General features: G+C 39.5%; 2 protein-coding genes across 10 annotated transcripts; one reads left to right on the forward strand and one right to left on the reverse strand.

The window, feature by feature from the left end:
* Nucleotides 1-1,384: 1,384 nt before the first annotated feature.
* On the reverse strand, nt 1,385-22,823 carry RBM27 (RNA binding motif protein 27). 9 transcript variants are annotated; one of them, XM_084535405.1, is made up of 21 exons: nt 22,649-22,819; nt 21,138-21,256; nt 20,330-20,454; nt 19,094-19,188; nt 18,305-18,498; nt 17,296-17,556; nt 16,514-16,747; nt 15,103-15,237; nt 12,813-12,962; nt 10,838-10,985; nt 10,395-10,548; nt 9,031-9,294; nt 8,773-8,901; nt 7,931-8,053; nt 7,372-7,446; nt 7,101-7,265; nt 6,577-6,681; nt 6,276-6,467; nt 5,136-5,222; nt 4,572-4,682; nt 1,385-3,945 (listed from the first exon to the last, which is right to left on the reverse strand). In XM_084535405.1, exons 1-21 carry the CDS (start codon nt 22,705-22,707, stop codon nt 3,859-3,861), a joined length of 3,012 nt encoding a protein of 1,003 aa, XP_084391531.1. In that variant the 5' UTR covers nt 22,708-22,819; the 3' UTR covers nt 1,385-3,858. The 9 variants fall into 9 exon arrangements, with proteins under 9 accessions (XP_084391531.1, XP_084391532.1, XP_084391533.1 ...); XM_084535406.1 differs by having other exon boundaries at nt 19,094-19,185; nt 22,649-22,816; XM_084535407.1 differs by having other exon boundaries at nt 17,296-17,553; nt 22,649-22,816.
* A 204-nt stretch (nt 22,824-23,027) lies between these two features.
* LARS1 (leucyl-tRNA synthetase 1) lies at nt 23,028-50,495 on the forward strand. The gene is made up of 32 exons (XM_084535779.1): nt 23,028-23,121; nt 23,337-23,455; nt 25,726-25,813; nt 26,522-26,602; nt 27,032-27,172; nt 28,276-28,437; nt 28,697-28,809; nt 29,246-29,309; nt 29,838-29,905; nt 30,248-30,473; nt 31,781-31,868; nt 31,975-32,051; nt 32,700-32,753; nt 33,728-33,868; nt 34,519-34,596; nt 35,615-35,700; nt 35,793-35,858; nt 35,959-36,041; nt 36,687-36,825; nt 38,335-38,547; nt 39,957-40,014; nt 40,972-41,035; nt 41,561-41,744; nt 41,975-42,065; nt 42,956-43,096; nt 43,697-43,837; nt 43,942-44,052; nt 45,167-45,277; nt 46,633-46,737; nt 47,881-47,976; nt 48,943-49,075; nt 50,085-50,495. The coding sequence occupies exons 1-32, from the start codon at nt 23,116-23,118 to the stop codon at nt 50,288-50,290; spliced, it is 3,534 nt and encodes a 1,177-aa protein (XP_084391905.1). The 5' UTR covers nt 23,028-23,115; the 3' UTR covers nt 50,291-50,495.
* Nucleotides 50,496-59,531: the final 9,036 nt, after the last annotated feature.

A 59,531-nucleotide genomic window follows, 5' to 3' on the forward strand; every position in this document is an offset into this window, starting at 1 on the left:
CGCAGTGAAGAAAGGAGGGAGGGAAAAAAAAAAAAATCACATCCCTGTAAAACGTCTCTTTCCAAAAGTCTTATTGCAGCACACCAACAATCCAGGTTAAAAAAAAAAAAAAAAAAAAAAAAGGAATGTGAGAAAAGTGTAAGAAAAGATCACAAATGTTTACATTCATGAAAACAAGATTGAAAGGGAAGAGAATAAGAGGAAGTAGAATAAGAGAAAAAAAAAGAAGGAAAGACCAAAGATAAAGTTAATGATAAACAGAGTAAAAGAATAAATTAGTTTTCAGACCAAAATGCTGAGGGGTTAAAGATTGCATTTATACAATTTTTGGTTTTGCACTCGCTATTTTCAATAACCCAGCAATACTGGAAATCTGTAAAAGAGACCATGGAATCCACTGTAATCTATAAAACATTCTTCTTTTCATATTAGAATTTTGAACTGTCCCCAGAGCGTAACATTGTCTTTACTGGAACTCTGCTCCCACTTAAATATGACTAGGGCTTATCACCTGTGTCTTCTCCCAGGAAGTTAGCTATCTTAATCTGCACCATTTCAGAGCACTGAAGCACTTGATTTTTCTCCTACCTGATTCAGCAATTACTAACGAACATTCACTATTAAGCAAAATAAACTTGCTTGCATTCTCCACATATAAATACCCTTCACACATACTTCCAGAAAAAAAAAGTGATAACGCTCTTTTTGTGATAATTGTATTTTTTTTTTGAATGGTTCTGCTGTCCAATTTATTTAAGTTAGTTTTCATTTTTTTTCTAAATCTCGAACCATTCCATAGTATATCTTTATTGCAAAAATTCAACATGCATCTTAGAAATTCAGATTGTAATCAATAAAACAAACATTACATATATGAATTTAAATGTATAAACAGTTAGAAATTCAACAATATCTCCTATTATACTATTACACAAGTTCACAATTTTGTAAAAACTATAGTACAAGTTTACTATACACCAAGAGGAACTTTATTCCTTTTCACATGATTTTGCTAAGGAAAAAAAAGTGTTGGATTTTCCACAATAAGCAGGCAACTGTTTTCATATTTATCCTTTTAACTGTTGGGGTTTTGTTCTTTCTGCTTAGCTTAATTAGATAATGAAAGGGAGGTAAGTATAATTCTATGTAACAGATAATTTCTTTTCCTATCGCATACACTTTCAATGTTCATACACTATGCTTAGACTGGTAACATCTTATTATACATGTCCTGTAAATATACTTGCTGGTGTACAGAAGTCCCAGTGTTGATTATAAGTTCTATCTAATGTACTCTCTGAAGTTCATTAATTTCACAATAAAATGTTACCATAAAGCAAGCTGTACTGTCATGTTACCTATTAAAATAAACAAAAAACACACGCAAAAAAAAAGAACAGTTTAATATTGCCTAGTACATACATCCTAAGGTACAGGGAGATAAGCTTTGGCAAAATGAAGGTCACTTTCAAGCATCTTTTCTACTCCTTAAACACCGCAAGTCAGATACTGCTATGCTGCCCATCACTTAAATCCCCAATAATATAATAATAGCATGCTTTCAATACACAAGCTGAGTTCAGAGGCACAACTCATTTTTGTGCCTCAGCATTTACAAATCATGTTTGGGATGTCACTTGAGGATTTATGTAAGCCTGCCAATGTGTACTCTAAAGGGAAAAAAAAAAAGTAATCATGTGAAGCTCTCCAAAAATCATTAAATAAAGCTACCACAGTCGCTTACTTCCTGTCTTGCCCAACTTGAAAAGCCAGCACGTGTGGGAAAGGGCGAGTGTCCCTGAATATAGCGTGCCAATCAGGTGTCATTTTAGAGCTAAAACCATATGAAAAGGAATCCCATTCTACGCGTGTCAAAGGCTACTGCAATTTTTCTTACAGCTTCATTCATTCACTGTAATTTTCATTTTCCAAATACAAAAATACAACAGTTCTTATTGAAATCTATACGCTGGTAGTTTTAGTACACAAAAAGCAAAATATTTACAAAATTATACAGTTTAAGAAAAAACTCTGTACAAAAAAATATATAAATCCTTTGTTCCCTCTATCATTTTTAAACTGTCAGGACTCAAATATGGTTGCTGCAATGGATTTTTCAAAATATACACTGACTGAGCCACAGACATTAAAAAAACATTAGAGATAATGGGAGAAAAATCAAGACATTCTAAGTATGTAGGATTGGCTTTCCCTTGTTTCTTTATGTACGCAATTTAGCCTCAATATTAGCAGGAAAGTCCTAATTATAAAAAGAGGTTTTAATGTGAAGAAGAATACTGAAAGGCATATTATCTTCAACTGACAAGGAAACAAACAAAAAAAATACTATTTTGATTTTTAATATTCCACCACAGCAAAAAGGTAACAGGGGAACAGTAAATTCAAAGGCTTGCTCAACTCCATGTCATTAGCTAAGTTCAGAGCCACTGAAATTTAGAGGTCTTGATGCAAATTTTTCTTTAGTTGGGAATTTGCTGACAAATAATTCTGGTAAACTATTCAAAAGAGGAGCACAGTTTTGCACCGACATTGTTTATTTTGTATAGAAAAGTACATAAAAATGTACTGAAAAGTGTACGGTACAAATACAGAGAGTTAAGGAAAACGCTTCCTATATAACACTTGTTCATGAACTGCAAAAGCCACATAACAGTTAAGATACATGGCTTAAGTATCTAAACTTGTTATACTAATTTCTATTATTATACACCATTTTTGGTGTGTGTTTGCTTTTTCCTTTTTTTTTTTTTTTTTTTTTTTTTAAATATGGTAAAGTGACGAGGCAAGTAAGAATGTAACGGTATTCACCTTAAATGTGTCTGAACAAAACTATACTTGAAGATAAATGGTTAACATTCCCAAACCAGGTCTGAACACTACTCTGAGGGCTTGCTGACCAGCAGACTGACATTTTTTGGATAAAAATATTTTGCTCTGAACACTTTACAGATTTGGCTTGAACATAAATAAAACAGGGATGGAAGAAGAGTTTCTAATGGCTGGTGAGCAGTTCCCAATTTCATTCTTTTTGGGGAAAGCATAAAACATCATATTCACAAATACTGAGATGCAAGAGATGAACAGTATAATTTAAATTTGAACACTGTACTGAAACTACAGAAGGAAATCTCAAACACTCACTCAAATCTGTGTCGTTGCTGATGTTTTTGTGGAGCAGGATTTGAAGAAACAGAGTGAACTGGACAATATTATAGTAATAACCTGTTGAATTACTTTTTCCATCTCCTCTGACAAAAACCAGAATATAGAAACTGTGTGGCCTTCAAACATCCTTAAATAAGTGAAGGATGAATTTAGCCACAAATAATTTCTACAGTGAGTGATTGCATATGAAATAAAATGCTACCTTTTTTCAATTAGTAAATGAGGCATTTTTTCTTTCATAACATTTAATGAAAGTTTGTGTCTTTCCCCCAAGCCTGTAATATTGCTAAATAAAACCTGTAACATCTTTTCAATTATAAGCTAACAAATCAATCACATTATAAAAAACAAAACAAGGTAATACAGGTGACACGAAAATAGGACAGGAAAATACTAATATTCACTTTCTTTCTCTCTTTTTAACCTTCTTAAATAGAAAAGAATCACCACCCTGGTGAGCTTGATAATTCTGTAAAAAGTTACTGGGCCTTTGGCTAGCTTGGCATCACAGCTCTTATCTGAAATGTTTTTATAACAAACTTTGCTCACTTTAAATCTTGTGGTTTGAAAAGAAAGTAAAGCTTTTTTTGGCTCATCAACTTTCTTAAATAAAAGTTTAAAAGATATAGCTTGAACTATATTCCTAAAATTATACATTTCCAACATCAAGTTTCATCTTCTCCAAGAACGGGATTCATCCTCATCTTCATCATCATCATCATCATCTTCATGCAAAAATAAATCTGAGGTTTCAGTCTCCTAGATAAAGAAAAAAATGGTTTTTAAACAAAGAAGTTCCATGCTGTATCCTAGGAAACTTGTACGACAACACAGACTCCCCATTGCTCTTTACATCAGGTTCTTGTTTACAATAAATCTCACTGAAATGCACACAACTATTTACCACAAGCTTTAGGAAAGAACAGTAGTCTCACACATAAGAAAGGGAAAGGAAGCCAAACTTCAAAGAAAGCAGGAATAAACAACCACCCACCCTCTCTGAAACAAGTTTCTGTCAAATGCCTAGGCAGAAAAGCCTTTAAAAGCCTTAAAGTGTTCATAATTACAATCTAAGAATATACATGTACAGAACTTATCCCTCAGTAGAGAATTAATAAAGTGAAAAAAAGATTAGCAGCATGTACATATGTGAGGATGTGATGTTTATCATTTCAATTTAAAAATCTAAGTTTTTGGAATGGATTTATTTTTTTCTTTCCTTTTTTAAAACATGGAAGTTGTACCTGACTATTGAAAAACAGTTCAGTTTCTGGCTTGCAGAAACATTTAATGGAATTTCTCAGTAAACAAAAAACCTATCTGAAAAGAGCTCATAGCTTTTAGACCGTTAAAAGAGTGATAACTTTATCAACATATTTTCATACCTCTTCCTTAGGCTCCTCTTCCTCAATTTCTGTTGACACAGAAGGTACCTTAGGTTTGTACCATGATATCTGTAGTCTTCGGTCTTTGAACCGGGATCCCTGGTTAGCAGCCTACATTGTGTTTAAAATGAACATATTTTCAAAAAGAGAATCAAGTAAAGGATTTTTAAGATCATCAATAATGAGCTAGACCCAGTGAATACCTATCACGGCAGAGGTGTATCAAAATATCTCAAACACATAATAATCATCTGCTTCAGTCTCCAAGAGCAACTTCATTTAAACCTGAACCTATAAACAATGCTCATCTACTATCAATCTGAAAAGACTAACAGAGTTCTACACTGATGGGAACATTGAACCTACATCAGAAAAGACCTTTACTAACTCATGTTATTAAACATGAGTTATTTCACCTTTTAGCAAACTATACGTAAAAGCAACAAGTATTTGCACTATCTAGCTTGAAATAGCAGGATCAAAGCTAGCTCAATTTTAAAACACAAGAAAGCAGACATGAGTAGTTTGGAACCAGGAAAAAAAATAATCCATTATTTCACTTACATTCTCAGCTTCAGAGCGAGATTTAAAAGTTAGAACAACACTTAGTGGGGAATCCTCTTCTTGAAGGTCTTCAATATCTCCAAATTTCTGTAAGAGGAAAAACTGATTAGGAAAAATAGTAATATTCTCCTCCAGAAACATGATCATCATGTACTACAAATACATTGTTCTGTACCACAGCACTACTGAAACCTTGCTATTTTTTGGGCAGAAAAGAGAGACAAATCTCAGCTGCATCATCTGGCAATGCTGTAGCATTTGTACTTGTATTTTTGGGCAACAGCTCAGACATTAACGTTCTAATAAGTGGGGGTTTATTTTGCAGGAGAAAAGGCACTATATAGCTGACAGGTGAATCCAGAGAATTCACCACTTTATATCTTCTGCCTTTCAATATTGTACTACTACAGAGCTGTTAAGTCCTTTAGAGCTTATTTACTTGCAAAAGAAGAGATTTGATCAGTAGGAATCAAACTTTGCTATATAGCTCCTGAATATGCTAAGTACAGAACATTTTTTTCATGGAACAGGAAAAAAAAAGTCTAGTATGGCTAGATTAACAGAACATTGCATCTTTAGAAACGGTATACTGCATAATGTTAAAAAATTGAATGTACACAGCAATGATAGATGTAAAAAAAAAAAAAAAAAAAAAAAAAAGGACAAAGCATCAAACTAACAAACACACACACAAATTTATCTATTTACGAAGTATTAGATTATCCCCCGTACAAATTCACTAGGTTTGCAAAGGGAAACATTTTATTCTGGGTAGTGTTAACTGAAGGAAATGTCCAATGTGTTTATCTTTTATTGTGTTAACTCAGGTCTGATACTAACATATCGATTAACTCAGCTTGCAAACCAGCAGCTATTTTCTGTACAAGTTTGTAAATAAGTTTAACTTACAGAATTAATAAGATGAAGCCATTTGGCTTTTCCTATTAAAGGAATGCATTGGGCAGCTACTGTAAATCACCTATAAAAGACATTATATTTACATCCTTGATAACTCTTGAAACTGGTTATCCATAGCCTGTTCCATGAATTCAGGATAAATTTGTTTGTATTACAGAAATAAAGACTTGCATCTCCAACTCTCCTCTCCCGTTTCTCTATTTAACGTAACCTAATACTTACAGAGAAGTGCTGTAACAATTCATCTTTTTCTTCTTCAACAAATCCTCCAACTGTTAGTGCTTTGGGACGATGGTCTACCACCATGTGATTCAACATGCCCCTTCCTCTCCCACCACGACCCCGCCCTCTTCCTCTTCCTTGAGCTGGCATTGTCTTTCCTCGACCAACAGGCAAGATACCTAAACGGGCAGCCTGTTTAAAAAAAAAAGGCAAATAATATATAAAGCTTATCTGCAGCTTGAAAGGATTTAAAACATTTATATATCAAATACATTAGAAACATAAATGCAGACACACTTACTTCTACTTGTAACTGATTTAGCTTTTTTCGCAGTTCAGTTGTGTCTTCTCCAGAAGAAAGTCTTTTATGGAAGTCCAGTTCTGCATCTAGAAGTTCCTTTTGTGCCTTTAAGAGAAATGTATAGAAAGAGACAGTGCATGGGAAAAGCAGAACATGAATGTCTGCTTTTAATATTTAATTCCACCTTAGCAATAAATTTATATAAAAGATAAAGGCGGACCAGCACACAGCTTCCATATTTTCCTCTAAATTCAGTTGTTTGTTTTACTTGCCTCCATGTGCTTCCCCCCACATTTTGGAGGGACCCAGAATTCTACACTTCAGAACAGGAACAAGCTCGAGTAGGTTATATGCAAACTGGGTCACCCAAGGTACTTAAAACTACTGCTTGGTTCTCCATAGCTATCGCTCAAATTCAAAATACTGCTGGGAATTACACCGATCTAACAGTGTTGTGTTTTTAGGACACATCATTAGAAACAATTATAGGAGATTGATGACCAAGTGTCTTGTACAATAAATACCTCTGTCTTGGACTTTAATTTTGATGGTGTAGAGGTTGCAGATGAAGTTTTTAACTCATCCTTTAATTGAGATATTTTTCCTGCTAGCTCTTTTAAGGTCTTCATTATTTCTGCTCTCTCTTCTGGTTTCATAGTCTTATTTTTCTCCAGCTTGGATATCAACATCTATGTATTAATAAAAGAGCAGGAATATAAAACTTTAGCAAGAACAGCACTGAACAGATACCTAAAAAAATCAAAACACATTTACTGGAAGCCGTTCCAAACTTACCTTCTGACATTCTATCTGTTTTTCTAACATCTCTTGCTTCTTTTTCCTCATGTCTTGTTGGAGTTTCATTGCCTCCTGTGAGAAGAAAACTCTTTGAATCAGAAAAAGCAGTCTAGCATTGTATGTACTCGTATGTCATATTTTCTTCTTCAAGATATATAAGCAAGAGCCATAATAAAAACTACTAGTCTGTGAACTACACTAGTATTAATTATATCTGCTCTGGAAAGTAACAATTAAAACTTGCCCACTTCCTGCTCTGAGGTAATCTATTATTTTTTTCCTTTCTTTCCAACACCCCTTGAATATCCTGTGCTGTCGTTTAAGTTTTCACATCTACAGAGATTAAAACCAGAAAAATATCAACAACCCCTTATCGCTCGCTCTTTAAAAACAAAAACACCAACCCTCAACCTGCATCTGCAAAAGTGAATCATAAGAGCTACACTGATCATGTGTAGAAAGCTACATAGCAGTATTTGAGGTTTAATGTGTCTTTCAGTCCTTTCTTTTTAAAGTACTTTGACCACTACACTGTCGTCAACATATAGCAGAGCACCTGTTTTTTTTTAAGAGCTTCTTGCACATCATGAGGTTTAGACCCTGCACCAGGCTTCATAGCTGTCTTTAAATTTGAAGTACTGTAAACCGTTTTTGAGTGGCTTGTAGAAGTAGGAAACGTCTGAAATTGTAAAAATACACACACACAGAAATATGTAATAGGTTAAAATGAATGTGATATACCACCATCATATAGTTTAAAGGGAGATATTCTATAAAACAAACACAAGCTTCCAGATTTATGCAACGATTCGTAAATTAAAATACATGCATAAAGTCATTAATCTAACGGTCAACTTGCTTGGAAGCAATCATGTTACACACTTTTGCAGAAAATGTTTTAACAAGATAATTTATTTCAGTCGTTATCCAAAATTGCCTTTGTATCCCAATATCCACTAGGAACACTGCTGAAGCCAATCTTTTGTAACTGCACTATATTCAGCTTGGTAACACAAACTAACATCACGCTTACAGATCAAACACTTAAAAGAAATAAGGCAGTAACAGTCACTATACCTCACTGGGAAAAGCAATCAGATTTATCAACAAAAAGCTGACGTCCCATGTAGGCTGTCAAATTTGTTTAATAGGAAGCACTGCCAAAAATATTTTATGATACTTAAAATAGTGGTACTTTGTTTCTGAAATAATTCTCCCTAGTATATATAAGCAGCTAATGAAACTAAGAAGTGACTGACCACATTGTACAGAACTTCAGTGATAAGGAAATAATCTACTAGGAACAGAATTGTCAAGTTCTATTTGCTAGGTCCCTTTTTCAGCTAATGGGTAAAAGCTTTAAGCGAGTATAAAGAAGGTCAGCTTTCAGAAACATACCTGAGAATCCTCTCCTACAGCCCCAGCCTGACTTAAATCAGACTGACTTCCACCTGCTGCTCCAAGGCGACGTTTCACTGGGACTTTATTAAGGACATAGGCACCAGAGGCCAGAGGTTTACTCATTGCCTGTGTATCAACAGATATTACAAAAATAAATGGGAAAGGCTCTGTACTCTGCATTTTTAAAGTCAACAGCTGTCACTTAAGAACACTGATAACCTTCAGCATATCGAAGGTTTGTTTATGAAAGCATACCTTTGACATATTGCTATGCATCGTTACGGCTGGAGGCGTGGTCAGGGCTTGCTGCTGAAGGTGAAGCTGGTGATGAAGAGACTGTGAGGGTGACTGCTGCTGTGGTTGCTGCAGCAATGGGGGATTCTGTTCACTTTCTCTGTGCCACAACACCCTTATAAACCGGTTGTTTAAAACTGCCTCTGTGCTTGAAATTGCCTTCCTGGCCTCATCGTTAGTTAAGTACTGAATTAGTGCAGCTTCAGGATCATTCTGAAAAGCAACCTAAAACAAAAGGTCATAAAAATACATTATTTCTCAAGAAAGAAAACATCTCAACCAGTAGCAAACCAACCTACAAATAATCTGCAGGAATAAGTGGAATATCTAACGATATTAATAGCTCAAAAATGAAGGTAACTATTTTATATAATTAAAGCCAAGTACATTTTGGAAAACACACATAATTACAGCAAAGACTATATGCAGTAAAATAAAATCAAATAAATAAAAGAGACTTCTCCACCAAATATCACTGGATAATCAAAGCACAGTAAAACACTATTGGGATATGACTGAAGAGGCTGATACAAAGCCCAAAGCTTTTTATTCTACTCTTCTGAAATAAAAACATTGTCCAAGGATACGTAGTGCAAAGATTCACCATATTTCCAAAGAAACATTATCCAGCAATCATGAAACAGACAAATTTTCCCCCAAAAATTAATCACAGAAATAAAAACATACTTTGTAGTACGATATGGTTGAGGTAATGTGTTTTAAATGCATCATTTAATTACTATCTTCTGGGCTAGGCTAAAACCGTCAACTCAAGAAATAGGGAGGCCTCCCAGGTATGTCTTTATTCAGACCTCTAAGCAAGGACTCTGGAGGCCATTGTTTTGTGTAAACAAAACAAAAGGAAATTAAGTAGTACTTTAACAATGCAACTACCTGCGTTTTGCTTATACAGTGCTTTTCCACTTCTTATAATGCAAGAAACACCACTGAATTTGAGCCAATTCTAGGATGCAAAATGATAGTAAACTGATGCATAAAGACTCTCCTGTAGCATCATTGCCCAAATCCTAAGAAATAATGCAGGACTTCCATACAAAACAGAATTTGCTGGAAGATCTCTCTCAAAATTTATGCTCAAGTTGCTCAAAAGCCTGATAGATACTGTTAAATTTGCAAGACTTTCAAATGTTATAAGACCTCATGAAGGCAGAGGACCAAGAAAAGGCTTTTTTGAATTTGATTACCTACTTTTGTTAGTCTCCGCTAAGATTTCTCAGAAACAAAGTACGGCTACTGTATTCAAGAAGGCTCCAGGGGAAATAAAATACCCACATGCAGAAATAAAATTGTACTTTGTTTTTTACCTGAATGTTTACAATAGTTCCAAATTTACTGAAGTGTTCGTTGAGCTGTGTAATATTGTTCATTTCTGGTGGAATTTTTCGAACTTCTAATTTGGTATTAGTATACTGATTCTTTTTCAAAAATCCTGGCTTATTCTGGTTGTTATTTGCTTGCCTAGAGAAAACGAGAACAAGATATTCGTTCAGAAAGACATAAATGCACCGAAGTAGGGCAGCCATTGTTAACACACATTTAACTTTTATTTTCTCATTAGAAGTACAGACTAGAGAGTAACAACAACCGAACTACCCTACCCCCTAGTAGTTAGTCTCCGATTATTATTTGGACATAGATTTTCTGACTCAGCCCACTCAAGTTACAGGGACTAATGAATCGCTCTATTTACAGCACTGATAGCATTAAAGTGCATTCCAGTTAGTCAACTGCAGTCATTAATTCTTACTTTCCCAACCATGGTTTCTTCAGCGGTGGACATTCCATGCTACTTGGAGATCGTTTTCTGCTGTCTGGTTCAAGCACAACTCTAGTTACATTGCTGCTATTATTCGTAATGGGAATGGGAGGTTCAGTCTGGATGATAATATTGGCAGCTGGAGGAAAGGAATGGAATGGAAAAGATGTATTGTTTATCATACATCAATGGAAACATTGACAGAGCTTGCATTTAAACAACAAGATCGAGATGATTTTAAAAACCTAAGAAATAAAACTACGTTCTGTTTATAAAGTTACTTCAGAGATTGCTTGCTAGCCTAACAAACCAATCTGAGGAAAACAAGCATTTAGTCCTGCAAGCAGAGATGGGATTTTCGACCTTCAAGATTAGTATCAGTTTGAAGAAACAAAAATAAAACTTAATTTTGCAGGTACTGAAGCTTTAGGTTCTGCAGACCACCAGCACCACAAAACAAAACAACCCACTACATTCTGAGATTTTGGCTTAGAGTTCTGGAATGTGGCATGGGCTTAATAAACAACCAACTTTCCCTGAATTAACCTTTGATAGTGAAAGGCAACCAAGAACCCATTCCTCCCACTGCTATCCCCTCGCCACCCCTCCATCCAGTTTTCAGCAACAGCAACTGTCAATTGAGCACAGCTACAGCATGAAATTATATTCTCAGAGATGTTAAATTTATTATTTGAAGCAAATTCTACAAACACAAATCCGAAGCACTAGATCATAATTTGCCAAGTATTTATTACATCCATTTGAAAATTACGCTATTGCTGTTGGCTTCTTGTGTATGCCAAATATTCAACTCCTAAAAAGAAGTCTGAGTTGTAAATCAATTTTCTGTGGTTTTTATATATGCCAGAGCTCTGCTGATTACACTCGTAAGAAAAAACAAGACTAGGCTTTTTCAGGCATACAGTTTCAGTCTTACATTGGAGGATGATTTCAGAGTAAACCTTTCAGGTACTTGACAAAGGCAGCAAAACAAGTGGCCTGAAGCACCATAACCAAACACAGACTCATTCCTTACAACTGGAATGGGTTCTTAGAGAGACCAGCAATAGAGCCCCAACCCTGCCTTTATGACATTTATTAAGATGAAAACAGCAACAACAATTTCTACAATAACATTTAAAAATATTCTTTATAGGATGAGTCACGGGAAGGAAATACTGGGAAAAACCCCTTTCTTATCCACTAAGAAGCACTGAAGTGTAACAATAAACACTGAAATTTACCAACTTTTCCCTTACAGATCATGGGGAGAAAGCAGGAAGGAGAAAGAAAGCTACGCTAGCAGAACAAAAATTTCTTTGAAGAACCTTGACTTCTTCTCTATCCTAAAAGAGGCTTTGTACATGCCACGCTACATCCACATTCATCCAGCTTATGATTCAGAATTACTTAAATGTAGACTGGGATTTCTACAGGCTAGGAGAATTAGAATTCTACCTGCAACAATTATTTTAATATAGCATCTGGCTGACAAAGTCAGACCATCAAGTACAAAAACATGATAGCTCCCCTCGCAACTACTATTGAACCAGACGAGACATCTGTGCCCCAGCTCTTAAACATGCCCTTGGCAAATCAGAAGTTTCTTCCAAACATACTGTTTAAAGTCAGCTTGCTGTATCATTGTTCCTTCTAGAAGCAACAGCACTCAAAAAGTACCTTTGTAGGCTAAAGACGAATAAAAACCCAACCAACCAAAAAACACCAAAACAAACCAACCTTGTAACATTTCCAAGCCAGTGGTTATTTTTAATCAGTAAGTCTGCTGTTACTTCAATATGGTCGTATTAGCGTTTTTAAAAAAAGTTGAGATGTCTGAAAATTGCTCTGAAATACTAGATCAGTGAGAAAAAAAATATGCTGCTTTTAGCCTGAAAAAGGGGAAAATAAGTGTTGACGTTCTCGGACAAAAATAGCAACAGCAATGACTAGAAACCCTTCCTACCTCTTGGATTTGTATCCATCTCCCCAGATGTTAGGCCAATTAGATTTGGACGCTGCGTTTGTGCTCTTGTAAAGAACTGTCGATATTGAGATCTACCAGCACTGGTAATACTAGGAGCTTCAGGGTTATAGCCATCTGGCTCATATGTATCTATAAAAAAAGGAGAGAAATGAAAGAATTTTTCAAATGCGTTTAAGACTCAGGGTTAATTTTCCTTTAAGGAAACGCATGGATGTCCAAGAATCAGAAGCTGTTTTGGACGAAGAGAAGAGAGAACAGAGGTTGTAGAGCCAATGTGTGTAGCTATTTAAAGCCCTCATCTCAACTTACGCCTAAGTCTATTTGGGCATATTCCCCTTCAACGACTGCTACTGCTTGTACGAAGTGCATAGATCACAACTATCGAGTACTGATGATGAAGTGCCTGAAAAAGAAGTGAGGTTCCTGTATCATATCCTTCACTGAGTCTGACAGTGTTTCACGGGGAGCAACTAAATATTTAGTATGAGCATTTATTCTTACATCTTATCCTGAGATGTAAAGAGATTTTGAGTCTTTGTTGCGCTAACAGATGATGTTACTTCAGGGAAGGATTTTTGGAGAAGAATGGGCTTAAACGATTCCAATCAAAGCAAGCTGAGAAAACAGGAGATTTGACTGATACTTACCTATTAAATTATCTTAATTTATGCGAGATTAGCTGCCTACCTTCATTAAAGTATTAACGATTATTTAACTACAAGAGACAACTGTGAGAACACAAGATGACAGAATTGACTCATGTTGTTCCTCTAGTCCAAGGTACATCAAAGATGATGTATTTTTCCAACAATAAAATGGAAAAGCTATACAAGACCTTGAATGAATTAAACCCATGAAAAGCCTCCATAGGAACACAGCACATCCTGGAACAGAAACAGGTGCCAATACAGGGGGATCCAAAAGACCTGAAGCACTCTGCATGTCAGCTCCTTGTTCTAAAATGACAACGAAGACTTGACAATTTAAAACAGATGCCTCAAAACTTCAACACTGATGTTTTGTCATGCAGTGCTGAATCTGCAGTCAGGAGTTTCAGACTCTGCCAAGAACTTTCATTAAACTCGTGTGAGCTGAACTAGAAGTTTCTCTTCCAAGATTCTTCGTGCAATTGCAAGAGCAGTTCATCAGCAGTTTAACCATAACAGTCCAAGAACAGGACGTGAGAATCAACCTCCACACAGGTTTTGGAGAAGAGAATTACATAGTGCAATTGAAGTCAAAGATGCCCCGTGAGTTACAACACACAGAATCACTCCTTAGAAGAAGCTCTGAAGCTGAAAGAATCTGATGGTAGCATGGCCTGACAGCACTTGGAGACAACTGAACAGAGATCCTAACAAGATATTTGAGTGACTGATGTTCTAAAAAGCATGGAATTCATGAAGGAAATGACATGGACCATAAACTGGAGCTCTCATTTGAATAAAATCTAGAATATTTATGTTAAAAAGAACAATAAATATTATAATTACTTATTATTATTCATTGTATTATTTATAATATTCCAGAAAGGTATATTAGAAAACAGATTTTAATCACCTTATTTTGCTCACATAAAACATGAAAATGTCATTACCATTTTCATTATCAAAGATATATACATTTTATTTGATTTAAACTGAATGATTTGGGTTTCTCCAGCTATTTTGTTATTCCTTTCATGAAAAAAATAAAAAAGTGCTCTGTAAGGAAGATATCATGTCCATTGAAAGCAGTCTTTTTTTAATTTCTTAAGTTAGAAAGCCAGGATTAAGTCAATTTTGAAACAAAACCAAAAACAACAACAACAGAAATAAAATACTAATGCATATGAAGAACCTAAAGAAAATTTTGGTACACAGATGAGAGAAAAAAGTCTCTCATATGAAATAGTAGCCAAAATTGGGTAGGAATAAAGACCAAGTTAAACAGTAATTACAAGTTTGCAGATGCATCTTTTCTCTACTGATGTTCTACTAAACAGCTTGAAGATGAACACTTTTTTTCTTATCCTACAGTTTTATTATTTTGAAAATAAGAAACCGAAAAGAAGCTCCTGACAAATGATCTTTTCTCAGACAGTGACAGAACACTACTGCTATCTCACACAGTAACAGCAGATGAAGCACTGACCACAAGGAAAGCCATCAGACTTCTTTTTAGATTTGTATTCACTGGAGGAAGATAAAGGTAATCACTTCTAATTACACAAGCAGAGGAACTTGTAAATTTACATGCCAAGCAGATTTTAAAAAAGAAATTTGCTTACGTTCTGATACTGTGTACAGTAGGTTCTGGGGTAACGGAGGAGGTAGCCTTGCTCCTACAGAGGCAAGACTGGGCACGGCACTTGTCCCAGGCTGGTCACGATTATTTATCAAACTTGACTGTGTTAAAGGTGGTCCTACAACGACATCATAGAATCACTAAGACTCCACAGATAAAATGTACAAACAATTCTGTGTGATTTGTTTATTCCTTGTAAATAATCACAATGCATGAGAAGTCCCACTCTGTTACGTTACTCTGATTCCAACACTTTCCCTTTCCCAGAAAGAAGCTTAAGGAGGGGAAGGGGAAAAAAAAAAAAAAAAAAAGAAAAAAAAAAACCCACGATTTTTCTTCCCCAGAGCTTTATTACTGTTAGAGCTTGCATTAACAAAAGCAGCTCCTCCCTCAGCTCTGCCATGGAGAATCAAGGCTTGCTCAGAGCAAGACATACCAGCAATATTTAGATTACAGTTCTAGAACAAAAAACTACAGGGTGAAAGGAATTAACAGGCAAGGAATCTGACTAATTTTTGCTTTGTTTGTACCATATACAATACACATACTTCAATTTACTATGTAGCCAAAGAGGGGCAGTGAATTAATCCTATGCAATGTACTAAAGCACAACTACAATCAGAGAACTCTGAACAGCAGCAAGCCAACTCAGTACCCTCTAAAAGGCTCAGGCAAAGTTTTGAGTAAGTTATCCTGGTAAGTAGAAAAGCTTGCCTTAGATAAGGTAAATACGGTATTTCCTACCTTTGCCATTTTAAGCTTTTGCTATTAGGGTTTGTGAAAATACATAATCCACGGAAACAAAGGCAGGAATAAGACTAAGTGTGTATGAACAGATATAATCTACAGGTGCCTTTCACGTAATTGTAGCCAGGCACAGTTTCACCACGAGCACCACTGTTTTGGAAATAAAACTAGCACAAACAACAACTATATTCCCCAAGATTAATTTCATAATTAATCCTTCTATTACCACTGTAAAATGTTTTCTAGAAGCCTGCCCACTAATTGCCTCGTGTTAACCCTATACAAAAACTATTTCTTATCCCATAACTGCTGCTACTTGTTACAACTATGACAGCATGTATTGTGTAACTGGAGTCAAGAGTACTGAAACAGAGTGACCATATATCCAATATACTAAGATTTTTCTTCACAGAATTTACAATATGCAACGAGATAAGAAAAAAGGTTGAACAGACTCAGATCACTGTTGAGCTAAAACAGATCTCAGCTGCTAAGAACAACACATAGTATAGTACAAACACAGATGTATTAGAACTTTCAATAGAATAGATCTCAAATTTTTTTCATTAGGAAAAAAATTCCTTTCCAGAAAGAGCCATCATTTTAACTTTGTGACATACAGTAAAACAGAAAAATGTTTAACTTACTTGGTACAGGAAGCACAACAGGAGGTGGTGCCTGCGGATGAGCTTGTGGTACTGGCATCCTCATATTGCGAGCTGGACCTGGCATCGGAGGCAAAAGCATACCAGGAGGAGGAGGAAGTCCAGGAGGTGGTGGAGGAAAAGGAATCATACTTGGCAAGGAAACTTCATCTACTACTAAAGGATCGTTTCCATGATCAAACTGGCAAAGATCACCAAGTACACAAAATCCTCTCTCTGCAAAACAAGAAAATTATTTATCTTCTTAAAGGAAAAAAAAAATAGTTGTCAACAATTAATGTCATCTCAGTTTTTGCTGGAATTTCTTACTAAAGAAAACATACAATCAATGACTTAACATTATCAGATGAGGTTTCAAAATACTTCAAATTATAGTAATCTTCCATAAAAGCATACAGACATATGTATGTATGCACAATAAAAGCCGTGGAAAAACAAAGCATGAATATGTACGTTTTACATTAAACACATGTAGTGAAATCTTTTTCAGAACTGCCAGTCATTAAGTTATTTGCCAAGGCAAATCTGCAGCATTGTGAACAAAATCCTTATGTTCTGTCCAGCAGCTGTCACATTATGAATGAACTGCTGTCAGCAAGGTAAGTTCCTTTCCCAGTAAAATATTGGGCATTCATGCATTTTTACATATAAAGGTACACCACAATCTACTGCATTTTGACTTGCTACACTTAACTTGAATACCTAAAAAAAGTTACAGAATTATTGAAACGAGGTAGGAAACCGAAGACTAGAAAACAGTTTACCATCATAATCTCGACATCTTCTTTTAGGTGGAGGGTTTCTGCCAAATGAACTGGGATTGCTGTGATTGTTATAATAATTTGACCAGCTCTCTGTTGTGTTTTCCAGATGGTGCGCAGGTGCAATTACAGTAACAGCACTGGGAATAGATTGTGCAGAAGAATACTGTTCAGTAGAGTTACTTGGAGACACAGAAACTGGATTATATGAGCCTTCAACATCATTTCTTTCACTCTTGAATTTTGATCTCTCACGGTGCTCTGCTTAGAAAACAAAACAAAACCAACAAAAACACAAATTAAGTACATCTTCATACTTTGTTCTGTGCATCAGAGACCTGAAAAAAAGATACTACACAACAGCATAGACGTTTACTTAAATATTCAGTGTTCTGCACATTAAATTGTTCTTAAAACAGATTAGTCTTACCAATGGAAGACAAACTAAATATAATGCAAACAGGGTTTTAACTTCAGAAATTAGTTAATTTCTGCTCCTTATCCCTTCTTGGATTACAGCTTTCTTTTGAAGTAGAAAGGGGGAGAAAAGCAACAAACCAGTAACTAAAGTGGCCTCAACACACACTGAAATGTGTGGTAATCTGTGCCTCTTAGTTTTCCAACAGTTCTGAATTAGCCCTAAAAGCACAACGTGTGGTAACCACCTTGAATTAGAAAGAAAACTTCTCTAAGAATATACAATAACAAAGTGAAAGAGATTTATACTACTTAGCAAAAATATAGCACGTCTTTGAAAAGTCAACAGCTTTGTTAACACATACAGCACATAAATATCAGCTACTGATATACACCTGTGGATAAATTAAGATGTTAGTGAATAACACAATTCCCTTAATTATTCTACTCTGAAGAACAGAATCTTAATGATTTCAGCAACATGAAGTTCTCAAAATTTGCTCAGACTGCTCAAGGACATCTGCAGCCTGCTAGACTGTACACCACACGTCACTGACATTAGATCTTGTCCTAAAGCAACACCTTGAGTACTCACCAACATTTCTGCTTGAATCGCGGTCTTTGCTTCTACCCCTACTGCGGCTACGACTTCGGCTTACCCCTCTGCTTTTACTACGACTTTTACTCCTGCCTCGTCGCCAGCTGGACTTGTCTCTGTACAAGTCACTCCTGTCGTAGTATCTGTCATAGTCCCTCCATTTTCCATCATCTCTCTTTTTCTCTCTGGTTCTAGAAAAACACATATGTAGACCATATTTATGAAAAGAGAAACCCAATTCAAAAACAAGTTTGCAAATTAACATACCGTTTTTCCATCCTGTCCAGTTTAGACAGCAAAAAAAAATAAAATATATTTGAATCAGAATTTCTCCAATTACACAGAAAAATACAGAAGCACTCATTCATAGAAACCCGCTACAGGAGGATGAATAAAAGTAGGAAAGGTGGAAAAGTTATAGATGAACAGAACAAGTTCTAAAAACAATGCTGACAGTGTGTGTTGGGGGTGAAGTATAGGGGAGGGGCAGTAAGAACACTGCCGCACCCCAACAATGCTTTTCATTTATCTAACAAGGGAAAGAATGGAACTGAGAGCATCCCTAGGTATTAACATTTGAAAAGTCCTGTCACCTTTCCCAAAGAGACTAACATCTAGTGAAGGGTTCTCATGCATGAGATCAGCACTGAAACACATTGCAGACAGAGAAAAGTGGGAAGGAAATCATTGCTTTTGTGAAAATCCTAAGAAAGAGGTAAAAATCCTCAGTTAAAGACTGCCAGCAAATACAGAAGGAGATATCAGCATTTTGGTTCAACTACTAGCCTTTGTTCACTGGAATCTCCCCGGCTTCTCTGTGGACTAGAATGCTTCTTTTTCCTGCCATCCCGCTCTTCTTCAACTGATTCTTGAAAATTCTGCTTAAGAGACAGCCACCAATTAAGCATGAGCATAGCTTCTTTTTTTTTTTTTAATGAAAAGAAAAAGACCAAGATTAATTTCATAACAGAGTTAGTATCTTGTATAAAACAACATTTTAAGTATTACTTGCACAGAATACCTAAGCACGTCAAGTAATCACACTGCACAGGTTGATGGGCTCTGTGCTTTAAATCTTTCAGGATTTTCTCTAGAGGAGAGGCTCCAAAGTAAAGCTACTTTGAATTTTTGTTTTTAAACAGGATTCACAAAAGACAAATGTTATATCCACTTTCTATCCCATTAGAATTAGCAGTTATACAAACCAGGCATTTTCTGAATCTCATAGTAGGAACACAACAAAGGAGAACTACTTCTCTCAACATAGACAGGCCGGTAATTCACATTTTGAAATAAATGCTTTAAAGCCAGAAAAAAAAAGGCAAAAAAAAAAAAGACAATAAACCAAACCTGTTCACATAGTTGAAGTAATCACATTTCTCGCTGGCCTCAACAAACGCAGTATTATAAGTCTGAGTTTCCCCAATACTGTAAATCTGTTTGAACGCATTTTGTACGTTTTCATGCATTTGCTATTTTACTTTGCTTAGAAGTTACTGTAAAGTTGGGTGGCAAAAGTTTTCCTGCAGTAATATTTAAGAGTTTTTGAAGTCAAAACAATACTACAAGGCAGGCTTATTAAAAAAAAAATTCATCCGTGTTTAAGATTATATATAAAGAATTGGTAGAAACACTCAAGAATTGGCTTGACAAGGCTCTGGATAGCCCAGTTTAAGGTCCTGCTTTCAAAACAAGATTGGATGACATACAGAATATACAAAATTGAAACAGGAAATGATTTGGGATGTTTTTCCTTCTTTCTCATCTCTTAAATCCTTTCAAATCACTGTCAGCTCTTATTGCCAGGGACATCTGAATAGGATTTCTGAATGATATTAACCTAGATAAAAGTAAATGTTCTTTCTGAATGATCACCTTCCATTTCCATTCAGATACACAGGGACAAAAAAAGATTACTAGCCACAACAAAATAGATTTTGCTTTTGCATTTTACCTCACAGATGATACGGCAGGGATAATTTGAAAATTAGAAACAAGTAGAGAAAAAAAAAAAAAGGTTACCTCCTCCTTGACTTCTTCTTTTTCCTGACTTGCAGGCTTTGCTTCTACTTTCGTGGGTTCAAGAGAAGGAAGGTAACTCTTTGTGTACAGACTTTCAAAAAGTTTATCTACAAAACCTGAAGTTTCTGTGGATAGAGAAGACAAAGAAAGATTATATACCAATTTAAGTTCATTGTTTGGAATGGCTTTACCAGAAGAGACCACAAAAAAAAATAAAATCTGGGTAGACTGCTTAAATCAGGAGCAGCAATGCCTTAGGTTAATGAACGTTAGTTCCATTCGAGGAGATGGAATTACAAGACAAAAAAAAAAAAAGAGACTTTTCCTTCAATCACATTTACAAATTTGCAATGTTCTAAGGGCCAAGCGTGACTGAAACTTACATCAAATCCACAGTTAGTCCGCTAGCTACAGGATTAGCAATTTAACACTTTGAATTTAAACCAAATTGCCCTGAGAAGCTTGTCAGAAGCCTGAGAGATCAACGTGGGTCAGGTTTTCAGAAGCTATCAAATATCTGATACGGAAACTTCTGGCAGCATGATGTATGTTTTAAAACCAAATCAAGTGGTAGCTTTTATTATAGAGGATTTCCTCCCACCCACTGTGAACACGACAGGCTACAAAACCATCTTGTGGAAAAAAAAACACACACAAGATTTTTGTTCCTTCACACTCTGTAAGGAATAATCAGTTTATGGATAACAAGAAATATTTTGAAGGAAACAACAGCGTATCACTCTCCCCCCACATACACACTGAAATGAAAACCAGGGAACAAGAGATACAGAAGCGTAGACCACGGTACCTTTTTGCAGAAAGACGTCCAGCTGATCAGCACAGAAAGCTTTCAGCTCTTTCTCCGGTTTGTCTTTCTTAACTAACGCCACAACATAGTTGGCTAAAGCCGACGGGTCTGCATCACATCTACGGAGAGAAAGAACCATTCCTGATTCTGCTGAAGAACGCCCAAACCACCGCGTGTCAGACGGGCGCTGGTGCAGGAGGGCCACTGCAGAAAGCCCAGCAACAGCCACGGGACGCTGCTCTGACACCCGGCACGGACACAGCCACTCCTGGATATCTGCGATGGCAATCTTTTTTCCCCAATTACAGCCAGACACTTTAATCGCCTTGTGACCACCTCCCGTGCCCTGCCGCAGCTGGCAGCCTTCCCAGTCTTTCGCCCCTTCCTCAGGCGGGCTTCGGCAGAGCTACCTTGCTGCCTTGTTTAACAAGGATCCAACTCTAGGGCAACTGAGCAGCCGTCAGTGTTTTGCAGCTTCCTCAGCGCATCGCAGCCACCACCAAGTGTGGCCGTCCCAGAGCAGCCCAGCAACTTCCCGGAAAATCACCGCGTGTCTGCTTTGCAGCACTGAAGTGGCTTTGCAGTACCGAGGCAGTGTCACAGCTCCTCACTCTGCCTCTCTTCAAAAACACGTGAATGCAAACTATCAGAGGGTAGGAAGGACCCCAGAAGAGTTGGGTGATTTATTTTTAAATTAACATTTAAAGAGAGGAGCGATTTTCTTTTTAATAACGTTAACCACGGAAATGCAGGGAAATAGCATAGAGCCAGTAGACCCCCGAATCACCTCAAATAATGAAAAACTAAACTAACAAACGTAAAAAAAACTGCAGATGACAACTGGTGAAGGAATTCCCAGTGAGCTGTCAGTCAGGCAGCTCGACTCCAGATTAATTCGCCTGTTTCCGAGAGCTGATGAAAGCCGCGTCAGACACAGCAATTAACAACAAAGAGCCCACAGACTCTCAGACCGCGCGGCTCTCCGCACACGCTCACCGAAAGGCGCAGCCCCTGAGCACAGAGCCCCCGCCGCTGCCTCTGCCCCTCCCTGACCTTGCCCAGCCCCTGCTCCACGCGGGAGCGGCTCCCGGGCTCCTGCACCGCAACGCGGCGGCCACAGCCGGGCAGGGGCTGCGGGCCGGGCGGGGCGGGCCCTGGCCCCAACCCCTGCCCCCTGCCCGGCCCCAAGGGGCGCGGGGCCCGGCCGGCAGCCAGCGCTGCTGCCTCAGGGCGAGGCACCGGGCCGGCAGCCGGCAGGGCAGCGGGGCCGCTCCGCACCGAGCCCCCAAGGAGCCGCCTGCCGCGGGGCCGGGGGCTGCACCCCACGGCCGGGATCCGGCCGGGCCCAGCCCCGGGCCCAGCCCCGTCGGCTCCCGCTGCCGGTGCGGCCCCGCCGCGCTCCGGGCCCGGCCCTCCCCGAGCGCCGCCCGCGCCTCACGCCCGGCCCCAACGGCCCCGGGCCCGGCCGTGAGGCGGCCCCGGCCCCGTCCCGCTCCCCGCCCGCTCCTCACATGGGCTCGAGCAGCCGGGCCAGCCAGGACTTGAGCGCGTCCACGTTCTCTATGATCATGGCGCCGCCGCCACCATCGCCCCCGGCCCGCGGCGGTTGCTGCCCCGGCCCCTCCCCCGCCGAGGCCCGCTCCAGGAACCAGCGGCCGGCCCCGCCGCGGAGCCTGCCGGGCGCGGGCGGGGCGGGGCTGGGGCAGCAACCGGCCAATGGGGCGGCGGCGCCGCCGCGCGGCGGGCCAATGGCGGCCGGCCGGGAGCGCGACCCGGAGGTCGCCGCGCGAGGTCGCGCGAGCGCGTGAGCCCCGCGGCGGCGTCCTGGGGGGGGCCTTAAAGGCGCAGCGCCCCGCCGCCGCGCGGCCGGAAGGGGCGGGGAGGCTGCACCCCCCCCCCGGCCCCACCACCCTTGGTACGGCCCCGGCGCGTCACGCGGCGACGCTGCCCCTTCCCGTCCCCTCCTCTTTCCGGCGCCATGGCGGTGAGCGCGACGGGCGCGGGGCCGGCTCGGGGCAGCTGGGCTGGGGCGGCCGTGCGGGCCCTGCCGGGGCCGGGCTGCCCGCGGCGGGGCGGGGGGAGGGGGGGTTACCGGGGCGTTGCCGGGGCGTTGCCGGGGCCGGGCAGGTGCTCGCGAACGCGCTGTGGGGTCCGTGCAGGCAGCGGCAGCCCCTTCAGCCCCTGTTCTCCGCTTCGCAGGAGCGCAAGGGCACGGCCAAGGTTGATTTCCTGAAGAAGATCGAGCGGGAGGTCCAGCGGCGCTGGGACGCTGAGCGGCTCTTCGAGACCGATGCTCCGGACGCGCGGAGCCACGGCAGGTACGGGCGCTGCGGGCTGCGTGTGCCCGGAGCTCGGTGCCCGGAGCTCGGTGCCCAGGGAAATCTTCCCTCAGTAGCCGGGCAGGGAAGCAGCGGCCTCCTGTGAGCGGGCAGCGCGCCTCGGCCGCCCGGAGGTTGTCCCTGGGTGAGCGTTCCCCTGTCGGGGGCCGTGAAGCGGTGCCGGGCGCCTGTTGGCGAAGGTCCCGCAGCCCCTCTCGTCCCTTGGTGTTCAGCACCATCCGGGACCTGACACACAAGGTTCCCGTTTGAGGTGTTCGCTTCCTGACGCTTGGGAGCCTCTGTCAGTATGGTAGAGGAGTGGCAGGGCCTGGCAGCCCCCAGCCAGGAAGGAGCTGTCCTTTATCTGCGGCGTGCACCCGCTCTGCTCCACTCAGAACAGAAAATCCTGTAACAAATACCTCGGGTCCCGGCGTAGGCCAACCTGTTCTGCTCTGCGTATAAATGGACAAAGGCCGGGGGTGTGATCATTACGCAGATGAGGTGCTGTGATCTGTTTTATGTACGAGCTGTATTGATGCTGTGTGACTTGTTCGTTGCTCACAGAGCTTCGGCTGGGCCTGCTCTTGTTGCGAGCTGCGGCTTCAGCACTGTTGGTCTCAGGACTGCACAAATTGTGACTGACACATCTGCCCCTACACGGGTCAGAGGAGTTGAATCCTAAATCTAGGAGGCGTAAGAAAAGTGGTTGTCTGGGTACGCTTGTTAGCGTTGTAGAAGGCTTTTTTGGCTTAAGAGAAATGCAGCCCAAAATGTAGGGTTGTAATGGATACTGAGTTTCTGACAGAAATGAATGCAGTAGGGCATTTTGCAATATTGAGCAACTGTGAAACTTCAGCGTTCACTGCGACTACGTATGCCCACCCTATAAATCAAGAAAAGCTGCTTTGCTGACTTGATTTTGTTATACTCCAGGTAAAACAGTGTGCTTTTACTTCAGTGCTTTGTCAGAAACTTCTGATTTCAGAAAAGAGCTGATACTACTGCAAGCTACCCTAGAAGAGAGAGAGGCGCTGCCCTGTACGTTTCCGCAGTTGTTGCTCATGTAGTCACAGTGGGACCTGATGCTGTGCAGGAAAAAGCTTTACCTGTGATGCTTTTTGTTAAGCTGAGCTCTTGAAGCTCCGTGGTAGTGTGATAGAACGGCTGTAAGAGATTTGGTGCCATTCGTGCAATATTCAGTCCTAAGAAGTGCTAGCAGAAACGTCCGCATCAATATTACATAGCGCAGTTATTCAGAGAAAACGAGCCAGGAGAGATGACTTATTGTGTGGTTGATTGCTTCCAAAATTCAGGCTTAATGAATTCTTTGATATAATCTCTGCTTATGCTTATTTTGCTTTTTTCCCTAGGAAAAAAGAAGCCCCTTCCTTAAAGGGATGGTGTTCCACCACAGCTCTTCTTTGGGTGCTTTAACAGCTGATGATATTTTTGTTTTATTTCAGTTACCTGGCCTCAGTTCCAATCACTGCATTTCGTTGCATTTCTGCTTCCTTGCTAAAAGCTTCCTCTGCGAATGTAACTTCCTTGTGTTTCTAGAGGTGCTGTGCCTCAGCCACTTCTTGTTTTTTGCAGTTTCCATTTCATAATGCCCTTGATAGGATTACTTATGTTCTTTCATTTTGTTAAAACAAAATTCCTTTTGTTGGTGTTATCTGCGTGTGAATCTGTACTGAGTTATCTAGGCATTTTCCAATCCTTGTTGGTGTTTGTCACTTCAAATTCATTTGAGCTACTATGAATTTCACTGTGTTTTTCTTCTTATTATTATTATTATTATTTTTTTTTTAATAGAGCATTCTACTTTTAATCTGTGCTGGTTTCAGTTAATGTAACGCTTTCCTTTGATAACGGCCATCTGGTCTTGTGGTGGAATATTCCCGAGCTGCTATCTGCCTGTTATAGAAGGTGCTTCTTTTGGTGTTTAATTTCCTCCCGCTTGATTGGTTTCATTATTGCTCTTAGCTTTCTGCAATTGCTTCTTCTAAAATACCAGTAGCACCAGTCTGGTCTCTTCACTCTTTCCCCGAGACAGACGCTGTCTGCTCTAGTGCCTGAGCAGCTGCCAAGTTTTAGTTTTGTGTGAGTTCCCTCATGATATTGCAAGAAAAAAAAGTATTTTAATGTTGCTGTGAGCTGATAATATGGGAACGTACCTAGATGTTAACTGTATTATTTATGCTTTTCCTGGTGCTCACTTTTGAAGGATGTTTCTATGTTTGTACGTTTCAATTCTTTGATTTTCTTTTCAGCAAAGGAAAGTACTTTGTTACTTTTCCTTACCCCTACATGAATGGACGACTTCACCTGGGACACACGTTTTCTTTATCCAAATGTGAGGTAAAGTTTTCCATCGCTAATACCTTTAAAGGCTACTTTTAAAGGAGCTAATGCTACTTTTGTAGTTACGTGCTAATTTTATAGTTAAATGTCAAGCTAATGGAATGCCTTGCTAATTACTTCGTAGATTCAATCATGATATATTCAAGCTTTCCTTTTCATATTTCTGGAGGCAATATTGGTGGTTGAAAAGAAAGACTACGTATCACTTTTTTTTTTTTTTCCAATTTATTCTGGGAAACTAGAATACAGGTGTTTCCTCTGGTTCTTCCTTCACATTTGCAGGTATTTTTAGGAGGTGCTGCTTCCTATTGTTTGTTTAGCTGCTAATTAGTACAAACTTCACAAAGAACTTTATTGTCTTTTTTGTTTGTGAATACTGTGCTCTGTTACCTGTATGTTAACAGGTTTTAGATACTAATGGATAGGATTCCACAAAATTCATTTCTTCTTTGCATTCTTCACTAGTCAAAAACAGTCCCCTGAAAATTAGAAGGCTTTGTACTTAGGCAGCCAGTCAGTGGCAGACCTGGTAACAAAATGTGTTTTTACCTTTTCCTACAATTGGCTTCTTAGATGCTGTTGGCTGCATTTGTTTCTCTTAGTAGCTTCATGTGGAAAAGGAATTACGTTTACGTTTTGGGAAGGGTGTTGATTTAGCCCTCTACCATTCTTATTTCATTTGTTTTGTTTTTCCACTTCTTATAGTTTGCAACTGGGTATCAGCGGCTAAAGGGAAAGAGTTGTTTGTTCCCGTTTGGCCTACACTGCACGGGGATGCCTATCAAGGTAAGAGTTACTGAGGGTTTTTTCTCATGCTTTCCATGTGTAAAGGTGTTTGGAGCATTGACTGCTGTCTGTCTGGAACATTATGGTAATTTATTCAAAAAATTATTAAGACAGTGTGATTTGGAACCTGAATTTGTAGTTAAGATGTGTTTTGTGCTTGAGCTATTCAGTGTGACATTCTAGAAAATAAAATGCTTCAAAATTAAGTCCAAGTAGTTTTCTTTCATTTGCAAGTAAATCCTCACTGTAAGCATCATCCTGCCCCGGCAGGCTTTCTTTAAGTTGCAAGGTGTCCCAGAAGGTCACGTAACATCCAGTAAAAGTTGAAGTGTAGTAGAACAGAGTGTTATCAGTAGAAACTGATCCTTGTCAGTTGCTTCAATCATAGCTATGGAAAAGTACTGATAGTCTACCAATAACTCTATTTAGGCTTGTGCAGATAAGCTAAAAAGAGAAATGGAATTATATGGCTGCCCCCCTGAATTTCCTGATGAGGAGGAAGAGGAAGAAGATAACTCTGGTAAAAAAGAAGAAGAGATTATCATCAAAGACAAAGCAAAAGGGAAAAAGGTAAAGTTGATTAAACAAGGACTCAGGATTGGCAGCTGTGCTCACAAAGCTTCAAAGTATTCATTGTAGTTTGGTGTTCCTCCTACACACACTTCAGAGAAGCCTGTGATAAAAAATATTTTGATTTTTTTTTCAAGATAACTTGGTCCTTTTAAGGTTGACTCGAAAAAAATGCATTTACTGCATGGTTCCAGAGATACCACTTTAATACATGAAAACTTAATGATAAGCTGGTGCACTGTTTGATAGCCTCCTAAGAGAAATCAGATCATCTGGAGTAATATAATATCTGAATCTTTTGCTGCACAGAGCATTCACAAACTATGAAATAACCCTGCTTTCTTAGTGGTAGGGGTTAGATGTGCTATTCTGAGTACTCTATTGTAAATGCCTTCAGGAAAATCATTCAAAATACTGTGATTTATCCAAATTTTAAGAGATGCATGATTTTGTGAGTATCACAAGGCAAGGAAAGAATCAAGTCCAGGAAAACTGTAGAGGTGTTCTAATCTGTACTATTTATTCCAAAGAGATTGTTGCAGTATAAGTATTAGATTGAGGATTCTGCCTGTTACGCATCAACAGTAGGTAGGATCTTGATTGCTCTTGCAGATAGTTCCAGTTGGGTAGAAACATAAGATAGACAAAGGACAATAGCTGGAAAAAGTAGTATGAGCAAAGTACCAGCAGAAAAGCCTTTTATTACAAGGATTTGGTATAGGACCGCTCCACCTTTTCATGGTAAAAGTACACATTTGTTTGACCAGCACATCAATTAACTGGTCATTTCTTGCCAGTGTCTCCTGGCACACGTTTTCTGCAGATGTATCCTGATATCGAAGCATGTATCAGTTGAAAAGAAGGGAAGGGTACAAAATTGTGTATACTTGAACTTGAGATAGGAAACGCAATACTGTAGATCAAACTGTAGTTGTCTTCACTGCTTGTGAAAGGCAACTAGAATATTCACATTAACTTCTATATCTGGAAATAGAAACCACAATGTAAGTGGAGGGGAAAATGCACTAGAGCATATGAAGGTATTGTCAATGTGAGAACATGCATTTTTTTTTTTGTTTTTCTAATCACAATTCTCCTGTTAGAGTAAGGCTGCTGCCAAGACTGGGTCTTCCAAATACCAGTGGGGAATTATGAAGTCTTTGGGTCTATCTGATGAAGAAGTAATTGGTTTTTCTGAAGCTGAGCATTGGCTGGATTATTTCCCTCCCCTTGCTGTCCAGGATCTGAAAAGCATGGGATTGAAGGTAACTGTATGAAATCTAAAATTCAATTATGCAAGCAGCCATACTTGACTTGTTACTACATTTGTGGATATGCTTTTGTCTTTAACACATCAGCTCTGAAAGACCAAACACATGCACGTTGCTCCCTTAGTATGATATGTACTTGCAATATGTTTTTGGAGAAAAGTGTCTTTTTTAGTTTTAAAGTTATGGTTTTACCGTAATTCAAATTTCCTTCAATTTCTTTATTTACTTACTAAAAACTCTTACACATTTCCAGGTGGATTGGAGGCGTTCTTTCATTACCACAGATGTTAACCCTTATTATGATTCCTTTGTACGTTGGCAATTCCTTACCCTAAGAGAAAGAAATAAGATTAAGTTTGGGAAACGGTAAGTCTGCCATGAGTTTGTGAGTTTGGATGAACTCAGCTTTATAAAACATGGAGCCCTGTGAAATGTTTCTAGAACTTGCCTATGACTCGAATTAAACTAAAATCCTTTTATTTCAAATGCCCTATAAACATTGTAACGTAGTGTCTTTATTGTGCTAGCCGCCTTTGTGAAATAGCGTCCCTGTGTTTTAGTTTGACAACAGATGCCGACTCAAAGTAAGGTCAATACTGAAAGCTCTGGCAAAAACTTACTGACAGCAGTGGAAACAGAGGCAAAATTTGAAAATACCATTTAGGGAATTTCCTTTTAGGAAAATCCCTAAAAATTAGGAAATATTTAGGGAATCTCCCTTTTGATACAAAGCTTTTTTTCCTTCTCTTCATCTATAGGTTATAGTACTTACTACTAAGTGAACATACACCTTTTTTTTTAGGTACACAATTTATTCTCCAAAAGATGGACAGCCTTGCATGGATCATGACAGGCAAACAGGAGAGGTAATATTTTTAGTTGACATTTTTATGCGTTGCTTATGGTTCTTAAATACTGAATGGAAAAATTGTATCTTGGTCAAATGTATTTTGTACATACTGTACTATCTGTTCTCAGTTGTCAGTACCTGTGAAAATTGAATGAACTCCACTTTTGAGAATACTTATCCTGAACTGTGGATAGTATTTTCCACTGTAGCTATTTCCTGTGATTATCTGGCAATTTGTGCCACCAACATCACTACAGCATATCATTATCTATTTGTTGAAACAAAACAAAAAGCTTTTGTTATGTTGCTGAAATAGCTGCTGTCATGAATAAATTTTCAGACGGAGGAATAAAATAGAACCTCTCTTTTCAGACTGCATTTTATTAAGCAGCCATTTCTATCAATAGAAATACGATTTTATTTGAAGAAACAACTGGTGCTTTCAACAGCGTTTGTGTTAGGTGACTACAGAATAGAATTTATTTTCTTTATTGCTTGAGTCAACTTCATATATTGATTGGTGCATTGTTTATGTGAACTGTAGGGTGTCGGACCTCAAGAATATACTCTAATAAAAATGAAGGTGTTAGAACCTTACCCAGCAAAATTAAGGTAGGTCTTGAATTCATAATGGCAAATAACTTCCATCTTATGGCCAGAAGTAACCATTAAATTAGTCTGTTCTACCTAATGCAGAATTTAATTTTGTAGTGTTATTTCTGTCATGCAATGACTTGGTCTCTGTTTTGAGCTGCCATATTCACTAATCTGTGTGGAACACAAATTGGGAGTTCAAAAACAAAGTTAAATTAAAAGCCCCACAAAGAAGCTAATGAGCCACTTTCATCCCTTAGGAAGTGTTACTTACAGTTCATATTAGCTTAAGAGCATGTTTTATATTACCCTGAATGTTTTTATTTTGGTGACTTATAAAATACTTTTTCCCCCCCCCAGTGGCCTAAGAGGAAAAAATATCTTCTTGGTGGCTGCTACGCTCAGACCAGAGACCATGTTTGGACAGACTAACTGCTGGGTTCGCCCAGATATGAAGTACATCGGCTTTGAAACTGCGAATGGGGATATTTTTATCTGTACACAAAGAGCTGCCAGGAACATGTCCTACCAGGGCTTTACAAAAGACAATGGAGTCGTACCTGTTGTCAAGGAACTGATGGGAGAAGTAAGCATCTTGCAGCTTGTGGGCCAGGTTTATCTACTCCTGTGAAGCTTATGCTTAGAAAGGTGGTTGTAGAATTCTGCTTATAAAGAAAACAGAGGAACTACAAAAAAAAATCTGAGTGTCAAGTAACTTGAAAACAAAAATTAAAAATGCAAAAGAGCTTCTTTGGCAGCTACTACTACATTTGGGAGATTAACCAGATGCACTGTCTCATTGACAAATGCATTACTGTTGCCTTTAGCAGTACTGATAAATGAATGATTTAAGTAGCGTTTTTGTGTGTGCTGCGAAGAGTGATGACTTCCCTGTGCTAGGAGTAGAAAAAGAAGAAAAGTAACAGCTGTAAGGTATTATGTGAAAAAGACCAGTGCTGAAGCTTCCATCTTTGTGAATACAGCTTTCTTAGTTTTGTAGTTGAATGTTAATTTTTGGTATTTATGGAGAACAGAAATTAAAGGGTAGTAAAAGCGTGGTTAGAGGCATTTGTTCATCCTAATCCAGAGTACCTTCATGCTGTTTACCTCATTTGATCTTTGTTGACTAAAATCTTTCCATCCTTCTTGATCCTGCTTTGCATTAAGTAGAAAGCACACTTTTTTTTCTTCATTAGTAGAGATGATATGAATCCAAGCAAATTAGAGAGGGAGAAGACAACTGCAGCACCTGGACTACCTCTTGTCAGTGCATAAGTCTTGACGATATGCTTTTACTGCCTTTAGTTTAATCTAGCTTTCAAAAGTTGTTAGCTACTTCTTATAAAACATAGTATAGAATAGATTCAGTTGGAAGGGACCTACAAAGGTCATTGAGTCCAACTGTCAGACTACTTTGGGGCTTACCCAAAGTTAAAGCATATCATTAAAAGCACTATCCAAATACCTCTTGGCTGATGCCTCGTGCCTGTCCATGTCCACCTCTCTAGGAAGCCTGTTGCAGTGGCTGCCTACCCTCTCGATAGTGTCTTGATGCTGATGTGATCAAAACGTTTGGACACAAACTGTTTTCCTGCTTCTTATCTTTTTTCCAGCTCTAGACTTTCTATTTCAGTAATTTTGCTTTGCTCTATATTATTTTGTGTATATTATCTGCTAGTTGATTTTTTGACTAGTAAATAGTCCGTGTATTATCTCAAATGGTACACAGATGCTTTTCTTTGTACTTCTCCTTGTCTAACAATACATGTAGTTAATTTGTTTATAATATGTGAGGAATGCCAGCAAGTTTAACATACTATCAGCAAGCAGAGCTTACTCAGCTAGACTGAAAAAGTGCTCTTTATAGTAATTATATTCTTTTGCCCCATGTAGGAGATTCTTGGTGCTGCACTTTCTGCACCTCTCACCACCTACAAAGTTATATACACCCTTCCCATGCTCACAATCAAGGAAGATAAAGGTAACGTTGCAACAGCTTCGTGCCTAAGCCTGTTTGCACACCATACATCATGTTGTCAGTATGTTGACTAATTTTTTTAATCTGTTTTATCTTTTTCTTTGTCAAGGAACTGGAGTGGTAACAAGTGTCCCTTCTGATTCTCCAGATGATCTTGCAGCCCTGAGAGATTTGAAAAAAAAACAGGTCAGTCTCATACCTGAATCACTTTTCTTTCCATTTCCTTTCCAGAGTGTGGAGCAACAGAAGTGGATATCCAGTGGGTAAAATGAAACTCCCTTTGGTGGTTGTTCTGCCATCTCTAACTTCAAATCGAAGTAGTTAAACAATAAAAATAAAACCAGCTGAGGTCAGCAAAATTTTTATTCTCGGTCTTCAAGGAGGGTTTTTAATGAGAATGTCACTTCTGTATCTTAACATACAGAGAAAAGTGGCAGTGAAATGGAAATGAATTCCTGTTGTGAAAATAACTTCCAGAGATGAGCACTCTGTATGAATTCCAAATTTCAAATGCATTTCAGGTTCTTAGAGTAGCTGTTGCTATCACAGCTTCAGAAGGACATCACTGTCTAAACAGTTGTCCACTGGCTATTGAAGTTCCATTCTACACAGCTCTAGTGTGGCTTTTTCCATCTTAGAAATGTATACATTCTGATAGAAAATCACGTGAAAATGAGACCGGAATTAATGTCAGGTGCGAGAAATGGTGAGCATGAAGAGAAGTATTTTTGTCTGTTTTATAATAAAATATTGTGTCCATGAAAGACAGTAAAAACCTTCAAAGATAGAAAAGTTTACTTCTATTCATGTTGTGTTTTTTTCTGACTTTCAAAGGCTTTCAGAATGAAGTATGGCATTAAAGATGAAATGGTCCTGCCGTTTGAACCGGTGAGTACACCCAGCTGTGTGCATCTGCAGAGCACATGGCTTTGTATTCACTGATGAGAAATGTGCCAGAACTGCCTGCCTCTCTGAATTTCTATCTGATTTCTCCCGAACTTCTACTTTTCAGATGAAAGAGATTGAAAATTCAATGTTTTCATGTTTTGTTACAGTAGTAATATTTGGTCTGTTATGGTTTATAGTCAAGATTTATTATTCTGTGCTATACCAGAGTTAAATAAAAGTACCAATTCTTGTGGAAATTACTGTTTTGGAGAAAGTGCATCATTATATTGATAACCTATTGGTTGGTTAAAACTTAAAATAACTATCTTGTCTTCAAGGCTGCATCTGTTCTGTGCAAAGGGCTGAAGTCCCTTCCTATTAACACAGACTCATGGCTGAATCAGTTTGCATTGGAAAACAGGTGATGGGTAAAGCTCCCCCAGCATTCCGTATTACCCTTGCTTCCACAGGCTAGCTTCAGTGCTGGTACAACTTGGTACTGGCATGATGTGAGGAGATAAAAGTGGGTTATTGTTGGTGGGAGAGCAGATCAGAAGTCCCAGCAGGGACTACCAAGAGTTCTTGAGCTGATCAGTGGAAGTGCACCGATACGCCCGTGTAATTTGATTACTAATAGATGCTGCAAATTTACACACAGAGTAGCGCAATGTGGTAGAAGTTGGCCCTTGTCTTAGCAGCTGCTTCTGTTGTTATTAGGGCCGTTTAATACTGCTTTTTGCCAAGATATCATTCAGCACAAACACTGTGCAAGTAATAACCACCTCTTGTTTCCCTTCTCGATCTCTGGTTCAAACTCATGTTAGCCTAAGGCCTGCAAATCAAGCAAAATATTGTCTCTCGTTCAGTGCATCACTTCTTGTGAAGTGTGTCAAATCTAGAAGACGAATCCTTGTGTAGATATTACATTGAGATAACTTGAAGTCAATATGTGACACTGTTTTGTTAATTCGCAGGTGCCCATCATCGAAATGCCAGGATATGGCAACCTTTGTGCTTCATCAGTCTGTGATGAGCTCAAAATTCAGAGTCAGAACGACAGAGAGAAACTTGCTGAGGCCAAGCAGAGAGTATACCTGAAAGCATTTTATGAAGGAGTAAGTAATAAAAGATTTGGCTTTGTTTGACTGGGAGAAAAAAAATCATGGGGCAAGGTAAATAAATAATAATAATAATAATAAAAAAAAAAAAACAGCAGGAAAGAGGGAATTTTTTTTTTTCAAGAGTCCATTTTACATTAAGAATTTTTCAGCAGTTGCATTCTACAGTTGGAGGAGTTGTGTAGAAATGAAGAAAGAACAGAGAAATGTATGAATACAAACCGAGGCTCATAATTTGGTTTCTTAGCAAGTGGTCACATTAAAGAACTGATCAATTTGGTTAAAGTATTGATTTGGAAACTGATAGGGAAAGATGGCAATACATTTTTTTTTTTTTTTTTTTTTGTTATCTACTTGTGTAGTGGGTTACTGTGATGTAATCCTCAGCTGTTTTTTTGTAAACTGGAAAGAATTTGCTGTTCCTACTAGCTATGTGGGGTTGGCTATATGCATGTATACAGCTTTGGTTTAGGTAAAGAAGATTGTCTATTAAATAAAACAAACCAACAAACAACCTGGAAGCTTGATTCCTATTTGTGCCCATCAAAAATCCAGTAATCACTATTTCTTTCTTAGATCCAAAGACCTACTGCACCTATTTCTTCTTAATTTAAAAACAATCAACTCTCTTGACTCCTCTTTTACAGGTAATGTTGGTGGATGGATACAAAGGACAAAAAGTTCAAGATGTCAAGAAACTTATTCAGAAGATGATGGTGGATAATGTATGTCATAGAATGCACGCAACTTCTCCTAAATCATCCATTTTGTCTTTTTTCACAGTAACAGTCTCTGAAGAAACCTCTCTTTTGTTCTGCAGTCCTCTCAGTGGTGCTTATGGGTAGCTACAGAGTATATTGTACTGCTCAAATCGCTTGTGTTCTTCTGTTAAGTGGGATGAATAGCTTAAGTAGAGATATCTTATTCCCTGCTTCATCCCATCACCTTGTCTAGGAAATATTTTGGTCTGATTTTCATCTTTGATATAGCTGTGAAGATACTGAAAGTATAGGATCTGAACTTAAAGGCTCTTTCAAGTAGAAGTAAAGGGTAGTCATTACATGCAGACACCCCATGTCTGGGTGGGGATCGTCAAGCAGAGGAGGAAGAGTAAATGAACAATGATTGTCATTTCTCTGGTAAGATTTTTCCTAGTGAGGACTGGAAGTGAGAGAGTAATCTGTTACTTTGTCACTATTAGCTTGTCATTGCGGCATTGTATGTTCAGCTTATAACATAACACTTTATCCTGTTTCATCCTGTATCAGAATGTATGGTCTGAAGGAAGAATTAAAGCTCACCATTCCATTTTTATTTGCCTTCCCAACCTCTTTTTTTTTTTTTTTTTTTAATGGTAGCTGTGATTTGTTATATTTTTTAGATTCTGTTGTGAATAACTTTTTCCCAAGAATATTTTCAACTGCTAGGGGCATAACTAATGAGTAAGATTTCTTTGCTTCTGTCCTCCTTTTCGTAATGAATGGAGACGTTCTTCACAGAATTACATGAACTGACACATCTAGGAGGTACATAGTCAAATGTTATCCTTATTTTGCTGAAGCAAATACTGAGGTAGACAGCCAGTGCAGTTATGAAGACCATGCAATAAATGTTGTAAAACAAATTAGAATAAAGATGGTGGTTTTTAGATGTGAGGATTTTCAAGGCTCTGATAAATTAGCTTTATTGCCCTTTATCTTGGCTGTATTGCCCTCTTAGGTGCATAATGATCTCTTCCCATAGGATGAAGCCATGATTTTTATGGAACCTGAGAAACAAGTTATATCAAGGTCTGCTGATGAATGTGTTGTGGCCCTTTGTGACCAGTGGTAAGCAAAGTAAATCTGTAGTTAAAGCATTACTGTCAAGTTATTTCCAACTTGCTGATTGCTTTGTTATGATAAACTTTTCATGGCTGTAGGTATTTAGATTATGGTGAAGTGGGCTGGAAGAAACAGACGTCAGAGTGCTTGAAACATCTAGAGACGTAAGTTATCAAAGCAGATGTAAAGAGGAGTGATCATGTGGTGGTGGTGGTGTTCTAAGAATACTGAGAGGAGTGATTAGTAATAGCTTATTGCTTACAGGTTTTGTGAAGAGACTAGAAGAAATTTTGAAGCTACTTTAGGATGGCTACAAGAGCATGCATGCTCAAGGACATATGGGTTAGGTAAGCAATAAACTTATTTGCTCACTCATTGCTTCATGAGCATGGTACTCATTACTTCATTTGGAAGGCTGAAGCATACCTCGGATCCAAAATGGGACAGTTAAATCTGTTCTATGCTTATCCAATTTAAATCTTGACACAATATCCCAGAGAAGGCACCCGTTAACTCGTAAACTCATGGGGCTATGGATAATCTCTCTGGCATCTTGGTTTTTGACTGGGCAGTTGATTTGGAAGGGATCTTAGCAGAAGGGACTAATTCCATTTCTTGGGTGTTCTCCTCAAATGATGACTAGCCTTTGGCATGTGTAGCCTGCAAGGTGTGTAAGCAGGTGCAGCTTGACGTGGGACAGCTGTTATAACTGCATTATAACCTGCAACAAATAATCATGAATTAACATTTGTTTATCGGTTAGTTAAGATGCTGGCTACAAAAATGGCAAGTATTTTCTATTGAATAAAACTTTCGAATGCACGGGTTTCTTTTAAAGGATTTTTAAATGTGTAAGCATGAGTACTTGCAGAAGGAGAGAGATTCCACTAAAAGTCATGAACTGCTTATGTATGCTTGAATGTCTTGCTTGTTAGACCTGCAAGTAGGGATGATGCTGGCTGTGTCTGGTACCAGGCTTCCATCTTTTCCAGGTACCCGTTTGCCTTGGGATGAGCAGTGGCTGATAGAGTCTCTCTCTGACTCAACTATCTACATGGCCTATTACACAGTTGCTCATCTGTTACAAGGAGGGAACCTGAGCGGCCAGGGAGAATCTCCTCTAGGCATTAGGTAAGGAGAGTGAAGCACTGAATTTGCTTGTTTAATTTTGTGTCCTCTTCTGAATTGTTCTTGACAAAGACTTGTCAAGCAGGCTGATTTGCTTTTGTGTTTAAAAAGCATTACTGTCAAAACTTAACTTACTTGTTAGATAAGTTGTAGCAATGCTATAGAGGAATACAAAGGAAAAAGGGAAGTAGTACTGTGGCCGGAGAGTGGGAAGGAATGTCCTTGAGAGCAGAACCTCTCCTGTGTTCAAACCTCTCTAATTACAGAGAGGTTACCTACATCCTAGTAGTGTCCGGGAACAAACTTTGGAGTGACCATCCTTAGCACTGAATTATAGATTTGATGTATGTAATTAAGTACTTAAAATTGCTTTGTGCTATTACATGAGTAGATAACATCTTTCTTTTTAGTATTAGCAAATACTTTTTTTTTTTTTTGACTAAGACTAACTCTGTAACTCTGGGTACAGTAAATAAGGGATTCATGGCACATGTCATTCATCATTCAGATACACCAATCTTTAGCACCAAACATAGAAACGAAGTCACAGCACCCAATAGTAAGTTAAAGCATAGAGCAGTAACCACCTGCTAAAGCAGAAAACTGGTGCATATATGGCTATTCTGAACTGCTGGTATTGTCTGTCATTTGAACTGTGTTTAATATGTGCAAAAGTAGTTTGAATTCAGAATGTTTTTTTTTCCTCTTTGTGTAATACAGGGCCAAAGCACCTTAGTAGATGTTAAAAGATGGTAAATGTGGATTTGACATGATTTAATTTGAAATGTTTTCAGGTAGTATATGGTAGACTCCAGTGAAATTCTAAGAAGCTAGGAATAAAAAACTATGTAAAACAATTTCTTTTAACTTGTGGATTCTACTTCCAGTAATTGTTGGAATGTGTCTTATTTGGTAGTAATTTTGAATGAATTTGGTATCCCAGCTCTGTGTTGGTAATGAGGGGTGGGGGGTGCACAGGAAGCGGGACACATTTTTCCATGTAAGAGGGTGATCTTGAATTGTACAGAAATTTTCTTGTATTCCTGCTATTCTACTTTCATAGAGACCAGAAGGAATGACAATATGACCTAGTGCAAGCAATGCAGAGAAACTTACATACTAATAGGTTTTCATTACAGAATTAAGGTCACAAGGGGTGCCTAGAGGGGAGGGCATTTGTAAAATAAATGGGTTTTCAGGACGTTCAAGATTATACTTTAATTACTAATTGCTTTTTCTTTACGGAAGTCCTTACGGTTATTAGGAAATATCAAAGGGCATTGTAAGCAGGGCATGGCATGAGCTGGTACATCTGAGCTCTGATTTTGTATTTGATGTTTGACTCCTTCAATTTTGAACAAAATACCTATATTTTTTCTGTTCGTGTTTGCTTTTCAAATGTGGAGTATGTTGTGAGAATGAATCAACAGATTTAAGAAGTTTTGTTCAAAATGCTGTGGCTTGTAAGAGGAGTTTTTAATCTCAGATTGAGATGTCAGTAATTCTGTGCAGGGCACATCAAATGAGCAAAGAAGTTTGGGATTACATCTTCTTCAAGGCAGCTCCATTTCCTAAAACAGATATTCCAAAAGAAAAGTTGGACAAGCTGAAGGAGGAGTTTGAATTTTGGTATCCTGTGGATCTCAGAGTCTCTGGCAAAGATCTCGTTCCAAATCATCTCTCATACTACCTCTATAATCATGTGGCTATGTGGTCAGATCAAAGGTAAGTTTGGAACCAATGTAAAACAAAGGTGTGCAGGAGATAAAGCTGGAGTGTTTTTAGTTTTGATGGCTTTGCTAATTTTTTTGATTACCTAACATTCAGGATTAGCTTAAAAACTTATTCTTTATATTGCAGTGTTTTTACTACTGTCTATACTAGAAGTTATTGAAATTGAAGGCTTTTTACCCTTGTTTTTCCTTTTTTTTTTTTTTTTTTCCCTAGAATTCTTTAAAGATTTTAAGATACAAGTTTTTTTTTTTTTTTTTTTTTTTTTTTACATACGGATTCTAAAATACTGGCTACAACAAAACTGAAATTTAACTGCATAATACGACTCTCAGTCAGCTTGTTGAAACCCTGTTCTAAACGCTGGAATGCTTTCATGGAGCAATCAATTTGGCAGTTTAAATCATAGCTCTAGATCAAGCCGAAGGATTTGCCTGTTCTAACTAAGCAGTACCTTTTCTTGTTACCTCTTTAGAGGGTACATGTTAAAAACATGTTAAACCAGCATTGCTGTGTCTTTAAAGCTTTTTCTGTCTTTGAGAACTGGAGAATATACAGTAGCAACATCTAGAACTATATTCATATGCAGCTGTTGAAGGAAGCTCTGGTGTTTGCCACTATTTTTCGTTTGTTTTGGCTATCTGTGGAGGCACGAAAAGCTCACAGTTAAACAGCCACATTAGAAAGAAAACATATAAAAGTAAAGAATCTTTGCTGTAGCCTTCATTCACCTTTCTAAAAGTCAAATGTATTCTGTATTCTATGGATTTTCTGGTGTTGAATCATATTCTTGTACTGAGATTTAAGTGAATTTATTATCATTGCTTTCTTAATTACTTCTCATGGACTGTTGAAACTGTGTGTGTGTGTGTGTGTATATAACGATGTGTAAATAACGATGTAGTTCCTAAGCATGAATATACTGTTTGTACCGCCTTGAACCACTAGTTAAAAGATGCCTAAAATTGTACGTAGGAAAAGGTGTTTTCTCATATGCAGTAACAGTGATCATGGAGGAGGAATCTGCTTCCTCCACTGGTCGAGATATGTGGGTTTGCCCTACAGAAGACCGTGTAGCTCTATCCAGTGCTGTTGAGCAATGCTAATCACAGTCTTTTAAACTAAATATAGCTGAAGGGAGGGAGGTGAGGTAAGTGAAGTGTAATTGTCGGTGCAATGCTCCCTGCTTTGCATGTCAGCAATGGTAAGCCCTAGCCCTTATATTATATTTCTTTTCATCTTCAAAGACACTCCTTGATTTTTTTTTAAAGCCACCTCTCCAGATACTTTTTGAAGATTCCATTTAAATTATTCATCCCAAACAGGAACATAAAATGTTTATTTTATCTTTTAAAAGGAATATTTTTACTAAATTATATGCTTTGCATCTTGTCTTCAAACAGAGAAAAATGGCCAGTAGCTGTGAGAGCAAATGGACATCTCCTTCTCAATTCTGAAAAGGTATAGTAAGGTTCTATGTATGTAGCTGTCAAAATAGGCACTTGCCAGCCAGATTGAAAAAAAATCTATCTAGGAACTGAAGAGGAAGAAATTGTGAAAACTTCAGTTCCTTCTTTGGTGCTCTTGAGTTTTTCATTCACTGGAGGCAAAGACATGCCTTTCCTCCCATACTGTCTTAACTCTTTTTCCTGTTGGCTCTTGTATTGCTTCATCAGTTTAGGGAAGATTTCAGTGGATTTTTATTAAGTTTTAGGATAATTCAGAATGTAGAATGCTTTTTTTTTTTGACTGCATTTTTGCTTTGTTAAGGCTTGGAGTAGGTATAAGAAGAAGAAAAAGTTTGTGTGACTAACTTTGTAATTCCAACAAGTTCTGAAATTGAACTTTATTGAATTTAAAAGTGCCTGAACCTTGGAATTTGACCTTGGAGACTGTCTAATTGAAACAAAAACAAAACAAAAATAATAAAAAAAAGCAAACAAGCAAAAAAACAACAACAAAAACACAAACAAGACTCTAACTCAAAAATTGATGTGGGATAAGTTGAAAATGCCAATTACAGAGTATTATTTTGATTTCAGAAATTTAATTCAGGTAACTTTTGGGATTGAATTTTGGTATCATTTGTCCTATTTTTCAAAGTCTCATGAATTCTAGTTTGGAACCCAAATGAGACAGAAAGCTACTATTTCCATGCAGTTGTGGTGTATGCAGACCTTAGTAGTAACAATTTGTTCAGTCTCAAGAAAGATCAGGAACTGGATCAATACCTGCAAAATTTCGTCCGTCTTTGCTATGAAATGTAGTTCAGTTTTACCAAACTGCTTTTGCTGTGATTCATGAGAAAAATTCTCAGACAATCAACACTTTCTCAGACAATAATTCTTGTTGTCTGTCTTGCTTATCCAACAGCAAAATGAATGTAGGAGAAAAACAAGGTTTTTCTATTTCTTTCAGATGTCTAAATCTACAGGCAACTTTCTTACACTAGCTCAAACTGTTGACAAGTTTTCTGCAGACGGTAAGTATGTTTTGACCTGTTACTGTTTTTCAATTTTAGTCATTTTGGCATCATTAATGTTTTGCTCCGGAAGGAGCAGTGGATATATTGGAGTATTTAGCTGCAATAAGTCTACCACTTACCAGCTGGTTTTGTTTGAAAAGTTGAACTTCATGTAGAAAACTGGGATGTGTGTTAAGACAACACTTGTTTAAATCCAATACTTCCAATGCTGAGGCTTTCTAGAAGGTGCCTGGGTGAAAACCCGTTCTCGCTGGAGGTCAAAACATCAGACAAATGCTGTTGTGCGTGCATAAATGTATGCCATGCTCTTTCTTGCATCCTCATGTTTTTTGAACAGTGACTGTACTACGCTCTTGTTGTCTGTCTGATCTTCCTTTTTATAAGAAGGGCAGTGTATGCATCATGGGTAAAGGGCATCTTTTGAGATATCTCTAGTAATAGAGCTTGAGTCCCTTGCCTCCTACATCCCTATCTACCAGCTAATTGCATGCCTGCCATGTTAACTAATGTGGTTTCCTTCAGGCATGCGTTTAGCCTTGGCTGATGCTGGAGACACTGTTGAAGATGCCAACTTTGTGGAAGCCATGGCTGATGCTGGTATTCTTCGTCTCTACACGTGGGTGGAGTGGGTAAAGGAGATGATTGCAAACAGAGACAGTCTAAGAAGCGGTCCTGCTAACACCTTCAATGACAGAGTCTTTGCCAGGTACTGTACAAAGGCTAATGTAGTTTAGTCTTTTTTTTAATCTTGCTAGGATCATCTTTGTAGGTTTTTTTTTTTCTTTCTACAAGTTAACTAATTCCATAAAGCAAAACACAGTTTTGACTCACTTCCAGAATAGTGATTGTGTCACACTACTGACATTGATTGTGTTGCTTTACAGTGTTGCTGTTAAGTGAAGTGGACAATATTGATGATCTCACTTTCCTCCCTAGTGAAATGAATGCAGGCATAATGAAGACGGATCAAAATTACGAGAAGATGATGTTTAAGGAAGCACTAAAAACTGGCTTCTTTGAGTTTCAGGTAGGTGATCTCTCTTCAGGTGTAGAAAACTAATACTTGCCATTTATTACTTTTGTGTGGATTTCTTTTGATCCTAATGTCTTTGATCCTTAATTGTACTGCTGAATTGGAATCCAAATTATATCAGGAAAAAAAGACCACTTCAGTAGTCTTAAATTATAAAGGTCTTTTTGTGGCATTTTGCAAAAGTCCAGAGGTGGGCACCTGTGATGCTGCAGATAGTTCTGATATCTAGTATGAGCAAAAAGCTGTTTAAAAAAAGATGCTATTGAGAAGGGTGTTTCCTTTTTGCTCCTTTGGAATAAGGAACTCTGCATAAGAAATACAGGTGATAATCAACAGAATTGTTTGGAAGTAGGATGCTTTTTTGATATGCTCTATAAACTATGTCTCCAGAGTGTCTGCTGAACCATGCCACTTCACATAATTACAGAGACTCCTCTATGTGGTTCCTTTGTGTTGCAGGAGTGTGATTAAGTAGGCTGTATTGTATGCATAAGGATAGGTCATATTCATTACCTTTTTCTTACTACTTTTTAGTATTAGTAGTAATATAACTTACTATTTAGCAAGTTATTGAAAGTGTTAGTACCTGATACACAGTTGTGGATATTTTTGTATGTTATGTCTGCTCAAAAAAACACTTCTTCTTTTGAAGTACCATGCTATTGTACAATGGTCAACTGACAGCTTTACACTCGCGTGCTTAAGAATGTAATTCTTTTAATAATACATTATTGAGTTCTAAACTTGTTACGTTCTAAAGGAACGTTAGAGCAAAGAATTGTTTTTAAGTGTTTCTCCATGTCAATTAATGTGTTCACAATGGTTGTTTTAACACATATAACATTATTTTAACATTAACAGTGGTTAAACTGGCTTTATTTCAGGCAGCAAAAGATAAATATCGTGAGCTGGCAATAGAAGGAATGCACAGAGAGCTGGTGTTTCAGTTTATTGAAGTTCAGACTCTGATCTTGGCTCCCATTTGTCCCCACTTATGTGAACACATCTGGTCACTGCTGGGAAAGGTACTAGTAGTATATGTTTCAGTATTGTTATTTCATTCAGAGCTAAGCTTTTGCTGATTTTCAGTAAGGCCAGTATAAGACTTGAGGATGTCATTCAAATGCAGCTAAAAGAAACATCTGTCCTATATCAGTGTATGAATTGCCTTAATGGGTCATCACCCATATCACAGCAAGCATATTGAATTAATCTGTATATTCATGGTTACTGTAATGATATATGTAACTTTCATACAAGTCACTTTGACTATCTTCTCACTGAGAGGTGATCTAAAATTAATCCAAGTAATGAAACATTTCTACATTTATGCATGAAACTTAGCTTTTGAACTTGTGTTGGCAGGTCAAGTGGAGAAATAAGTACTTGTAAGTGAAGTTACGTGGCTATATGGCAGGTGTGCTTGTATATGTAGTCTTTAACATACTTGCAAACTAGTGCTTGTTGGCTGTACGCTTGTTCCTTTATAACTGAGTTATGGGTGGGTGCTCATTGAGATTCAAATTGTGTAAGCCGGTTTCCACTCAAGCTATAATGGTTTGAAAAACCACCAGACACTAATGTATTTTTATCTCACTGCAAGTAATTTCTTCCTTTCTTCAAAGCCTGATTCCATCATGAAAGCCTCCTGGCCAATAGCAGGTCCTGTGGATGAGATACTAATTCGCTCTTCTCAGTACCTCATGGAAGCAGCTCATGAGCTCAGACTTCGTCTCAAGAGCTTCATGGCACCTGTGAAAGGAAAGGTGAAGTGTACTAAGTCAGCCTTAAGTCTTCATACTCAGTAATTTTGGATTGCCTCAGAACTCCCTCCTGATGTTACTTTTTTTTTTTCCTATTGTTCCCTTAGAAAAGTACTAAAGAATCTCCCCAGAAGCCTTCACACTGTACCATCTATGTGGCAAAGAACTACCCGCCTTGGCAGCACACCACCTTATCAGTTCTGCGCAAGCACTATCAGGTGACTGCTTTTGTTTCTTTGGGCTGCTTACCTGCTTTTTTGTACTCTTATTTTCTATCTCTAAAGAAACTTATAAGCTGTAACTTGCTACCTAATTACTTAAATATGAGGCAGTTTTGATTTCCTTTATGCTTTTATATCTGTCTAGTAGTTTTCAATGTTTAATGAAGATGTTTGGAGGAACACCACTGATTGAACAGTATGACCTTGTTCCTTTTGACAATTTGAGTGAAAACTGGCCCATGTTTTATTATTTTTCATTTTTAAAGTGATAAACTTTTAAAATATTCTCTTCCCCAGGAGTATTTCTGAGGCAATGTTGTTGACTAAGAGATTAATGTTACTATGCAAGTGGGTTTAGAAGCATTTTGTGATCTCTAAGTAGGTGTATACCATTCAGTGATGTTGCAAGAAACATGTTGAAATGCAATATATCTGTCATAAGCAGAAGAAATTAGCTTCTGTGAAAGCAGAAGAGTCTGCTTCTGATGTGCAAACTGGTGAGAATGGCTTTTGGCATGCTGATGCACCATCATCTTTTTCAGCTTAAACAATCAGTGTTGTAGCTGATAGATGAGAGTTATGACTCTCAACGTGCAATATTGAGTTAAAGCAATGTTCTTTAAGTAAAACTTGTCTTTAGAGTATTAAGGTTGGGGAATTGTATAGCCTTTCTTGTATCAGTATTGAATTCTGCTGTTCAGTCTGATGCACTGACTTGGAGTGTTGGCAAATATCTGAACTGTGAAAGCAAAATATAAACAATTTGGGAAAACCACTGCATGAAAATCTGCTTGAGGCAAGACTTAAATGTGGATTTAAAATGCATCTTAGATAATTCAGGTACCTTAATATATAGTCAAAGGTAAAAGAAGAAAACACAGAATAATACTGAGTTGCTTGAACGGCAGTAGGTAAGTGGTTTTGGTCAAGATTTTACAGTCTTACTTATAACATTTTTTTAAAAGGATGAGAAAATGATTGTGTGGAAATGAATGATAATAGTGTTTGCTGGTATTTTGGGAAAACATGAAGGATATATGATATTAAAGGGCAAGTATTTATTTTTTTAAATGATGCCTGTTCTTTTAAATGTATATTCATTAATATCCAGGACAGTGGAGGTCAACTGCCAGATAATAAAGTAATTGCCAGTGAGCTTAGCAACTTGCCAGAGCTGAAGAAGTATATGAAGAAGGTTATGCCTTTTGTTGCCATGATTAAGGTAAGTGATAGAGGGACACTTCTTGTATAGAACAAAATTAGTGATGTCCTGGGCTGCAGCAGGCAAAGTGTTGCCAGCAGGTTGTGGGACACGATCCTTACCTTCTGCTCAGCACTGGTGAGGACGAACCTCTAATACTGTGTCCAGTTTTAAAATCTCTTGCCTCATTCTCTTGCCTTCTAAGGTCATTCTAAATTATTCTGTTTTCTGATAGCTCAGACTTTTAGAGGAATAGAAAGTACAAAGCAGCTATGAAGCTGTCTGTATAAGTGAAGTTTTTAAAACGAGGTAGTATTTATTAGATCAGCTAGTACAGTTTAAACAGATCAGACAAACTTTCAGATGAGTAAGTTTAGGTCTGAAACACGCCTGGTTTTTGATAGTGTTCATCTGGCAATAGTTAATGATTCTGTTGCATGCAGGGAATGGGTTGGCGTGCTGAGGCTTACCCAATAATTGATCCTTGCCCTTTCTAAGATGATTGGTAAGTGATTACATATAAATACATAGAGACTTCTGAACTCAAATTCCTTCGACCAGTATATTGTTCTGTGAAACTGATTATTCAGCAGTTCCAATGTACAAGAAGCATTTTTGCTTTTGCTTCCTATTTCTTCAAAAGAAGGCTTAAATCCCAAAGCTGTTTCTGTGTTTACAAAGGGGAGAAACTCATTGTTAATTTAGGGAATCTCGTACATTAAACTGACGAGTAAACTACTGCCAGGATAAGTCTGGAGCAGAGCTTCTAAAGAGACATCTGGCTCAGCATATGAAAGTGAGAAAGGGACAGGTTAGATTCCAAAGACAAAGTTAATTTTTTTTAAGGTATTTTTTATATTGCCATTAATACTTCAGATCTTGTGATTTGGTTTTCTGTACTAATGAAGTTACCTTTATGTTAACATATACAGTGATTGTTATTTCCCTGCAGAGAACTTGTTTTACAACTGTTGTGAACATGTCCAGTTGTTGTATGCTCATTCTTTGTTTTAAACTAGGTCATAAGACTAAATTTCCTGCTGTGAAACAGCACTGAAATGCTGACTTACTTGGAGAATTCTCAACCTGCACATTAAATAGAGATTATAAGTAACTTAATATAAAACACCTTTTGAATTCTGTATTAAAGATGCATTATAATTGCTCTTACTCCTCCCATCAGTGTCACTAACGCCCTAAGGAAGAAACCCTATTACGAGAGAATTGTTGCTCCTGTGCTAGCATATTGTGCCAGCAGAGAGCTCTTATATTTAAAAGCCTGTTCTTTTCATGACTGATGTGTGTTGCTTGCCACTTTGAAGCATTATTTTACTTGCCATATTCAGAGGGTTTTAATCATTTTTTTCCTCTGACAGGAAAATCTGGAGAAGAAAGGTTCACGTGTTCTTGATCTGGAACTGGAATTTGATGAACAGGCAGTGCTCATGGAGAATATTGTCTATTTGACAAATTCCCTAGAGGTTAGTATATATTGGCATCTTTGTTGCTTGATTCTTACTGGGATAGCTGGAGGATTGGCCTGTCCAGTGACACTTTCGAAGAGACATTTTTCTCAGACCTAACCAATATCTTAAATTTTTCAACTGAAGAAATGAGAAGGAGATGTTCATAGGCATCACTAGTAAGAATGATCACAGCCTCGTATCTTCAGACTCTTACAGTGGCACATGTTAACTGCAGCAGATTACTTCACCCTCTTCAAGGAGTGGATTCTAGGCAGGGTTTTTAAAACTGTTATATTGTGAAAGGCCAGTCTAGAAGCATTTATGCCAGTTTTGTATGATAACCAAAATATTTGAATGAGAGAACAGCTCAGGCAGGTTTATAAGAAATAGCTTGTTTCAAGAATTAGAAGTTGCAAAAAAATAAACTACAAAACTTCATTTTTTTCACCTGTGCAATATAATAAATGTGGGTTCATTGGATTGCTCCTATATCAGAGCAAAGTCAAAAATGAGCAATAACTTTTGTTGTAAAACGTGTAAATTTGAAAAAGCAAAAACAAACAAACAAAACAAAACAAAAAAAACCAAACCACTAACTGGTAGAAGAAGCAGTTGTCCTGCTAAAAGGTGGAACTTCCATGCAGGAGAATATACAGAAACATAAGAATTAGACTCCCAAATCATACAAAGTTTAACAGGAGTTGTCATGTTCTGTACCAGGGCATAATAACTCCATATTTCCGGATAAGCTGGGAACTGGCTGGCTGTCTATCAAGTTTGCTACAGAAGACACTGTGGTTACTATGGGGCTGTCAGGTTTAATGCAAGTTTAATGTGAGTGTGCTGTCACTGCAAATGAGCCATGCTGTTTGTTGACCTACATTAGAAAGAGTTATCTATATAGAACGTGATTTGGGAAGTCATCCCTCTCAGCTCTGCTGAGCTCAAATCTGGAGAATGTGTCATTGTTTTGCCTGTCTCATCCTCCCCCATTCTCTACCCCTATTGTTAAAGGGATGAGAAATTGCAGCTTGTTGAATAGAGGACCACCAAGAATGTTGGGGGGGGACCTGGAGTGCATGGAGGTCTGATAATTCCTGTTGCTCCCTCCAAAATGATTGAACTCCTATTTACACGCACACATATCCTTTCTTACAGCTGGATCACATTGAAGTGAAGTTTGCTTCTGAAGCAGAAGATAAAATAAAAGAAGAGTGCTGTCCTGGAAAACCGTTTTCTGTATTCCGAACTGAGGTAAAATCAGAAATTTAGATACTGGAAATCTGAAAACTTAAGTTAAAACAATCTCACAAGCATGCCATTTAAAAGTTATTTAGATATACAGAGGAATTTTTGCCCTTAACCCAACACCTCATCAAGACAGGAAACACTTCCTGAAGTGGTTGTAGCTGTATATAGGGGGCAGGGGAAATAGTAATAGTAATTGCACCTTAGCCTCAAGGCTCTTTAGGTCAAATCTTTAAATTGTGCTGACTGGGACTGTTAAAAACGAGTGACTTGAGCATCAGCATATTATATTTGTTTCTTTGAGCCACACGCCTCGATTACCACTCTTCAGATAATTAGATGGTATTCTAGTTAAAACACAGGTCAGAAATAGAGAATTGGGTAGTCTTGATTCTACTGGTCTTGTGTGAGTGTGACTGAATCTCACTTTACCATGGTTATTTAGAAATTCTGGCAGTTATGCCTTTTTTTTTTTTAAAGGTGCTTTAAACTTCCATATGAAACTTAGCTTGCTGAATCCTAAGGTGTTTTTTAATATTTTCAGTGATTCTCTGTTAGTTTAAAATTGGCTAATAAACCGCATTCAGTTGCATAAAAATAAAGCCTTTTGAAATTATTCCTACAGCACAGTGCAATGTAGTCCTGAAAGATTTAGTGAGTAATGTGTAAAATTAGTGAAACTCTATGGCAGTAGTATCATATATGAATATTTCTAGCTGTAATACTTTTCAACAGTAAAAATTTCATTGATTTCCCTAAATATGTCCTAAAAAATTATGCATACTGTGGCTTATATTTTAAAGATTCCTGTGAGTGCTTGCATTCTGCCAGTGGCAGTCAGTGTTTCTAAATGAAGGTTATCCATCCAGATTATTTGTTGATAGATTATGTTTGTTTTATTTGCATGTTTCCCTGAGGCTTTGATCACAAACACAGATTTTGCTTTTACTGTTATTACCGACTCTCTTATAGCCTGGTGTGTCTGTATTTTTGGTGAACCCTCAACCATCAAATGGCCATTTCTCTACAAAAATTGACATCAGGCAAGGAGATAATAGAGAGACAGTGATCAGGCGCTTAATGAAGATGGACAGAGGAATCAAAGGTAAGTTACTAACACAGAAGCACAGCTATCACATGCTGATCAGATTCACATTTCAAGGAGCCAAGTGGGAAACAAACATGAAGTTTCTGGCCAGTGTAATGAAAGAAAATAGCTTTCTTAAAGGAATAGCAGCTGTGTTTGTGTTGAAGAATACAGAAATTAAGATTCAAACAAATCTGAATCACTGTAGAGCTGGGCATTAAAGGAAAGATGGACTTGATCCAACAGCTTGTGACAGCAGAGACATCTTTTCTTTCCTTATTTTTCAACAGCTTGTGTTTATATAAACGTTTATCTGTCTAACAAAGACAACTGCCCATTGATGGTGCACACAGAGGGAGGAATATACGATAATGTGCAGCAATATGCACTTGGGGAAATGTGCTGTGTGTGTAGTAGATGTGTATGCATATCTACTACCCTACTGCTGAGTGAACATTTTGAAATGATGGAAAAAAAGTGACTCTTCATAGCTTTCCATCTTTTCCAGAAGGTGTCACTGTTCTGTTGGTGCGCAAGGGATAGGAGGTGGTACTGGAGGAAGGCTTGACTAAAAGATCTGAGGCTTCACAGTGATTTTCCTGGTCTGCTTAGCAATCTCTTATCTTGGTGTGAATTCTAAAATGGAGTTGTATTTACAAAAATCCTCACCTTCCTCTTTCTCACAATTCCTGAATTCTTTCCTCAGAAAATGAAGACAGTAACTGCACAGTTACTCATCGCTGTCACAGAAACAAATAAGGGAAATATAATCCTTAGAACATGGTGTTGGGACCTGGGGATAAAACAGACAAATACTGTTTCTGCTAGTAATGTGCTCTGTAACCACTGAATGACATCTTTGGAGTGGGTTTAAAACTTAATGTGCATAGTATCCTTGAGAGAATATATTTCCTTGGGGACGATATTTTATGAGTACTAAGTCTTAAGTGTTGTTTTGGTTAACTTATTTGATACTGTAGCTTGTGGGTAGATCCTGTAACCCAATTAATGAGTCTTTTTCTTGCAGATCTCTCTAAAGTGAAACTGATGAGGTTTGATGATCCCGTACTTGGACCCCGTCGTGTTCCAGTCCTTGGCAAAGAAGAAGTGGAGAAAACACCTATTCTAGAGCAAGCCATCTTCCATATTAACCTGGATGAGAAACGTGTTCACATCACTGAGAATGGCCTCACAAAGGACATCGGTGACACAATTGTTTATTTAGTTCATTAAACTGGCACGCACATGGCTCGATTCCTGACAGTGAGAAGGTTCATAGAGTGACTTTGAAAGCATTTGTAACGAACAAAGATGCTTATTTGTTCTTAAAGAAAAAAAAAAAAAACACACCCCAAACAACCTAATTAAGCATGCAAGTTTGTTCCTACTCTTTTAAATGTGGATATAATAAAATTTAATAAAATTATTTTCCTCTGGCCATTTGACTTTGCTTCCTTTTTTTAAAAAAAAAATAAAAAAAAAATAAAAAAAAATCCCAAATGCTAACATGATAAATTTTCCTTTTCAGCTTTTCAACTGTGGCCTATTTTCAGTATCACTTTTGAGTACCATATGGAGAGAACTTGGCTGTAAATATCCCACAATAGAGGGAAAAACATTGCTTGTATGCTTACGTGTTTTACTTTTCAATGACCCGAGTGACCGACCACCGTTATGGTATTTTTACATGGACTTACCAATTCAGAAATAACTTGATACTGGGGAACTCTGGGTGCATTGCCCGGACCTGAATATTGTTGCATATTTGGCTTCCTTGGAGACAAATTTGTGCCAAGGCTGAGAACAGAAATTTCTTACAAAAGATATGAGCAAGGGCTTTCTAAATAACTTGAATTAGATGCTAGATTTGCTCTCTGAGCTCCAGGCGAGAAGGCCACCGTTTTGGATAACTGCTAGCAAAAGCAGCACGTGGTAAAACAAATCCTTGTACTGCCCTGGATAGCAAGGTGGGACTTACAAACAACTCCCAAATACATGTGTTTTGGTCACCACGACTCTACAAAAATAGTTACCAGGTGAAGTGAACTGATCATTTCCTTGTACAAAAGCACCTTCATCAGTTCCAAGAAGCAGGGAATACAGCAAGAAAACATTAATTTATCTGGCTGCTGCTTTGTCAATAATCCGAGCAGAGAAAAGTTACTTCAGAGGTTTAGAGCAAAAGTTGCTTTGTTGCTCTTACGATACGGGCTTTCTTGTTTCAGCCACCGCCTGGAGAACAGCCTCACGTGCACGCTGCACAGAGCTGGTTGGGAAGCCTGGGGGGTGTGTGTGCAGTTGTTTTTTTCTCTCATAACAGGGAAGTTAACCAACGGTGGTGTTCCTTACATTCTCAGTGTTTGAGTGAACCAAACAAATTGATTCTTAATCAGCAAGGCAGAGCTAATAAGCTGGATTTTTTTCTGCAATTGTCTGTTGGCTTCCAGGAGATGTCACTGCTGTGCTCGTTCGGGTGCTTTTTTTCTCTAGTAAAAGCTGGTAACAGGATAAAGAGTTTTTGTGTGTGTGTGTGTTGGATTTCCCATGTTATTAAGAAAATTCTGGTCTTTCCTAATATTCTTCCTGGTATGATTTTAGTTTAAAATAAAAAAAAAAAAATAAAATAATAATCTGGAGAGAGAACTTTTTTTTTTTTTAAACCCGAGTATGTTTTTGAAGGATATAATTTCACAGGTACAAGAACAGGCCTCTTTCTTTTATTTCCCGACTTCAAATTTCTGCTGTCATGCAGTGGGGTATTTCCTTTACTTTCATTGTCCTTGGGTTTTCCTCTATTCAGAGGAAAGTACAGATACTTTTCGCAGAAACGCTACGAGCTATAAATAACATCACGGAAGGAAGTTAACGTTTTGGCAAAAGTTCAGTGGGACAGCAGGGGACTTCGGCCACGTCCCTTGACGCCAAGACTGGATGGGATCTGAAGCTGCACAGCAACTTCGGAAATGTGAAACTAAGCGCTAAACAGCGTGTAGATGTTTTGATGTCTGGATTTTTCCAAAGCAGAGTGAGTACGGTACGTGTCTGTGGTAGTGCCCTGCTGCCCGCCTCATGATGTGCAGGAGGTGGCAGGTTTGATTCAGGTTGTCTCCTGCATGCATCCTGCCCAGAGCGAGCTCATAGCGAGACGAACGTGGGCACCAGGGCAACGGGGAACTCTTTTTCCCACCCATGTGCCTGTTATGCAGGCACTTGATGAATTTGCCTCATTAAAAAAAAAAAAAAAAAAAGAAGCTGTCTTAAATTTCCCCTGATATTAGTAAAGCGTTTTGCTGACTGACAGGATTCAGGTTTAGTATGTGTTTGGAAGGAGGAATATATTTTGGCTGTCCCTCAGAAGCGCTGAAGCTGCACCTACTTCTTGTTGGAGGGATTTATGTCTGTCCTGGGCCGATTCAGCCGAGCGCTGAACCTGATCTACCTGAGGACCTTCATCCACCCCGGCCCTGCAGTGCGCTGCTCAGCTGTGCTCTCGCGTTCCTCTGGCTGAGTTGCTGCCGGACTGCTTGGAGTAGTGCAAAGCAGCCAGCTTCGAATTCTGCCCGGTAATTGCCACGAGTTTAAGGGCTGAAGGATGTGCTAGCACTCTTTGTGGAGCAGCACCAGAAGTAACAAAGAGCTTGCCCAGCACCAACCCCTCGCCTGGGGCCGCGGGCAGCGGCGTGTCCGTGGGGCAGGGCAGGGCGGGCGGCAGTGGTGCCCTCACCCCTCGGGTTGCTCAGGTTCCTCCAGCAGGCGGATCCATCTGTTTCCACCCCCCGTGAGGTTGTTGCTCCGTGGTGAACGCTGCTGGGATCCTGTTGCTATTTATTCCTTCCTGGATGACCCCTGGGGTTGGGACCTCTTTTTCTTTCTGGCCTCGAAAGAGGAGTAAGGTCAGGAGGCTGATCTGTGGCTAATGTTATAAATAATCTGGTATAGTATAAAAATCTATGTAGGAAAATCTATATAGGAACCATATAGATGAGGAGAAATGAAAGCTCCCTGTTGCATATTTCACTAAAATATCTTGTTCCTGACACAAGACTTAAGCAGGGCTGCCTCTGACTCAGGAATTCAGTTCAGAGAAGTTTATTAATCCCTGTGGGTTTTGCTGGCAGAAGAGAGAATTATTGACTCTGTGGCACCAGCAAAGTATCCCGGATCTATATTTTGTTTAAAGCAGTAACAGTTATTCTTCAGTGCTGTCTGGCTGTGTTAGAAGGATTGCTTGACCTTCGGTGAATTATTTTCCACTGAAGGGGGGAGCAGCTGAAGCCACCGAGTGAGCTGGAGGTGCCATCGGCTGCTGAGCAGCAGGGCGGCTGCCAGGGAGCAGCTACCAGCGAGGTTCTTTTAGAATGTTTTTTTTTTTTTTTTTTTTTTTTTTTTTATTATTATTATTATTTTTTATTTTTATTTTTTTAATATTTGTGCAGCGCTTCCAAGGGGTCGCCATTAACACTGACTGGTTCTTGAGCTGCCTGTGTATGGAGAGGAGCCCCCTCGGCATGTACCGCTCTGGCAGTGGTCTCTGTCTTGCTCCTTCCCCAGCTTTGAGGCTCTCCAGCAGGAAAGGAAACACAGGCTTCTGGTGGCTGTTTTTGGTTGATGGGCTTTTTTGTTCCTGGTTTTGTCTGGGTCAGTTTGATCGTGCAATTGTGTTGCGAGGTCTGGCTGCTTAACCTTGAAATCCCCTCCCTGATCTGCAGGTCCCTGCTCCGTGTCACCTCCAGCAGCTGCCTTCAGAGCTTTGGCTGCTGCAGGACGCAGCCGATGTCCAGGTACAACTCCAGCCGCTACCCAAACCAGGGATTAGGCAGAAGGGTTGAAGCCGTGTTGTTTCCTTGCTTTTGGTATTTTTAAAGAAATCTCTTAAACCATGCAGGGATTTCAAAAAGAGGGACTTACAGGTGAGTTTAACAGAATGGGAAATGCTATATTTTTATAACAGCCTGGTGTTTAAAGTACTGTCATCATTCTGCTAAACCAGATTTAAACAATGCGATTCCATAGCAAAGGTCCTAGAGCATCAGTTTTGCTGAAGATGTTGTGCTTTGCTAGATGTATTTACTTCTGAATTGCAAACAAAAGGCAATTTAAATGAATTGCGAGCCTGTGATAGCAAAACATTATTGAATTTACTTCGGGCAATAACAGTGAGAGAAAACCAACACATCCAAATGGAGTCAGCACTGAGCAGGTGCTCTGAGGCTGGTGCAGTTTATGCTCAATTCTTTTGTTCCTCCTGGAACAATGTTTCACAGATTTTGAAGTCTCTTCACTACTGTTGGGGCCACAGCTAGAAAAGGGTTTTCTTTCATCCAGCTAGCAGCACCGTGTCAGCAGGCAGAGGAGATGACGCCTGGAACCCAAAATGTGTCAGGACTAAATTCAGTGTGGGGTGTAGCGTTTGCCATAAATACAGGAAATTTGTTGGAATTCAAGCAAGGTTTTAAATACACACGCACATTAGGAAAGAACCCCTTTTCCTGTGGCTTAAATCTGTTCCTGTAGTATAAATCTGTTGGTGATCTGGGACCTTCAGCTGAGATTTTTCTTGTCTAGCAGGCTTGAAAAATTTTGGCCCCACAGCTGTGCAGGTTTATTTCCCAGTGCATTTGGGAAAGATGAAGACAGGCTGAGGGAGTTGGGGATGTTCAGCCTGGAGAAGGCTCCAGGGAGACCTTACAGCAGCCTTCCAATACCTAAAGGGGGCTGCAGGACATCTGGGGAGACGGACTGTTCATCAGGGATTGTAGTGATAGGACAAAGGTAACAGCTTTAAACTAAAAGAGGGGAGATTTACGTGAGATATACAAGGAAAATTATTCACTCAGAGGGTGGCGAGGCATTGAGCAGACTGCCCAGAGACACTGTGGATGCCCCATCCCTGGAGGTGCTTGAGGCCAGGCTGGACGGGGCCCTGGGCAGCCTGGGCTGGTGGGAGGTGTCCATGCCCATGGCAGGGGGCTGGAATTAATGATCTTTACGGCCCCTTCTAACCCAAACCCTTCTGTGACTCTGTGATGTGACCACTGCTACGGCTGGCACCGCAGTGTTCGGTCGCTCCTTCAGCCTGCGCGGCCAGGCGCTGCTGGGGCAGGGAGCCCAGCGCCTGCCCCTGGGGCCGGATCCACGCTGCCAGCGGTGGGGCGCGAGGAGCCCCGTCCTGGGGTGCGCTGCTGCAGCCCCGCATCTGCAGGTGTGAGCCGTGTCCCGCAGCGCGGCGCCGAAAGCGGTGACGTTGGAGTGACGCAAATGTGAACAGCCCGTTTGGGACTCAGTCCCGGAGAAGATGGATTCCACCCACCAGCCCCCACGCTGTTCGCACCGGCTTTTGCAGGATCCTACAGCCAAATTCCTTTTTGATCTGAAAATCTGTTCTGTTACCTTGATGCATTTTTAAAGCTGAACTAATGCATTAAATCTCAAGAATTGCCCTGTCTCCTGCACCGAGGCAAAAGCGGTATTTGTTTCATAATAGAATGGCAACTCCAAGCAACTACTCATGTTTTTAAAGTACTTTGTTAGAGCGCGGCTGTATGTGGCTGTGTAGCTGCTGTAGAATTACATAGCCCAGAGCTGGTGCTGTAAAATATACATTACTGCGTAATCAGGGTGGCAGGGAACAAAGAGCCCTTTGAAGCTGTGCTGGAGCCTCCATTAAGGCTGAGGCAGGGGTGTCCTCAGAGCTTTCCGCAGTGAAATCTGCGGCTGGCCAGCTGCAGAGCCCTCCGGACCCGAGCTCCCTGCTGAGCGCAGCCAGCGGGTGGGAGCGGGGCCTGGCCTGAGATGGGCGTCGGGGTAATCCTTGGGCTGGGTCTGGGCCTGGCCTGTGAATTCCTTCTGCTTGATCTTGGTGTGCAGGGTGAGGCAGTGAGCTGGCCCCTGCTCACACGGAGCCGCCGTCCTTCTCTCCCAGGGGCTCCTGTCCGAAGCCCGGCCTGCCCGCTGCTGGCCTGCTGCCGCTTCGGGGCCGAGCACTGGAGAGGAGCGCAGCGACCCCGCGTCAAGTCCCTGCTGCTGCTTCAGCTGGGGGCGGCCTGCTGAAAAAAGTCCCCGGCAAGGGAGCCTGAGTCATGATGCTCTCTATCCATCCACTTCTTCTCCCTCACCACCCACTGTGCAAAATGCCTTGCTTTTAAAAATAAAATGTATGAGTATTTTATAGCCATCTCTCTCAGCTGCTTTGCGTCGCATGATGTTAAGCGTGGATATGATGCCCAATAACCCGCTCTTCATGCTAGGCAGTCATATTGAAGCAGTTTACCGATCCAGCCGCGGCTTGAAAGTATGAACCTAATTTGTCATCTTGGGCTTGGACAAGTGAGCTGAAAACCATGCAGATTTACTCGCTTTTCTGAGAGGGAACAGCAGCGACCGAGTCCTGCAGCAAAGGGGGCAGTAACACAGCGCAACAGCAAGAGATGGGACAAAGCGGGGCAGGAGTTCCCCTCCCCTCCCCTCCCTGCACTGTGTCAGTGCCTCCTGCAACTTGCCTTTAACCAAGCAAGAGCGGAATGAGGTGACTTGCTGCTCTCTTATCCAAAGGTTTCAAAGCAGTCAAAAAAAAATTTTTTTTTTTTTTTTTTAAAGTCAAGCATTGCTTAGTGCTTAATGTGATTGTTGTATTTGCTTGTAGGGAGGCAAAGAACGTCACCAGCACAGAGCGGTGGCTGCCGCTTGGCCCGGCCATGGTGCCAGCTGCAGCCGCGGCCCCGAGGCACCCGGAGCCCCACGGGTGAGGTGGGGGCGAGCGCTGCTCTGGCTCCTGCCACCGCGGAACTGAGACGAGATCAGAAATAACCATTCCTGCTTTTTCATGCAAAAACTTTAATGGTAGCACAACAGCTTCTACAGGATGGAATAATGCACGTCTGGCTCTGAAAATGTCATCAAGACCCGTATTTTCCACCCGTTGACCTCCACCAGGCTAGCGAGCGAGTTTTATAGAGCGCTCATGCCGCAACTTGGTTCTGCCGCTTACACTTCCAGGTACAAGGTGCAGTAATCCACTTGTCTTCAGTTAAATTCTTAATTAATCTACAGGTTACAGACCTAAACTGCAGTTTTATAAACTTAGATAAGTAAACTTTTGAGAACTTAAAATATTTTTCAACCATTGTTTTTCAGTTACAGAAATACAAAATAAATATTTTGAAGATTATTACAAACCAGAAAATTAATATCTTTGTTTATTGACTTTTTTCTTCTCCTTAATAGTACGATAAATTGAAAAAGCCTTTTTAAAAAATGAACTTCACATCATGGAAAAAATATTAAGCATCACTGAATTTGTACAAGTATTTCCAAACAATAAAGTAAATATATGTATTCTATTTTTTTTTTCTACCCATCACCAAATAAGAAACGATTATATATCTTACTGTTTCTAAACATATGCATGTAAAAATAGTCATTTCTCTTTTCTTATTTATAGTAACATGGCAGTAACATTTCACTGTAATGTTTCCTGGGCTCAATGCAGAAAGTAGGCAACAAAATTCACTGGTCTGTTATGCAGGTGACCACGGTAAATCACTATCCATTGATCCTTCCTGTCTCTAAAATATATTCAGGTTGGAAGTTTGGTATTAACAGATCTTTTGTCTGCTGTTATTAAGTGTATAGTCTTCATCAGTGCGACCGCTGTTCGGTGCCCTGTGTGCCAGACCAAGCGGAGGCCTCTGGTTTCTCCACAGCTTTCTGTTTGAAGCAGGCGCAGTCGGAGCGATCGCCCGTGAAGCTTCTGCCAACGCGTCCTGTAAGTCCCCATCGCTGCACCGGGGGTGCTGGGTTCTGAGCGCTGGTTTGCCGAGTGTTTGGAAATGTTACCTTTTAAACGGGACATACTGAGACTTGGGGACGGGACGGGACAGGACACATGACTTAAAGTCTATACAGCTATTATTACATTGAATATATGTAGTGGCACAAATGAACCTCAAATATTTGACAACAAATAAACCTTCCAAAATACTGATAAATGTGCATAGGAACTTGCTCATTCCTGGGCTGCTCTGGTGTTTCCAACCTAAATGTTTTGAGGTCAGATTTGTCCCTTTCACTTTCCTGGAGCTAGGTACAGAAAAGGGCTGGGGTGAGGGGCTCTGCCCCGGGCTGTTTGGGGTAAGGAGCCCCACCGAGAGGGGGCTTGCCGGGACGGACTGCTTGTGCTCCTGGGCTTTTCTCTCCAGCTAATTTTTTTTTTTTCTTTTTCTTTTCTTTTTTTTTTTTTTTTTCTGAATCTAGCTGAGGTGCTTGGTGCTTTAACTGTTGTGGTTTTGGGTTGGTGGCTTATGAAAAACTAAACAAGATCAAGTCAGGAAATGAAACACGTGGAAATAAGTGTTCATTAGAGCACCTGGTGACTGAGAATATATCACGGCTTGGGTGTCTCAATGAGCTACAGCCTTAATGTTTGTTTGTTTGTTTTCTAATGTTTTAGGAAATGACCCATTACTAAAGGGAGCGCAGGGTGGTTGGGAGAGTGCAAGAAGTAAATACTGGTGTTGCACAACGTGGTCTTTCACTAACTTAGCGGTATTGCGATACCTTTTTTAAAGTCCCATGTTCTTGCAATCATGTGATCATCTAAGAAAGAAAAAACAAACCCTTGACTTCCATTTATAAAAGAGGAAGAAACTCTTGAGAATGACTGTCAAAGGCTCAGCAACTGGAAGACATAGAAATCACAGCCCAGCAGGGTTTCATAATTATTGAGCTACCGGTGGCACTTGGGTTTGTCAGACCAACGTGGTTCCAGCCAGCAAAGCCTCGAGCCTGCCCTTGCCCTCTTGAAGTCAACGCTGTTTCCAGTAGCACCTTTCTGTAATTTTTCAGCACATGACAAGATGTGATCATAAAGGCATTGCATTGCTTTGGATGCAGCATCCTCTTACGTGACTCGTGTCCTCTCACCAAGGAATAACGAGATCCTCTTCACCACAGAGCAGGCGCCGGTCCCCAGGGACGTTTTATAGACCCCAGTCTGGCTACAGTTCTCAGGCTCCTAGGAGAGCAGCCTGCCAGCTTCCCCCTGAGATGGCCGTGCAGAATTCCCTCCTGAGGAGCCCTTTGGGAGCCGTGGGAGGGAGCCCTTTGGGTGCAGCTCCGGGAGGCTGGGGGGCCCTCCTCACCCCTGTGCCTGAGACGAGTTGTCCACTGCGTGAAGTGTGGGGAGGGAGTTAGTTAATGCTGTTTTGTTACCTCTGCTGCCTTTGTTCGTAATTCATCAGGAAACATGACTGCAGTTCAAGCTCAGGGGGGTAGGTTACTTACTGAAGTGCTCCAAGGTTTCTGCCAGGCTAGGCAGGCAATTAAAGCAGAGCTGATGAATGGTCTGATTCAGCTCCAATTCATTAACTAATCATAAGAAATGAGCAGACAGAAAATAAGCCCAACTCAGGGACTTGAGAGAGGTTCGTTAAGGGTCCCTCTGTCCCCATGTGCTACCCTGTGTGCTTTTCCAGAG

The sequence above is a fragment of the Aythya ferina genome (assembly GCF_964211825.1).
Source record: "Aythya ferina genome assembly, chromosome: 14".
NCBI lineage: Eukaryota > Metazoa > Chordata > Aves > Anseriformes > Anatidae > Aythya > Aythya ferina.

Coding starts and splice junctions, on each gene's coding strand:
- RBM27 (XM_084535405.1), bottom strand. CDS start 22,707: ATGATCATAGAGAACGTGGACGCGCTCAAGTCCTGGCTGGCCCGGCTG. Junction 15,238..16,513: donor TGTTGTGCTTCCTGTACCAA/GTAAGTTAAACA, acceptor ATGTCGTTGTAG/GACCACCTTTAACACAGTCA. Junction 8,902..9,030: donor TGCATAGCAATATGTCAAAG/GTATGCTTTCAT, acceptor GTTGATACACAG/GCAATGAGTAAACCTCTGGC.
- LARS1 (XM_084535779.1), top strand. Junction 32,052..32,699: donor GAGATTTGAAAAAAAAACAG/GTCAGTCTCATA, acceptor TGACTTTCAAAG/GCTTTCAGAATGAAGTATGG. Junction 34,597..35,614: donor AGAAGATGATGGTGGATAAT/GTATGTCATAGA, acceptor CTCTTCCCATAG/GATGAAGCCATGATTTTTAT.